General features: G+C 42.0%; 2 protein-coding genes and 1 pseudogene across 2 annotated transcripts; all 3 read left to right on the plus strand.

Moving 5' to 3' along the window:
* The first annotated feature begins 2619 nt into the window (after nucleotides 1-2619).
* Nucleotides 2620-3567, plus strand: LOC129149560 (olfactory receptor-like protein OLF4). The gene has a single exon (XM_054718327.1). It carries the CDS (start codon nucleotides 2620-2622, stop codon nucleotides 3565-3567), a length of 948 nt encoding a protein of 315 aa, XP_054574302.1.
* Nucleotides 3568-27084: 23517 nt separating this feature from the next.
* Nucleotides 27085-28053, plus strand: LOC103301073 (olfactory receptor-like protein OLF4). The gene has a single exon (XM_008157987.3). It carries the CDS (start codon nucleotides 27085-27087, stop codon nucleotides 28051-28053), a length of 969 nt encoding a protein of 322 aa, XP_008156209.3.
* A 20247-nt stretch (nucleotides 28054-48300) lies between these two features.
* On the plus strand, nucleotides 48301-50785 carry LOC103301072 (lupus La protein homolog; annotated as a pseudogene).

The following is a 50785-nucleotide window of genomic DNA, read 5'->3' on the forward strand; positions in this document are numbered from 1 at the left end:
CAAAGCCCAAGAAATAATAGAAAAGGTGCCACGCCAGAAAAGGAAGAAAGAAGCTCATCCTCCCTCAGACCATATAAAAATAAACTGGTCAAATAATTACAAAATAGGTCCAGAAAAAACAAGTCTTCACTGCTTGATATTTAAAATGTTACCCTTGAAAAAAAGGAGATATATGTACTACTATGTGTAATACTTTAAACAATAAAATTTAATTAAAAAAAAAATAAAATAAAATGTTCCCCTTGATATTTTCTTTTGTGAAGTGTTGGTTTATCCCTTTGCTTTGGGTGTACAATATGTAAAGTGACACCATAAAGATATCACCTCTTTTGTCTTTTAGACAAGTTTCTTTTTGTTCTCTTATTATTTTGCTGGGCATCTGGGGAATGTGTTTAGGGTTCAAATGCTGCCAGAACCAAGGAAGATTTTTCTTCCTCACACCTGAGCTTATTAGATCATTTTTAACTCCTCGTTTCATTTCATTCCTTTTGCTCTCACTCTGTTTATTCAACAGAATTTTTATACAATTACAACTATTATTTTATGGTTTATTCTTTATTAACCCTTTACACTCGCTTGCTTTTTTTCTCGATTCCTTTATTCTAATGCTAACCGTGTCGAGTCACACTCGACATCCGAGTGCAAAAGGTTAAAGTATGCTTAGCATACAATATTATATTAACTACAGGTATACAATATAGTGATTCAACAGTTATATACTTACAATGTGGTCACCACAATAAGTCTAGTACCCATCTGTCACTGTGCAAAGTTATTAAGATATTATTAACTATATTCTTTGTGCTATACACTACATATAAATGATTTATTTATTTTATAACTGAAAGTTTGTACTTCGTATTCCCCTTCACCTTTTTCACCCACTCCCTCATGCCCATCTGTTTGTTCTGTATGTATGAGTTTGTTATTGTTTTGTTTTGGTTGTTTGTTTATTTTGTTTTGTTTAAGATTCTACATGTAAGAGAACTTATATGGTATTTGTCTATCTGTCTGACTTATTTCGCTTAGCATAATGCTCCCTAGGCCTGTCCCTTGTTGTGGAAAATAGCAAGTTGCATTCTTTTTATTGCTGAGTAATATTCTATAGTGTATATAATGGGTAGAGTAAAAATAGGTTTATAGTTGTGAGTACACAGAACACAGAGTTTATTCTTATATTATTACTTTTTAATTATTGTATAATTTTCCATGTGAACAACTGTAAATCTACTTTTGCCGCACCATGTGTGAGTGTGTGTGTGTGTGTGTGTGTGTGTGTGTGTGTGTACCACATTCATTTATCGATGGACTCCCAGCAATGCTACTTATGGTATTTTTCTGAAAGAAACAAAAATATTAATTCACAAAGATATGGCCACTCCGTGTTCATTGCAGCATTATTTATAATAGTCCGAATATAAACAGATTTTTCAAATGTTTGTTTAAATACACAGCAGAAAAATGGTTATCCCAATATGAAGCCCAAGTTTATTTGTCTATGGGAAGAATACAAATTGCAATTGCTAGAAACCATTTCTACAGTATGCATGTGAACGATCTGGCCAACTTGTCAAATCAGTCTGAGAAAGGCATGGAAATAATATAACCATGTTATTGTGTGTGTGTGTGTGTGTGTGTGTGTGTGTGTGTGTGTGTGTGTGTGCAGTCTTCAAAACAGGAGGACTAGGGATCATATATATTCTGAGGTAACTCTAACAATACAGGAGCCAGAACTCGATCAAGGGAAGGTACTAAGGAGGGATCTGTTTGCATCCATGGGGCACGTTTGCAACAAAGTGCAAGAGGCAGCGTGAACAATGAAGTCCAAGTGCTTGAAGTTTCAACAGTAGCAGAGAGGCCCCAACTTCTCTGACACCTCTCATCCTCTTCCTCACGCTCATTCACCTCCAACTCTGGTTTCCTTTTTGGCTGAACATTAAACAAACATCTTCCTCAGGATCTTTACCCTGGCCATTCCCTCTGCCCAGCACACGCTTTCCCACAGAACCTTGCATCTCCCGCTCTTACGTGAGGTCTCTTTACAAGTGACATTTGTTTGTAGGTCTTGCCTAAACACCCATGAAAAATAAAACACTCTATTCATTTCTTTATACCTGCTTTCCTTTTCTTCATAACACCTGTCACCATCTCAAATGTTATATATATAGTTAATCCTCACATGAGGATATTTTTTCCATTGATTTGGAGGGGGCAGGGAGAGAAACATCCATGTTGCCTTCCACACCCACCCTGACCCAGAGCCAGGGATCATCTCCATCATTGAATTGTAGAAACTTTTGTTCTTCAGCACCCTATACTTACAGCCTGGACAGCGCCAAAAACATGGTCAGCACTCAATTTATATTCCTGAAATACATGAAAAATGTCTCATTAAAACTGTAGAATACATAATACCTTAAGGATAAATTATGATTGATGCAAAAGCTTCCTATCACAGGTGACATAAGGGTTTTCCCGAAAAGAGACCAGATTCACACACAATATGTTAAAATTAATTATTTCTCTACAAATAAAAATGTTAGCATTTCAAATATGTAATATAAGTTTCTGTGAATTAGTCATATTATTTCCCTCTTTCCTAGTAGTCACCTCCACCATATGCCACCAAGAAATGGTACACAAATTTCAGAATTTATTCTCCTGGGATTTTCAGAGGACCCAGAACTACAGCCCCTCATATTTGGGCTTTTCCTCTCCATGTACCTGATCACTGTGTTGGGAAACCTGCTCATCATCCTGGCCGTCAGCTCAGACTCCCACCTCCACACACCCATGTACTTCTTCCTCTCCAACCTGTCCTTTATAGATATCTGTTTCACCTCCACCACCATCCCAAAGATGCTTGTAAACATACAGGCACAGAGGAAAGCCATAACGTACACAGGATGCATCACACAGATATATTTTCTTATACTCTTTTCAGTGTTGGACATTTTTCTCCTGACAATGATGGCCTATGACCGTTTTGTGGCCATCTGCCACCCTCTGCACTATATGGTCATCATGAACCCCCGGCTTTGTGGACTGCTGGTTCTGATGTCTTGGATCTTGAGTATCCTGAATTCCTTGTTACAATGCACAATGGCGTTGAGACTGTCCTTCTGTGCAAACTTGGAAATCCCCCACTTTATCTGTGAACTCAATCAGATGATCCAACTTGCCTGTTCGGACACCTTTCTTAATAACATGGTGATGTATTTTGCAGCTGTCCTGCTGGCGGTTGGTCCTTTCATCGGGATCCTTTACTCATATTGTAAGGTAGTGTCCTGCATATGTGGAATGTCATCAGCTCAGGGGAAGTACAAAGCATTTTCTACCTGTGCGTCTCACCTCTCGGTTGTCTGCTTATTTTATTGTACAACGCTAGGCGTGTACCTCAGCTCTGCTGCTACTCAGAGCTCACATTCAAGTGAAACAGCCTCAGTGATGTACACTGTGGTCACACCCATGCTGAACCCCTTCATCTACAGTCTCAGGAACAAGGACATCAAACAGGCGCTGAAGACATTCTTTGTGAAGGAACTACAAACAGGCCAGTTGTCCTAAGACTGAAGACATACCCTGATGGCAGAGGTCAAAGTCTCAGAGTCAGACATAGAAGCATGGGACAGACTGTCCAATCTCAGAGGGAAGGCGGTGGTGGATGAGTGGATGGGAAGAGATCAACCAAAGAACTTACATGCATATATGCATAACCCCTGGACACAGACAATAAGGTGGTAAATGCCTGGGGCAGGGGGCCAGGGTGGGCTAGAAGGGGTCAATGGGCAAAAAAGGGAGACATATCTAATACTTTCAACAATAAAGTTTTTTTTTTAAATAAAATGCAGTTTCTGAGTCCCTCTTCAGAAGGGCTCAGTAATCTGCATTTACAATGATTTGTATACAGGTTGAAAATGAGCACACCTAGATAGTGGATATCATTGCACAGATTATTAAGTTACTATTAGTTTAAAAACAGAGTAAAGATTTGTATTAATAAAAATGCTATGATTTAATACATTTTGACTTAATTACCAGCAAATGTCTTCTTTAACTGATATTTTTCACATGAAAATAATTTATCAGCCATGCTCAAATCCACTTAGGATTATAGATATAGCTTTGCAAATAAGAGAATTTGAGCTATTAACTCTTGTTACAAATTGCATGAAATGTAGGAATAAAGTGTGTTTTTGGATTCATTAAAAAAAAGGCTTAGAATCAGATACTGTGATTATCTTCAGACTGTGGAAGTAGAGCCTTCTTTTTCTATTCATTTTCTAGGATTTCCATTTCTTTTTTTTAAATTTCTTTATTGATTAAGGTATTACATATGTGTCCTTATTCTCCATTGCCCGCTAGAATTTCCATTTCCTTTACCTTAACTTCTGTATTCAATTTCAGTAACTCACTTTATTAAACTTTCTTCTTTCTCTTATATCCTACAGTTTTTCCCTTTGTTGTTTTTTTAGCTTCCCAAATTTATTTCCATCATGTCCATTTACATAATGAGAAAACATGTATTTTTTAGAATAATTTTTCTCAAGTGACAAATATTGTACCAATTTTTTTTTACTAAAAGAATCATCCAGCCCTAACCGGTTTGGCTCAGTGGATAGAGCGTCGGCCTGGGGACTGAAGGGTCTCAGGTTTGATTCCAGTCAAGAGCATGTACCTTGGTTGCACACACATCCCCAGTGGGGGGGCGTGCAGGAGGCAGCTGATTGATGTTTCTCTCTCATCGATGTTTCTAACTCTCTATCCCTCTCCCTTCCTTTCTGTAAAAAATATCAATAAAATATATTAAAAAAAAAAAAAAAAAGAATCATCCACAGTTCCAAGATGGCTGCTGTCGGGATGGCAGGCTGCAAGAGAATATGTGAGTGAAAGAGTGAAAAGAGATTGCATGGACATGCAGCGAGTGTCTGTATTTGTTTGTGAGGGACAGCTGTATTCCATAGGACTGTTGGGGACTAGTGGACCTGGTTCCCCTGGCTGGGCAGCCTCCACTACTGCTGACATCTCTCCCAGAGTATCCAGCTCTGCCACAGAGACCATGCCATCTTGAAACGGGGAGCAGCTGTGATCAGAAGCCCAGCCTTACCTTCAACCAGGGAGACTTTGGATACACCCGGGACCCTATAACCACAATGCCCAAGGACTACCTGCCTCAGCTGTGAACCCACAAACACCAAGACTCCAGCCTCCCCGACCTTGGGCGCCTAAAACGTTTGTCCAGGGGGAGACAAAGCAGTGCCGAATATGCAGACATGCCCTGCGCCTTCTCACAGAGCAGAAAGAAGGAACAGGTGAATCAAATAACATCCACCTGGAATTGGCGAATCAAAAAGAGCTGGTGAGGCAATCCGTGGATGTAAAGGTCAGAGACCAATCACCTAGAGAGAGTCAATGCAGGAGAGAGAGAGCTACATAACCAGTCACCCTGAGAGGAGCAATCATGGGAGACAAAGAAACAGTCTGCATACGAAAGAAAAGGAGGAATCACTGGAAAAGGAAGTAAATTAAATGGAGGCAAGCAATATGCCAGAGAAAGAATTCAGAGCAATGGTTATAAGGATGCTGAAAAAGATGGAAGACAAATTCAAAAATATGTGTAAGAACCAAGAGGAAATGAAAACCAAGAAGTAATGAAGAATGACATCATGGCAATAAAGACCACAATAGAAAACATCAACAGTAGACTAGAAGAAGTGGAGGATTGCATCAGTGAGCTAGAAGATAAAGTAGGAAAAAATACCCAAGCAAAGCAGCAACTAGAAAAAAAACTTAAAAAACAGTAGGCTAGCCTAAGGGAACTTTGGAACAACATGAAACAAAACAACATCCGCATAATAGGGGTGCCAGAAGGAGACAAACCTGACAAATAATAGAAAACCTGTTTGAAGAAATAATGACAGAAAACTTCCCTGATATTGGGAAGAAAAAAATCACAAAAGTTCAAGTAGCTCACAGAGTCCCAAACAGGTTGAACCCCAAAAGACCGATACCAAGACACGTTATCATTAAATTGGCAAACACCAAAAACAAAGTAAGAATCTTAAAGGCTGCCAGAGAGAGACAGAAATTACCTACAGGGGTCTCCCATCAGACTATTGACTGATTTCTCAACAGAAAAACATCAGGCCAGAAGGAAATGGAATGAAATATACAAAGTCATGCAAAACATAGGTCTGAATCCAAGAATACTGTACCCAGCAAGGCTATCAAAGTTGAGGGTGAAATCAAGAGCTTTACAGACAAAAAAGGACTCAGGGAGTTTATTACTACCAAGTGAGCAATGCAAGAAATGCTAAAGGGTCTACTGTAAAAAGAAGAAATAGGAAGGGAAGAAGAAACACCAGCATAAAGAATAAAAATGGGAGAAAGATGGTGACCAGCAAGAAGGTAGGGAGGAAAAGTGTGTGAGAGAGTGAGGGAGAGATAGAAGAGTGTGTGGTGTGTGTGTGTGTGTGTGTGTGAGAGAGAGAGAGAGAGAGAGAGAGAGAGAGAGAGAGAGAGAGAGAGAGAGCTAGGGACACTTAGAACCTGCAGGTCTTCCAGGGGGCCGCCAAACCAGGCAGTCTTAGACGGCGAAACCCCGCTGCCACCACAAACACTCTGAGGAGGATAACACCAGCACAGAAAGCATGCCATCTTGAAGAACAGAACTGCTTGAGACTAGGATCCTAGCTTCGCCACCTAGTCTGGTCTCAGACATATACTGGGACCCTACAGCCACTCGGGACAAAGACCTGCAACCACAGCTGCAGATCCATGGACACCAAGACTCCAGGCATCCCTATCATGGATTTCTGTGAGTCACAGAACCAATTGCCCTCCCTACTGGCCTGCTGCAGCAGCATAGAAACTGCTAGACCCACTCCATGCAAGCAGGCCTCCTGCCCACATAGGGCAACTGCACTACCTGATTTTGAGCCTGGGCACACAGACATGGGGAATCTGCTTCCCACAGCATGCACCCGTGTGATCAGACCACACACCCACACAGGACAGGTGCACTACCTGAATTTGAGCCTGGGCACACAGACACAGGGAATCTGCTTCCTGAAGCACGCACCCACACCTCAGAACCCACTCCCACACAGGGAGGCTGTGCCACCTGACTTTGATTCTAGGAGAGCACACCCAGAAGATTGTTTCCCATAGGGCAGGAGTAGACCTCTCGCCAACACAAGGTGACTGTGCAACCTGGTCCCCTAAGCAGACCGGGGACCTTGACTCTCCATGCAGAAAGCAGTACTGAGCACCAGTGACTTGACTGTTTCTCATCACCCATGCTCAGGATCCCTGATTCCCAATGCACACACACTAAGAGCCAGTGACTCCAATTCTCAGCACATGTGCACACAGGGATCCTGCTTCTTGACACAAGGCCACACCAAGCGACAGAGACTCCAATACTCAATTCTTGACATGAGCACAAGGGGATACTGACTCCTGGCACACTAGAGGATTCTGATTTTTGACACACAACAGCAGATTCTCTTTTTCAGCGTGGCGCAGGGGGGTCCCTGATTTTAGGTGCACACATGAGGCTGCACTGAGCACCGGTGACTCTGATCCTGGGTGAGCATGACTCCCACAGACCCACAGCAGCCACACATCTTAGTGTCAGAGCTCTTGAGTGTCACTTAGGTGTTGCAAAGGTCCCACTGCACACAGCCCAGACACCCACAATTCAGTGATTGGACCTTCTGGTGATAGTTACAATAGGGAGACAAGGAAACAATCCCCAGAGGAAAGAAAAAGAGGAATTGCCAATAAAGAAAATAAGTGAAATGGAGGCATGCACTATTACAGAAAAAGAATTCAGAGTAATGGTCATACAGTTCATAAACCAATGGACAAGAAAATCAACAACTTATGTAAAAATCAGGAAGAAGTTAAAAGTGATATAGCTGTAATCAAAAAGACAATGGAAGGTTTCAACAGTAGACTAGAAGAAGCAGAGGGCTGAATTAGTGAGTTAGAAGATAAGGTAGAGAAACAACCACAATCTGAACAGCAACTGGAGAAAAAAATTAAAAAGCAGGAGGACCCCCTAAGGGAGCTTTGAGACAACAAGAAATGAGTAACATACATATAATAGGGGTGCCAGACGGACAAGAAGAGCAGCAAGGATTAGAAAACCTATTTGAAGAAATAATGACAGAAAACTTCCCTGATATGGGGAAGAAAAAAGTTACACAAGCAAGATAAATGCCAAAAGACTCACACCAAGACACGTCATAATTACAATGGCAAATGTTAATGACAAAGAGAGAATATTAAAGGCTGTAAGAGAGAGACAGAGAGTTAACTACAAAGGATCCCCCATCAGATTATCAAATGATTTCTGAACAGAAACACATCAAGCTAAAAGGGAATGGAAAGAAGTATACAAAGTGATGCAAGGCAAAGGACTGAATCCAAGAATACTCTATCCAGCAAGACTATCAATCAAAATTGAAGGGGAAATCAGGAGCTTTACAGACAAAAAAAGCTAAGGGAGTTTATAACTACCAAGCCAGCGATGCAAGAAATACTAAAGGGAATGCTGTAAAAAGAAGAAATAGAATGGGAGGAAGGAACATAGACATAAAGTACAGAAATGCTATAAACAAATACCTATCAATAATAACATTAAATGCTCCAATCAAAAGACATCAAGTGGCTGAATGGATAAAAAAACACGACCCATGTATATGCTGTCTACAATAGACCCAGCTCAGAACAAGGGACTCACGCGGACTGAAAGTGAAAGGATGGAAAAATACCTATCAGGCAAATGGAAATGAAAGAAAAGCTAGAGTAGCAATACATATATCTGACAAAATAGACCTCAAAGTGAAGACCATACTTAACAAGAGACAAGGAAGACCACTTCATAATTCTAAAGGGATCAATGCAGCAAGAGGATATAACTCTGTTAAACACTTATGCACCCAATTCAGGAACACCCAAATACATTTAAAAAAAAAACCTTCTGGAAGATATCAGGGAAGAGATTGACAGCAATACAATCATAGTAGGAGACTTTAATACCCCATTAACATCACTGGATAAATCCTCTAGACAAAAAAAAATTAGCCAAGAAACCTTGATCTTAAACAACTCACTAGATCAGATGGACTTAATTGACATCGTCAGAACATTCCACCCCAAAATTACAGAATATACATTCATTTTTCTCAAGTGCACATGGGACATTTTGAAAGATAGACCACATATTGGGACCCAGGCAAAGTCTCTCAAAATTCAAAAAGATTGAAATCTTATCAAGCCTCTTCTCAGACCACAATAGCATAAAATTAGAAATCAACTAGAGTAAAAACAATCACAAAAATTCAAACACTTGGAGACTGAATAGCATGCTATTAAACAATGCATGGGTTACCAAAGACATCAAAGAAGAAATAAAAAACATCCTGGAAACAAACAACAATGAAAACACAACAATCCAAAATCTTTGGGACACAATGAAAGCAATCCTGAAAGGGAAGTTCATAGGATTACAGGCCTAACTAAAAAAAAAACAAGAACAAACAAACAAACAAAAACACAAAACTGGTAATAAACCATCTAAATCTGCAACTTGAAGAACTAGAGAGAGAGCAACAAGAAAAGCTCAGAGTGAGCAGAAAGAAGAAAATAATATATATATATATATATATATATATATATATATATATATACAAAAGATCAATGAAACCAAGAGCTTGTTCTTTGAAAACATAAACAAGATTAATGAACCTCTAGGCAGGCTCACCAAGAAGCAAAGAGAAAGGACCCAAATAAACAAAATCAGAAAAAAAGAGAGATTAAATAACAACAGATCCCACAGAAATATGAAGAATTGTAAAAAAAAAAATAAAAAAAAATACTATGAGCAACTCTATTCCAACATACTGGTCAATCTAGAAAAAAATGGACATATTCTTTGAAAAATAGGACCTCCCAAAACTCAACCAAAAGTAATCAAAAAATCTGAATAGGCTGATAACTATGAAGGAAATTGAAGCAGTAATCAAAAAACTTCCCACAAACAAAAGCTTTGGATCAGACGGCTTCACAGGAGAGTTTTATCAAACATTCAAAGAAGAAATAAAATCTATCTTCCTCAGACTATTTCAAAAAATTCAAGAGGAAGGAGCACTTCCAAGCTCTTTCTACGAAGCCAGCATTACCCTAATTTCCAAAACAGATAAAGTCAATACAAAGAAAGAGAATTACAGGTCAATATCCCTAATGAAAATAGATGCCAAAATCCTCAACAAAATTCTAGCAAATAGGACCAGAATTACATTAGAAAGATAATACACTATGACCAAGTGAGATTTATTCTGGGGATGCAAGGATGGTACAATACTCGCAAATCAATAAATGTGATACAAAAAATCAAGATGTCGGCATAGGTAAACACCTGAACTTGCTGCCTTGCACAACCACTTCAAAAGTATAACTAAAAGACAAAATGGACATCATCCAGAACTACAGGAAGGCTGGCTGAGTGGAAATTCTACAACTAGCAAGGAAGAGGAAAGCACACTGAGACTCAGAGGAGCTGCAGAAGTAAAGTGCAGAGGTACAGAGGCACAAGCGCGCGCAGAAAGGGCTGGCAACTGAGGATGCGGTTGTCTTTTTCAATTGGGAAAGAGACACAAGCTCCCGACTGCTCTGAACTCCAGTTCTGGGTGGAACTCTGGGGACCAGACTCATACGGAGAGAAACTGGACTTTCTGATTACCTATTACCGTGGGACACTGAGACCCGGGGCATCTTAGGGCAGGGCTGAGGATCAGCCATAACTGTTTGCTCCACCTTGTTGATTCCCTGAGACCCCACCCCACCCAAGCTGTGCACAGAGGCTTTTGCATATGAATGGCCTGGCTCTTTGCAATCTAAAATTACCTAACAAACTGCAGCTGGGTCAGAAAGCCCCAGAACATCCAAAAGAAGGCCCAAGGCTCCACAGCAGCTTGCATTGCTTCACAGCTGGGCCTCATCTGGGCACCTCCAAACCCCAAACAAAGAAGAGGCATCTGCAGATCTCTCTGTAGCTCCTGCTGGGTGGCCTCAAACAGAGGCTAAATTAGCACCTCCTTGGAGATCCAAGAGCCAGTGTACCCAGTGGTCAGAGTGGGACCATCCAGATTACAGCTCCTCAGATCCATAAGGGACACACTCAGGGGGCAGACTCAGTGAGCACCAAAGCCCCACTGAAGCAAGTCTTCTCCCATAAGGGTGTCTCCAGCACAGAAATTCTCCCATCTTAGACACAGCTGATCCTCACAGCCAATTGGCCTGGAGGTCAATTCCTCCCAGTGATACCAACAACAATCAAGGCTTAACTACAACAAGACTGTGCACACAGACCACAAAGGGGTGCACCAAAGTGTCCACCTCAGGTAACTGGGGAGGCTGAGCCACTGGGCACTATAGGACACCTAGCACACAAAGCCACTCTAGCAACACAGGAAAGCAGCCAAAATGCAGAGTCAAAGAAACAGGTCACAAATTACAGAAATGGAGGAAAGCAAACTACTGGATATAGAGTTCAAAACCACGGTTATAAGGTTTTTCAAGAATCTTCTAGAAACCGTGGATAAATTTAGTGAGTCCCTCGAAGATATGAAAAAGGACCAACTAGAAATTAAGCGTACACTGACTGAAATAAATAATAATATACAGAGATCCAACAGCAGACTAGAGTATAGCAAGAATCAAGTCAAAGATTTGAAATATGAAGAAGCAAAAAACACCCAACCGGAAAAGAGAAAAAGAATCCAAAAATTTGAAGATAGTGTAAGGAGCCTCTGGGACAACTTCAAGAGTACCAACATCTGAATTATGGGGGTGCCAGAAGAAGAGAGAGAGCAAGATATTGAAAACCTATTTGAAGAAACAATGACAGAAAACTTCCCCCACCTGGTGAAAGAAATTGACTTGCAAGTTCAGGAAGCGCAGGGAACCCCAAACAAGAGGAATCCAAAGATACATCATAATTAAAATGCCAAGAGCAAAAGACAAAGAGAGAATATTAAAAGCAGCAAGAGAAAAACAGTTAGTTACTTACAAGGGAGTACCCATACTATTGTCGGCTGATTCCTCATCAGAAACTATGCAGCCAGATGGGAGTGGCAAGAAATATTCAAAGTGATGAATAGCAAGAACCTACAACCAAGATTACTCTACCCAGCAAAGCTATCATTCAGAATTTAAGGTCAGATAAAGAGCTTCACAGATAAGGAAAAGCTAAAGGAGTTCATCACTGCCAAACCAGTATTATATGAAATGCTGAAGAGTATTCTTTAAGAAGAGGAAGAAGAAGAAAAAGGTAAAGATAAAAGTTATGAACAACAAATACATATCTATCAAGTGAATCTAAAAATCAAGAGAATAAGAAATCTGATAAACAGAAAAAATTGGTGAATACAATAGAATAAGGGGCATAGAAAGGGAGTGGACTGACAATTCTTGGGGGAAAGGGGTATGGAGGGTGTGGGAAGAGACTGGACAAAAATCGTACACCTATGGATGAGGATTGTGGGGGCGGGGAGTAAGGGCAAAGGGTGGGGTGGGAACCGGGTGGAGGGGATCTATTTGGGGGGAGGAACTGTAATAATCTGAACAATAAAGATTTATTTAAAAATCCTATCTAATAATAGAGTAATATGAAAATCATCACTCCGCTACACTCACAAGCCACGCCCACCAGCCACACCCCAGCCATGCCCACCATCCAATCAGAGTGAGTATGAAATTAAACTGAAAACATGGCGGCAGCCCCGCCCCCCAGCCTCTCCTGGTTTCTGGGAGTTGGAGAAGTCAGGCGCCAGTGCCTGAGGCTGGCTGCAGCCCAGGAGATGAAAAAGCCGCCTGCCCTGTGATCCCAGGCTGCAGCCAGCAGCAGAAACCTCAGGTCCGCCTGCCCCACCTCCTGGGGGAGACTGAGAAACCGGGCCTCAGCGCCTGAGGCTGGCTGCAACCTGGGAGATGAAGAAGCCGCCTGCCCCATGATCCCAAGCCGCAGCCAGCTGGAGAAGCCGCCCTCCCCATGTCCTGGGGGAGACAAGAAACCAGGTGCCAGCACCTGAGGGTGGATGCAATCTGGGAGATGAAGAAGCCACCTGCCCTATGATCCCAGGCTACAGCCAGCTGGAGAAGCCGCCCACCCCATGTCCACCCGCCCCACGTCCTGGGGGAGATGGAGAAACCGGGCCCCAGTACCTGAGGCTGGCTGCAGCCCGGGAGATGGAGAAGCCGCCCACCCTGCGGTCCTGGGCACCAGCACTTGCAGCTGCAGCACAGGCAAAGCCCCCTGTCCACCATCCCCTGAGGCTGCAGCCAGCCTGGGCGCCTATGGCTGACCAGAGGGAGGGAAGCCCGGATCCTGGGTGCCTGTGGTCAGCTGGAGGAGGGAATCCTGGGTCCCAGGTGTGGGCCGAGGCAGAGGTGGTTAGGGACAATCAAGCCAGCAGGGGAGCAGTTAGGGACAATCAGGCTGGTAGGCAGAAGCAGTTAGGAGCAATCAGGCAGGCAGGTGAGCAGTTAGGAGCCAGCAGTTCTGGATTGTGAGAGGGATGTCCAGCTGCTGGTTATCCCATGAGGGGTCCCAGATTGGAGAGGGTGCAGGCCAGGCTGAGGGACACCCTCCCCACTGCCCCCCGTGCACGAATTTCGTGCACCGGGCCTCTAGTAAATAAATAAATGTGATACACCACATAAACAAACTGAGAGATATAACCATATAATTATATTCACTGATGCAGAAAAAGCATTTGACAAAACAACACCCTTTCTTGATAAAAACTCATAGCAAAGTAGGAATAGAAGGATCATATCTCAACATAATAAAAGCCATGTATGGCAAATCCACAGCCAACATCATACTCAATGGGCAAAAACTAAAACTATTTCCCCTAAAAACAGGAACAAGACAAGGATGCCCACTCTCACCACTCCTGTTCGACTTAGTACTGGAAGTACTAGCCATTGTGATCAGACAAGAACAAGAAATAAAAGACATCCAAATTGAAAAAGAAGAAGTAAAACTGTCCTTATTCACAGATGACAGGATACTATACATAGAAAACCCCAAAGACTCCATCAAAAAACTACTAGATTTAATAAATGAATTCAGCAATGTAGCAGGATACAAACTTAACACCCAGAAGTCTATGGCTTTTCTATACACCAATAATGAACTCACAGAAAGAGAAATTTAAAAAGAAATCCAATTTACAATTGCAACAAAAAAATTAAGATACCTAGGAATAAACTTAACCACGGAGATAAAGAACCTGTACTCAGAAAATTTCAGGATGCTGAAAAAAGCGATAGAGGAAGACCTGAACTAATAGAAGAATACACTAAGTGGCCAGATTATTATGATCTCTGAATGCATAATAATCTGGCCACTCAGTATACTTCTCTTGAGTACCTCATTTATTTTATATCAATGATACTATAAATTGTGCACCTGATCAGTTTTCCCCTTTGCACTGGTTGATATAAAACTCAGGGGAAATAAGTGGTTGATCTCCAGCAAAAGTCTAGAATACTTTTGGTACCCATTTGAGATGCAAATACACTGAGTGGCCAGATTATTATACGTTCAGAGATTATAATAATCCAGGATCCTTCTATGAAGCCAGCATCACCCTAATACCAAAACCAGACAAAGACAACACAATGAAAGAGAATTACAGACCAATATTACTCATGAACATAGATGCCAAAATCCTCAACAAAATTCTAGCAAATCAGCTCCAGCAGTACATCAGAAAGATCATACACCATGACCAAGTAGGATTTATCCCAGGAATGCAAGGATGGTACAATATCTGCAAATCAATAACCGTGATACATCACATAAACAAATTGAGAGATAAAAATCACATAGTCATATCAATAGATGCAGAAAAAGCATTTGACAAAGTCCAATACCCTTTCTTGATAAAAACTCTCAACAAGGTGGGAATAGAAGGATCATACCTCAACATAATAAAAGCTAATGGCGTTGGGAAAATTTGACAGATACATGCAAAAAAATGAAACTAGATCACCAACTTGCACCATACACAAAAATAAACTCAAAATGGATACAAGACTTAAACATAAGACGGGAAACCATAAAAATACTAGAGGAATCCACAGTCAACAAAATCTCAGACATGTCAAAAGAACTTCTTCACTAACACTGCCCCTAGGGCAATGGAAGCTAAAGAGAAAATTAACAAATGGAACTACATCAAAATAAAAAGCTTTTTTACAGCAAAAGAAACCATCAACAAAACAACAAGAAAGCCCACTCTATGGGAGAAGATATTTGCAAATGTTATCAGTGATAAAGGTTTAATCTCCAACATCTACAGGAAACTTATACAACTTAATAAAAGGAAGATAAATGATCCAATAAAGAAATGGGCAATGGACCTAAATAGAATCTTTTCAAAAGAAGACAGAAGGAAGGCCAAGAGACACATGAAAACATGCTCAACATCACTAATTATCCGAGAGATGCAAATCAAAACAACAATGCGGTACCATCTCACACCTGTCAGAATGGCTATCATCAACAAATCAACAAACAACAAGTGTTGGTGAGGAGGCGGAGAAAAAGGAACCCTCGTGCACTGCTGGCGGGAATGCAGACTGGTGCAGCCACTGTGGAGAACAGTATGGAGTTTCCTCAAAAAACTGAAAATGGAACTCCCATTTGACCCAGTAATCCCACTCCTGGGAATATATCCGAAGAAACTAGAAACACCAATCAGAAAGGATATATGCACCCCTATGTTCATAGCAGCACAATTTACAAAGCTAAGATTTGGAAACAGACTAGGTGCCCGTCAGCAGATGACTGGATCAGAAAACTGTGGTACATCTACACAATGGAATACTATGCTGCCATAAAAATGAAGGAATTCTCATCATTTGCAGCACCCTGGATGGAATTGGAGAACATTATGCTAAGTGAAATAAGCCAGTCAATGAAAGAAAAATACCACATGTTCTCACTCATTTATGGATAATAAAGAACATTATAAACTGATGAACAAAAAGTTAGATACAGAGACAGTAAAGCATCAAACAGACTGTCAAATTACAGGGGGAAGGTTAGGGAGAGGTGGGGGAGATAAGAGATCAACCGAAGGACTTGTATGCATGCATATAAGCATAACCAATGGACGCAAAACTCTGAGGGGTGAGGGCATGTTTGGGAGTGGCAGCGGGGGTGGGGGGCAATGGTAAGATATATACACATATAATACCTTAATAAAAAAATGAAAAAAAAGAGAAAGAAAAAAAGAAAAAAAATTTTTAGAACTGTGTTTGTTTTCAAAGCCAGCAGCGAGATATCCACTAATTGCACAGAGGGCTGGCTCCTTAATAAAAAGGGAAGTTCTGCTTGTAGCTTTGCTTAGAATTTGAATTCATTTTCTCCAAGCCCACCGCGGTGAATAAAGTGTGACTCCAAACTCTCCTGCATTGTTTGATTATTCCGGTTCCCTGTAACAGTGGGATAATAAACCTAATTCAGATGAATGTTGTTAGAAATAAATAAAATGTTTGGAAATACTTGTAACATGAACTCTCTTACAAGTAAGAAGTATATCTATCTGTATGTGTGTGCATTTGTAGATGATTAAATAAGTGCACTCACACTCATATATACAAAGACTCATTAATAATCCCATATTTTATGTTGAAAGAAAATTTGTGATAATTTGGGTAAGATAGAAATTAAAAGAATAAATGGTTGAATTAATGTGAAATAAAGGAATGTAGAAATTCAGGCACAAAGACATTATAGGGAATTCACGTTACCACCTAATGGGGCATAATCTCCAAATTGACTTTAGATATTTTACTTCTACTTAAGGTTAGACTTTAACACAAACTATTCTTATCCAAGGGAAGCTAAGTGAATTAATTGAGAATCTAATATTCCATTTCCTCCAGGAAAAAAAGAGGTTGGCCCAGCCGGCGTGGCTCAGTGGTTGAGCGTGGACCTATTGAAACAGGAATTTTGGGGGTAAAATAGGACAAGTTTAGGAAATATTAGAAATTTTGGAAATTAGGGGCCCACGGAGAAAGCACAGGGCTACAGAGCAGCAGAAGGTATATTTCCATAGAATGGGGGAGCTGGAAAGCTGCAACAGGTACATTTCCATAGAATGAGGAGTTGGGAACAGCAAAAGGTCTATATTTACAAAATAAAGAGAAGGAAGCCCTTCATCCAGAAGGAGAAGAAGAAAGCCCAAAGGGAATAGGAAAACAATAGGGAAGGAGGGGGGAGAACCTAACATGTCCCATGTGAGACTCAACCTTTGAGCCCAGGAGTTACTAAAGTAACCAGTCTAAGGGAATAGTGATGACCAGTCAGAGGGGTTTATCAAGGCACCAGGATCTGCAGCCTTTATAAGCCATAGGCCCTATGGCATAGGGAAAAGGAATTCAGTGGGACCCTTTCCCCCTCCCTATGTGGGAGTCCATTCTGTGGGACTCTTTCCCTCTCCTCATGTGGGAGTCTGTACTTATTCTTCAATAAATTTCCACCTTTGCTATACCACTTTGTCTGTGGATTCATTCTTCGATTCTGGCAGACAAAGAATCCAGGTTTCAGTCCAAAAATTCCGTATCACTATGAACCAGGAGGTCAAGATTCAATTCCCAGTCAGGACACATGCCTGGGTTTCAGGCTCGATCCCCAGTGTGGGGTATGTATGAGGCAGCCGATCAATAATTCTCTCTCATCATTGATGTTTCTTTCTCTCTCTCCCTCTCCTTTCTGAAATCAATAAAAATATATTTTGAAAAAATAAAATGTTTGGATAAATGTCTGCATTACGTTCCTGTGGCTGTTGTAATAAAATACTGCACTCAGTGGCATAAAAGAAACACACTTATGCTCTTACTGTTTTGGAGGTCAGAAGTCTGAAACTAGTCTCAATGGACTAAAATCAAGTTGTCTGCAGGGCCAGTTCCTTCTGGAGGCTCCAGGAGATAATCTGTTTCCTCTCCTTTCCCAGGTTCTCAAGGCCACAAGCATTCCTTGGCTTGTGGCCCCTTCTCCATCTCCACAGACACCAGTGCAGACCATCTCCAAAAATCCCTCTGATCCCAACCATTTTTCCTTTTTTTTTCTGCATTCTAGGACCATGGTGATTACATTAGTCCCACCTGCATAATTATGTTCCAACTTCTAATCTAAAAGGGAAATCATTGTATTATTGTTGTTCTCTCTGCAGGGATGAAATGTGGACATTAAAGATATAAACATTTTTTAAAGTAAGCTGATTAGCAAAATATTCCATCTACTACCTTAATGCCCCCCCTTTAGTATAAAAATAATATATTCAAAGTTTCTGGGATTGGATGCAGGCATCTTTTGGAGGCTCCTATTTATCTGCTACACGGTCTTTTTCAGAAATACATTATTGGCCCCTAGGGCAATGGAAGCTAAAGAGAAAATTAACAAATGGGACTACATCAAAATAAAAAGCTTTTTCACAGCAAAAGAAACCATCAACAAAACAAGAAGGCCTACTGCATGGGAGAACATATTTGCAAATGGCATCACTGATAAAGGTTTAATCTCCAACATCTACAGGCAGCTTATACAACTTAATAAAAGGAAGATAAATGATCCAATAAAAAAATGGGCAACAGACCTAAATAGAATCTTTTCAAAAGAAGACAGAAGGAAGGCCAAGAGACACATGAAAACATGCTCAACATCACTAATTATCCGAGAGATGCAAATCAAAACAACAATGCGGTACCATCTCACACCTGTCAGAATGGCTATCATCAACAAATCAACAAACGACAAGTGTTGGCGAGGATGCGGAGAAAAAGGAACCCTCGTGCACTGCTAGTGGGAATGCAGACTGGTGCAGCCACTGTGGAGAACAGTATGGAGTTTCCTCAAAAAACTGAAAATGGAACTCCCATTTGACCCAGTAATCCCACTCCTGGGAATATATCCGAAGAAACCAGAAACACCAATCAGAAAGGATATATGCACCCCTATGTTCATAGCAGCACAATTCACCATAGCTAAGATTTGGAAACAGCCTAGGTGCCCGTCAGCAGATGACTGGATCAGAAAACTGTGGTACATCTACACAATGGAATACTATGCGGCCATAAAAAAGAAGGAATTCTCATCATTTGCAGCAACCTGGATGGAATTGGAGAACATTATGTTAAGTGAAATAACCCAGTCAATGAAAGAAAAATACCACATGATCTCACTCATTTATGGATAATAAAGAACATTATAAACTTGAACAAAAAGACAGATACAGAGACAGTAAAGCATCAAACAGACTGTCAAATTACAGGGGGAAAGTTAGGGAGAGATGGGGGAGATAAGAGATCAATCAAAGGACTTGTATGCATGCATATAAGCATAACCAATGGATGCAAAACTCTGGGGGGTAAGGGCATATATGGGAGTGGGATGGGGGGTGGCAATGGTAAGATATGTACACATATAATACCTTAATAAAAAAAATTGAAAAAATAAATAAATAAAAAGAGTTGAAGAATGAAAAAAAAAAAAAAGAAAGAAAAGAAATATATTATGGGCCGAAACCGGTTTGGCTCAGTGGATAGAGCGTCGGTCTGCGGACTCAAGGGTCCTGGGTTCGATTCCGGTGAGGGGCATGTACCTTGGTTGCGGGCACATCCCCAGTGGGGGGTGTGCAGGAGGCAGCTGATGGATGTTTCTCTCTCATCGATGTTTCTAACTCTCTATCCCTCTCTCTTCCTCTCTGTAAAAAATCAACACAATATATTTTTTAAAAAAAAAAAAGAAATACATTTTTGGAAGTCACTCTAAGACCTTTATTTTAAAAATGGACAAAGGCTTTCTCAGAAGCTTATTTGATGTTGTTCAAGGATCTTTATATAAAAGAATGAAACACAGAGTGTATAAGAGCTTCTGGAATAAGTAAATATACTATTCATTCAAATTACATGGAAATAGCCTAGCCAGTGTTTCTCAGTGGTTGAGCATTGACCCAGGAACCAAGAGGTCATGGTTTGATTCCTGGTCAGGGTACATGCTCGAGTTATAGGCTCCATCCCCAGTGAATGCAGGCAGAAGGCAGCTGACCAGTGATGTTTCTCTCTCATCAATGTTTCTCTCTCTCTATCCTTCTCCCTTTACCTCTTTCTAAAAATCAATAAAAGCATTTTATTTTAAGTACACAAAAATAAAATTTTGCTTCAAAAGACCTACAACTTGACTCTGACACAGAGCCACAACCTTGGTGGTCACAGTGTGGTCCTCAGACCAGGACCAGCAGCATCAACACCTCTTGGGAGACATTGATTTTCAGAATCTCTGGGCCCACCCAGATCTCCAAAGGAACTAGAATCCTGAGTGATTCATAAGCACATTGAAGTTTTGGAAGTGCTGGTCTCACTGGGTTTTCACCTTTCACTTGACAACTGAGGCAGGATAACTACTAGTATTTGTGAACAATGGGCCTTGAAAGGACTGACTCCATCCTGTCCCTCGCCCTCCATCTGAACCATAGGCACTCCATCTTGTTCCTGTAACCTCCATTTTGTAAGAACTGCCGTTTAAAATTTTCCACTAAACACAGATGGTCCTTTGTTCTGTTAATTCCAGGAAGTAACTAAGCCTGAGAGCCTCCCTGATAGAAATAACTCTGCTATTTCTAGTTTCTGTAAGCACACTTGCTCGAATAATGGGGAAAATAAGACATTTGGGGAGAGGGGGGCCTAGCAACCTGAATCTGTGCCAGTAAGCTAATGCACATTCTTGTTAGCCTCTTAATTATCTGGTCCTACAAGCTGCTCTGCTGGCATGGGGATCTGGTCCATCCTTGGTTCCTCCCATACCAGGTGTCTTCTGGTTATCTGAGCTGTGCTCAAGGCTACAAGCTTTCTGCAAGATATCTGCTAAGCACACTGCCCCCATCCCAGCACATTGGGGTTTTTTTCCTTTATAAGCTAACCCCTAATTTCATTTGGGGCCGTGAGAATTTGAGAAAACCAATTCTTCCAGCTTTTGACATAAAGACTCCAAATTTGCCTCTCTGATTACAGCATCTTCTGTTTAGCTTGCTGAATTTCCAATATGACATTTGTGTTGGGTATTATAGGTGTTCAGCAGCCTCCCTCCAGACATTGACAAATATCCCCTAGGGCAAAATCATCTCAGGTTGAGAATCACTGGCCCAGAGTTTGAAAACTGAAAGCAACGTGACAGATTCCAATCGAGGCCTATCCCTTACTCATCTTGTAACTTTGAGCAGATTACTAAACCCCTTCAAGCCCCATTTCTGCAAAGGGGAATAGAGTTCATAATAGAACTATCTTATAGAGTGGATTTTTCAAAAATTAAATAAAATTATGCTTATAAGATGCTAAGCGCAGGTTATGTGGCATAAGAATATCTACATATATCTCATAATTAACATCTATATATATAAAAGCCTAAGTGACCGTTAAGACCGGTCCACCAGTCGCTATGATGTGCACTGACCACCAGGGGGCAGACGCTCAACACAGAAGCTGCCACCTGGTGGTCAGTGTGCTCTCACAGGGGGAGCACTGCTCATTCAGAAGCCGGGCTCACGGCTGGCAAGCACAGCTGCGGTGGCAGGAGCCTCTCCCGATTCTGAGTGGCAGGGGCAGGCATAGCAGGCCAGGATGAGCACAAGTGGCTTGGCGCCAGCTAGGGTTCCTCCTTGGCTGCCTGCCACTGGTGCACTGCTACATCCCTCGGGGGGTGTCTGACTGCTGGTTTATGCCTGATGCCCGCAGGCCAGGGGGATCGGGCATAAACCTGCAGTCAGGCATCCCCCAAGGTGTCCCGGATTGCGAGAGAGCACAGGCCAAGCTGAGGAGCCCCCTCCCCCCTTGCACGAATTCATGCACTGGGCCTCTAGTATCTATACTAATAAAAGGCTAATATGCTAATTAGACCGGACATCTTCTGGAAATCCATCCGGCCATCCTTCCGCACAAAGCCATGGTGGCGAGGGCCGAGGCAGAGGCGGTTAGGGGAGACCAGGCCGGCATGGAAGGGCAGTTAGCAGTGATAAGGCAGGCAGGGGAGCAGTTAGGGGTGATCAGGCAGGCAGTTAGGGGTGATCAGGCAGGCAGAGATGGTTAGGGGCTATAAGGCAGGCAGGCAGAGGCAGTTAGGGGCGATCAGGCAGGCAGGCAGGTGAGCAGTTAGGAGCTGGCGGTCCCAGATTGTGAGAGGGATGTCCAACTGCTGGTTTAGGCCTAATCCCACTGGGGTCCCAGATTGGAGAGGGTGCAGGCCTGACAGGGACACCCCCACCAGTGCTCAAATTTCATGCACCAGGCCTCTAGTATTTTATAATGAGGGACTTAATGGCAGCTCTTAACTTGTGAAATAAGTACAAAATCCTTCATCCTTTTTGACAAATGTGTCCTGAAGCCAGACTGTGGTGTCAGAATTGCAATTGCCTATCAAAAGAACACAGCTCTCCCCTTATTGGAGAGAAAGATAGCAATTCTCTGGAGAATCAGGGATGTGTCCCCACCACAGATCACTGCTGGAAGATCAAAGGAACTTGGTCCTGACAGGTTTCTTGGCCTCAGACACTGGGCAAAATGTTAACTTAGTGTTAGGGTAACTCAGTGTAGGAGGTCAGATCTATGGAAAGCAAGAAGATCAAGGACAAGGGAAAATAAAAACTAAATTTACTTGACTTCTAATCTGGTCCCTTAGGATCAGAGAATCATTAGGAAAATTTCCTTTCTGTTTATTCCACAGGCCCACAGGGAAATCATGTGCTTAGCAGTTGGAACAACACAAGGGAAATGTGCCTGATGAGCAGGTACAGAGAGAGCTGTAAATATCTCCCCTGTGCAGTCCTCAGTTTGTACAATGCTGGGGACAGCACATGGCTGTTGCTTTTGATTCCTAAGCTGGTTCAGGGACTGATGCTTCACTCCTTCCTGCTGTCTCGTGTGGGGACAGATCCTCAGTCTCCATCATCAACCATCCAGGAAGCAATTCAGACTTCCACACGGAGAACTTCCTCTCAGAGACCACATCCAGGTGAGTCTGGAAGCCCATTAGGTACATCAGGAACGGGTCAGACAGGATGGAACCTCATAACTTCTACCTGAGTCACTGTGAACCTAATCAGCCCAGCCTGTTAATTAACTAATTTATTCTTAATGTACTTAATATGGTAATAAGGATGTTTCTCTTTGAATCTGCAATACAGGGCCCATAGTTGACAACTAGGTGGTGGGAATGGGAGTCCAGTCAGATGTCACTGTAGAATGAGTGAGGTGCATAAAATGATTGCAGTAAAATGAAAACATATCTGAGGAGTTCTGCTGTTCGGGGAGAAAGAAATAGAGAGTAGGTGTGGAGGACAATGCAGTGAAGTGAGAGTGTTTGTGTTAAATTTCCAAGGTGAGGTGTGATGGAGCATGTTTTGTATTTATTGAAAAGACCCTGGCCAGTGCAGGGAGATGGTACCTTACAACAGCAGTTCTTGAGTTGTACATTGCAGTGTCTTCTCTACTGCTGGGTATTCACATGATGAAAATTATTTAGTAAGTCAAAGAGAAATAGTAAATATTAAATTGAAAGACAAACTTACCATATGGTAAATGTTCATATACATTGAGACCTAATTCCGGAATCATTAAATGAATAATAACTGAGCATCTGCTATGTGCCAGAACATTATGTATTATATTCTTCTAAATGTACAGTTTAATTATTAACCCATGTTGATATCTTTAAATTATGTCTTCTTTCAGTTAATATTTGGTTCTTCATTCAATTATGTTTATTATGTTTGTTTTGAAACTACTCATTGTAACCTGGTTTATTATCCCTTCTTTCTTTCCATGTTTTGTTTCTTTTTAAGTGTGTATCCATGCACATACCTTTGTGAAAAACTCAAAATGTGAACAAAGCAGGGGAAGTCCCTGTTCTTCTTTTTTAATTGTTGAAAGTATTACAAATAGTAGAGCATATGTCTCCCTTTTCCCCTATTGACCTCCCCCCTGGGCATGCTCTCACCCTGCCCCCTAGTGTCTGTATCCATTGGTTATGCTGCTCTTTTGATCATGCAGTATAACAGTGAGGGCAGAGAACAATGAAGTAAATGTGTGCTGAAAATAATGTCCTCAGGAAGATTCACATGAGGAAAGCTATTCAGTATCATTAGATAGAACTGTCATGGTGTGGCAGGATTTATAAAGCATGGTCTGGGGAGGTTTTGCATGTTGCATGAAGACCAGAACCAGGACCAGAGTGTGCCCACTGGGTTTGTCACAAAAGAGATCAAAACCCAAAGCCCAAGAAATAATAGAAAAGGTGCCACATCAGAAAAGGAAGAAAGTGGCTCACCCTCCCTCAGACCATATAAAAATGAACTGGTCAAATAATTACAAAATAGGTCCAGAAAAAACAAGTCTTCACTGCTTGATATTTAAAATGTTCCCCCTTGATATTTTCTTTTGTGAAGTGTTGGTTTATCCCTTTGCTTTGGGTGTATAATATGTAAAGTGACACCATAAAGATATCACCTCTTTTGTCTTTTAGACAAGTTTCTTTTTGTTCTCTTATTATTTTGCTGGGCATCCGGGGAATGTGTTTAGGGTTCAAATGCTGCCAGAACCAAGGAAGATTTTTCTTCCTCACACCTGAGCTTATTAGATCATTTTTAACTCCTTATTTCATTTCATTCCTTTTGCTCTCACAATGATTATTCAACAGAATTTTTATACAATTACAACTATTATTTTATGGTTTATTCTTTATTAAAGTATGCTTAGCATACAATATTATATTAACTTCAGGTGTACAACATAGGGATTCAACAGTTATATACTTACAATGTGGTCACTACAATAAGTCTAGTACCCATCTGTCACTGTGCAAAGTTATTAAGATATTATTAACTATATTCTTTGTGCTATACACAACATATACATGATTTATTTATTTCATAACTGAAAGTTTGTACCTCGTATTTCCCTTCACCTTTTTCACCCACTCCTTCACCCCCATCTGTTTGTTCTGTATGTATGAGTTTGTTATTGTTTTGTCTTGGTTGTTTGTTTATTTTGTTTTGTTTAAGATTCTACATGTAAGTGAAATTATATGATATTTCTCTATCTTTCTCTATCTGTCTGACTTATTTGACTTAGCATAATGCTCCCTAGGCCTGTCCCATGTTGTGGCAAATAGCAAGATTTCATTCTTTTTATTGCTGAGTAATATTCTATTGTTTATATAACGAGTAGAGCAAAAGCAGGTTTATAGTTGTGAGTACACAGAACACAGAGTTTATTCTTATATTATTACTTTTTAATTATTGTATCATTTTCCATGTGAACAACTGTAAATCTACTTTTGCCCCACCGTGTGTGTGTGTGTGTGTGTGAGTGTGTGTGTGTGTGTGTGTGTACCACATTCACTTATCGATGGACTCCCAGCAATGCTACTTCTGGTATTTATCTGAAAAAAAAAAAAAACACTAATTCAAAAAGATATGGCCACCCTGTGTTCATTGCAGCATTATTTACAATAGTCAGGATATAAACAGATTTTTTAAATGTTTGTTTAAATACACAGCAGAAAAATGGCCATCCCCATATGGAGCCCAAGTTTATTGTCTATGGGAGGGATACAAATTGGAATTGCTAGAAACCATTTCTACAGTATACACGTGAACAATCTGGCCAACTTGGGTTATAGACACTACTTGTCAAATCAGTCTGAGAAAGGCATGGAAATAATATAACCATGTTATAGTGTGTGTGTGTGTGTGTGTGTGTGTGTGTGTGTGTGTGTGTGCAGTCCTCAAAACAGGACGACTAGGAATCATATATTCCGAGGTAACTCTAACAATACAGGAGCCAGAACTCGATCAAGAGAAGGTACTAAGGAGGGACCTGTTTGCATCCATGGGGCACATTTGCAACAAAGTGCAAGAGGCAGTGTGAACAAGGAAGTCCCTGGGCCTGAGGTTTCAACAGTAGCAGAGAGGCCCCAACTTGTCTGACACCTTCTCTCATCCTCTTCCTCACGCTCATTCACCTCCAACTCTGGTTTCCTTTCTTGGCTGAACATTAAAGAAACATCTTCTTCAGGACCTTTACCCGGGCCATTCCCTCTGCCCAGCACACGCTTTCCCATAGAACCTTGTATCTCCCTCTCTTACTTGAGGTCTCTTTACAAATGATATCTTGTTGCCCTAATGCTAACCGGTTTGGCTCAGTGGATAGAGCGTTGGCCTGCAGACTCAAGGGTCCCAGGTTCGATTCCAGTCAAGGGCATGCATGTACCTTGGTTGCGGGCACATCCCAAGTAGGGAGTGTGCAGGAGGTGGCTGATTGATGTTTCTCTCTCATCGATGTTTCTAACTCTCTCTCCCTCTCCCTTCTCTCTGTAAAAAATCAATAAAATATATTTAAAAGAAAAAATGACATCTTGTTTGTAGGTCTTGCCTAAACACCCATGCAAAATAAAACACCCTGTTCATTTCTTTATACCTGCTTTCCTTTTCTTCATAACACCTGTCACCATCTCAAATGTTATATATATACGGGTAGTTCATCCTCACATGAGGATATTTTTTCCATTGATTTTGAGAGGGGAGTGCGTGAAAAACATCCATGTGAGAGAGACACACCAATTCGTTGCCTTCCACACCCACCCTGACCCAGAGCCAGGGATCATCTCCATCATTAAATTGTAGAAACTTTTGTTCTTCAGCACCCTATACGTACAGCCTGGACAGCGCCAAAAACATGGTCAGCACTCAATTTATATTCCTGAAATACATGAAAAATGTCTCATTAAAACTGTAGAATACATAATACCTTAAGGAAAAATGATTGATGCAAAAGCTTCCTATCACAGGTGACATAAGGGTTTTCCCGAAAAGAGACCAGGTTCACACACAATATGTTAAAATTAATCCTTTCTCTACAAATATAAATTTTAGCATTTCAAATATGTAATACAAGTTTCTGTGAATTAGTCATATTATTTCCCTCTTTCCTAGTAGTCACCTCCACCATATGCCACCAAGGAATGGTACACAAATTTCAGAATTTATTCTCCTGGGATTTTCAGAGGACCCAGAACTACAGCCCCTCATATTTGGGCTTTTCCTCTCCATGTACCTGATCACTGTGTTGGGAAACCTGCTCATCATCCTGGCCGTCAGCTCAGACTCCCACCTCCACACGCCCATGTACTTCTTCCTCTCCAACCTGTCCTTGGTAGACATCTGTTTCACCTCCACCACCATCCCAAAGATGCTGGTGAACATCCAGACACAGAGCAAAGCCATCACCTATGCAGGATGCATCACACAGATTTATTTTCTTATACTCTTTTCAGTGTTGGACGTTTTTCTCCTGACCGTGATGGCCTATGACAGGTATGTGGCCATCTGCCACCCCCTGCACTATATGGTCATCATGAACCCCCGGCTCTGTGGACTGCTGGTTCTGATGTCTTGGATCTTGAGTGTCCTGAATTCCTTGTTACAATGCTTAATGGCATTGAGGCTGTCCTTCTGTGCAAACTTGGAAATCCCCCACTTTATCTGTGAACTCAATCAGATGATCCAACTTGCCTGTTCGGACACCTTTCTTAATAACATGGTGATGTATTTTGCAGCTGTCCTGCTTGGTGGTGGTCCTTTCGCTGGGATCCTTTACTCATATTCTAAGATAGTGTCCTGCATACGTGGAATGTCATCAGCTCAGGGGAAGTACAAAGCATTTTCTACCTGTGCGTCTCACCTCTCAGTTGTCTCCTTATTTTATTGCACAACGCTAGGCGTGTACCTCAGCTCTGCTGCTATCCAGAGCTCACATTCAAGTGAAACAGCCTCAGTGATGTACACTGTGGTCACACCCATGCTGAACCCCTTCATCTACAGTCTCAGGAACAAGGACATCAAACAGGCGCTGAAGACATTCTTTGTGAAGGAAACTACAAACAGGCCAGTTGTCCTAAGACTGAAGACGTACCCCTGATGGCAGAGGTCAACGTCTCAGAGTCAGACATAGAAGCATGGGACAGACTGTCCAATCTCAGAGGGAAGGTGAGGCGGGGGTGGCGGGGGCTGAGTGGGTAGGAAGAGATCAACCAAAGAACTTATGTGCATATATGCATAACCCCTGGACACAGACAATAAGGTAGTAAACGCCTGGGGCAGGGGATGGTGGCGGTCTAGAAGGGGTCAATGGGCAAAAAAGGGAGACATATCTAATACTTTCAACAATAAAGATGTTTTTAAAAATAAAATGCAGTTTCTGAGTCCCACTCCAGAAGGGCCCAGTAATCTGCATTTACAATGATTAAAAATGATTTATAAACAGGTTGAAAATGAGCACACCTAGATAGTGGGTATCATTGCACAGATTATTATGTTATTATTAGTTTAAAAACAGGGTGGGAATCTGTGTTAATGGAAATGCCATGATTTAATGCATTTTGACTTAATTACCAGCATACTAGTATGTCTTCTTAAACTGATATTTTTCACATGAAAATAATCTAAATTTGCCAGCAATGCTCAAATCCTTTTATGATTATAGATATAGCTTTGCAAATAAGAGAATTTGAGCTATTCACTCTTGTTACAAATTGCATCAAAGGTAGGCATAAAGTGTGTCTTTGGATTCATTTTTTTTAAAAAGGCTCAGTATCAGATACTGTGATTCAGACTGTGTAAGTAGAGCCTTCTCTTTCTATTCATTTCCTAGAATTTCCATTTCTTTGACCTTAACTTCTGTATTCAATTTCAGTAACTCACTTCATTAAACTTTCTTGTCTCTCTGATATCCCATAGTTTTTCCCTTTGTTGTTTTTTTTAGCTTCCTAATTTTATTTCCATCATGGATCAGAAATATTTGGAAAATCCCATTAACATAATGAGACTACATGGATTTTTTAGATTAATTTTTCTAGAGTGACATATATTGCATCAAATGTGTGGGGGTTTTTTTAACTAAAAGAATCATCCAGAATTTTTCTTCCCCTATGGAAAAAACTACACTTACTGACCAAGGAATTCATACAGTTTTGTAAGAGGAAAATCTGAGACCTCTGTTGTTCACTTTTATGACTGACTTTCCTTTGTATATCACTATCTTAACTGCTCTTCCTGATAATGTAGACTCTGACATACCATGTGTTTAATAGCTGGTCACTGTGTTTTATTCTCCTCATTAGGATCCTCTTCTCTCTCAGCTCAGTGTCCACAATCCCTACCTTACCCACTTGCAAAATGATTATTAAATCCATGTCTCTAAGAGGACCCTTCACTGAAAGGCAAATTTTAATAAATAGGTTGACCTAATATGACCTTAGAATCACAGATGACCATCAATGTGATGAAGTAAACTTTTAAATCACATATTGTATTACAATGCAAAATATCTCTTCTTCATGCTGTACATCTAGTCACTGGAGTATGAAAGATTGGTGCCCATGTATAAGGGGTTTATACTTATGGTGAAGAACTGATTGGCATTTTTTTATTTTTTATTGAATTTTCTTTGTGTTTCTGCTTGAAAACTTCCAGAGCTGCCCATAATATGACTCCTTTCATTTCTATAAAAGCCATATATACCCCCTTCTAAATTTTGCCATAACCACTGAGTATATCTCCATTATACTCAGGATTCTACCCATCTTTTATCTATACTAATAAAAGGGTAATATGCTAATTAGACCAGACATCTTTCGGACATCCATCCGAATGTCCTTCCGGACAAAGCCACGGTGGTGGGGGCCAATCCAGACACAGTTAGGGGCAATCAGGCCGGCAGGGGAGGGCACTTAGGGGCGACCAGGTCGGCAGGGGAGCAGTTAGGCATTGATCAGGCTGGCAGGGGAGTGGTTAGGGGGTGATCAGGCTGGCACCCAGACAAGCAGTTGGGAGCCAGCAGTCTCGGATTGTGAGAGGGATGTCCAGCAGTCGGAATCCCCCAAGGGGTCCCAGGTTGGAGAGGGTTCAGGTTGGGCTGAGGGATACTCCCCCTCCCCCGTGCATGAATTTCGTGCACCGGGCCTCTAGTGATCAAAGAATGACTCAAGAGAGAGCTTGCATTCCTATCAGTCATGTGAATCAGAGTCACTAGTTTTCCTGCACATGCCTGTCCTCCTAACCTCTCCTGGTTACAGGAAAATGAACCCCCAATGAGAGTTTTTAAGTACAAGTTGTCTGTCATAGATACAGAAAACAAACTGGCGGTTGCCAGAGGGGAGAGGAGCTGGGGGCTGTAGCTAAAAAGGTGAAGGGATTAAGAAGTACAAATTTGTAGTTATAAAATTGTTACAAGGCATAGAATGCAGCATAAGGAATATAGCCAATAATATTGTAATAACTTAGTTACTACTAACTATGATGCCAGGTGAGTACTTAAAATACTGGGGGGATCACTTTGTATGTAAATTATATGATTGTCTAACCACTATGCTGTACCTGAAACTAATATAAAATAATATTGAATGTCAGCTGTAATGGAAAAATTAAATTAAAATAAGAAAGCACACTAATCATATGCCAGAAAATGTAGAAGAGAAATTTTAAAAATTAATGTTATTTTCAGCATTAAAAAATAAATTGCTCTAGAGTACTGAGAGTTAAATAAAGTTGTCTGAAATAAACGGAAATGACAAAGTAACCATGAATGCTGTTTTTAAATATGAGAGCAACTGCTAGAATGTTCTTCTGTATACTTAGTGCTAATACATCAACTTTTATACATATTTCTAACTTGTTTTTACATCTGTTATCCCTTATTGTTTTTTTTGGCCTTTGTGATTAGATCTATTTCTAAACTTGGCATCATCCCCAACCATTAAATTCACATTTGACTAAAGATCAGCTTTCCTTCTGTAAGTATACTACTTAAATCCATCTACCTTTACATAAGAAATTATAACTGAGAGACTGCTTCCACCCCAAGTTTAACAACCTCTCTATTATATTCTTTTATTTCCAAGTCTTTGAAAATCTACTGGACTAGTGAGCCATGTTAATATCATTAAAATATTATGTTATCTCCTTCTATAAATTATCAGAACCGGCATAATATTGTCTAAGGAATCCCAACCCCCTGTTTTCCTACATGTGTCTCAGGTCAAACTGGGGAGTCTCTGACAGAGAAGGCTTACCCTGCATTGTAACAGGACCACAGATGTGTTTTGCAAGTTTTTGGTTTTTGTATTCATGAAAGGGACCCACATAGTATTCACTGTCTTGGGAGCGGTTAGTATTACTAGTATGTTTATGGGGTGACTACTTCATATTGTGTCTGTTGTTAATGTGGATTCTGCTGTGGAGTTCACTGGTGCAGAGAGCACAAGATTTGTCCACTCTCCTGCTGAAGAGCATTTGCTCAGCTATTATGTCTCCAGGTGCTGTGGCCACACTGACACATGTCTGTAAGTGCATATACGACTTTAATAAATGCTGCCAAAGATGGTTGTGGTGTGTTTTTTTCAAATTAAACCAATAAGTAACCAATAACAAAATTGGTTCTACTAACTTATACTCCTACTAGCTCTACATGAACAATCTGATAGCTCCATAGCCTTGGCTGCACTTGACATTGCTCTTTTTTATTTTAAATAAAGTGATGTGTGAATATAACAGTACCTTGTGATTATTATTAGTATTTCCCTGCTGCTAACAGAGGTCAAAGTTTTTTTCACATTTTGATAGACCATTTGTTTACCCTCTTTTGTGTAGTGCCTATTCAAGTTTTTTATACCTTTTTATAATGGGTGTTCAGTATATTTTTGACAAAATTCTTTATATATTCTGGCTTAATGTACTTATATGTTGAATCACTATATTGTACACCTGAAACTAGTAAAATTAATATTATATTGTATATCAGCTATATTTAAATAAAAATGTTTGTAAATAAATAATCTAGCCTGGCTGGTGTGGCTCTATTGTTTGGGCGTCTTCCGTGCACCAAAGGGTTGCTGGTTCGATTCCCGTTCAGGGCATGTGACCTGGTTGCAGGCTTGATCCCTTGTCAGGGGCATGCAGGGGGTAGCCAATCGATGTTTCATTCTCAAATCGATGTTTTTCTCTCCCTCTCCCTTTCTCTCTCTAAAAATCAATAAAAATGTTTTTAAAAAGAAATAATCTAAAATGCACAAATGATTACATGACATGTAAATGCTCCAGATATTAATTTTATGACTATATGATGTACTCTGTAGAGTTATTGATTAATGTGCTGGGCATTCTTTTATTGATGAACATTTAAACAGTCTCAAATATTGTTTTTAAATTACTTAAAATTGGGTGGTGGGAGATGGGTGGAGGGGGCAAAAAGGGGGAAATAGGGGACATCTTTAATACGCTCAACAATGAAATAATTTCCTCTTTTAAAGAGCTGTGCATTTTACTGCATATAAATTTCATTTCAAAAAATCTGTAAACAGCCCAGCCAGTGTGGCTCAGTGGTTGAGCATCAACCCATAAACCAGGAAGTCACAGGTTTTATTCCTGGCCAGGGCACATGCTGGGTTGTGGGCTCGGTCCCCAGGAGGGGGCATGCAGGAGGCAGCCAACCAATGATCCTCTCTCATCATTGATGTTTCTATCTCTCTCTCCCTTTCCCTTCCTCTCTCTGAAATCAATCTTTACTAATAAAAGGCCTGTGGCCGTGACACCAAAACACCATCACAACCAAACAAGCAGTGGCTCTCATGGCGGGCGGGGCAAGGTGCGAGCTACTAGCTGCAGAGAGCTACCAGCAGCAGAGGGTGGGGCGCGAGCTATGAGCAGCTATGGGTGGGCGCCCAGCTGAAACAAGCGAGCTACTCATGCGCGCTGGGTCTCTAGTAAAAACATATTTTTAAAAATCTGTAAACAAACCTGAATTCTAGTTAATGATATGCACATGGATGTGATTATAGAAATGCATATTGTATGATTCCATTTATATAAAACTAGAGGCCCAGTGCACAACATTCGTGCACTGGGCGGGGTGGGGGGGCGTCCCTCAGCCCGGTCTGCACCCTCTCGCAGTCTGGGACCCCTGGGGTGATGTCCAGGGCTCTTACAGTCCAGGACCCCTCACTCCTTACCACCTGCCACTGCCCCTGCACTCACCAGCCATAAGCCGGCTGAGCAGCGCTCCCCCTATGGGAGTGCACTGACCACCAGGGGGCAGCTCCTGCATTGAGCGTCTGCCCCTTGGTGGTCAATGCATGTCATAGAAACTGGTCATTCTGCCGTTCGGTCAATGTGCATATTAGTCTTTTATTATATAGGACTAGAGGCCCGGTGCACGAAATTCGTGCATGGGGGGTCTGTCCCTCAGCCCAGCCTGCACCTTCTCCAATCTGGGACCCCTCGAGGGATGTCTGACTGCCTGTTTAAGCCCAATCTCGGTAGGATCAGGCTGAAATGGACAGTCAGACATCCCTCTCACAATCCAGGACTGCTGGCTCCCAACTGCTCGTCTGCCTGCCTTCCTGATTGCCCCTAACCACTTCTGCCTGCCAGCCTGATCACCCCCTAACCACTCCCCTGCCAGCCTGATTGATGCTTAACTGCTCCCCTGCCAGCCTGTTTGCCCCTAACTACCCTCCCCTGCAGGCCTGGTCACCCCTAACTGCCCTCCCCTGCAGGTCTGATCCCCCCCAACTGCTCTCCCCTGCAGGCCTGGGTCCCCCCCAACCGCCCTTCCCTGCAGGCCCGGTCACCCCCAACTTCCCTCCTCTGCCGGCCTGGTCACCCCTAACTGCCCTCCCCTGCTGGCCTGATCACCCTCAACTGCCCTCCCTTGCAGACCTGGTCCCTCCCAACTGCCCTCCCCTGCTGGCAATCTTGTGGTGGCCATCTTGTGTCCACATGGGGGCAGTCATCTTTGACCACATGGGGGCAGCCATCTTGTGTGTTGGAGTGACAGTCAAATTGCATATTATTCTTTTATTAGATAAGATTAGATAGGATAGAGGCCTGGTGCATGGGTGGGTGCTGGCTGGTTTGCCTTAAAGGGTGTCCCGGATCAGGGTGAAGATTCCCTTGGGGCATGGGGCAGCCTGGGCGAGGGGCCTGTGGTGGTTTGCAGGCTGGTCACGCCCCCCAGCGACCCAAGCAGAGGCCCTGGTATCTGGGATTTACTTATCTTCTATAATTGAAACTTTGTAGCCTTAAGCGGAGGCCAAGGCAGGCCAGGGCAGGCGGAAAGCTTGGCTTCCTCCATTGCCGGGGAAACCCAAGCCTCCTGCTCTCTCCGTGGCTGCAGCCATCTTGGTTGGGTTAATTTGCATACTTGCTCCTGATTGGCTGGTGGGCGTGGCTTGTGGGTGTAGCAGAGGTATGGTCCATTTGCATATTACTCATTTATTAGATAGGATTCTAGAAAAACACAAATGCATGTGGAGTGACAAAATCAGACAAATGTCTGCCTCAGGATGAGGAGGCAGGGAAGGCAGGAAGGAGAGACTTCCAAAGACATGAGGAAAGTTTGATGAATGTGAAGACATATTCATTATATTGATAGTGATGGTTTTGTGGTTAAATGCAAGTGTCAAAGCTTATGAAACTGCATGTTAAATGGATACAACTTATTATATGCTATTTATACATCAATAAAGCTGTTTTAAAGGAAGAAGAAGAGGGCCCAATGGTTGATAGTGCTAAATCATGCTAACCCAGTGGTCGGCAAACTCATTAGTCAACAGAGCCAAATATCAACAGTACAATGATTGAAATTTCTTTTGAGAGCTAAATTTTTTAAACTTAAACTTCTTCTAACGCCACTTCTTCAAAATAGACTCGCCCAGGCCATTGTATTTTGTGGAAGAGCCACCCTCAAGGGGCCAAAGAGCCGCATGTGGCTCGAGAGCCGCAGTTTGCCAACCACGGTGCTAACCGATCAAGGAGGAAGAGAATTTGGTCACATAGTATGGGGATAGATTATAAAGGGCCACCTTCCATCAAGAGGTGGAATCTTGTCATACCTCTTGATTCTGACTGACCTTGTGACTTGGTTTTACCAATAAAATGTGACACATTGTACAAGTTCTGAATCTAGGCTTCAGAGACCTTGCAGCTTCTACTTTTGCCTTCCTGAGATTGTACCACCACATGAATAAGTCTGAGCTATTCTTCTGCAGAGACCACGTGGAGGAAAACCAAGGCACCTATGTAGTAACCTATGCATAACTAGACCTGAGAGTGAGGCCATGCTAGACCCTGCAGTTTTAGGTCATCCACTGACTGATGGCAGCCACATAAATGGGCAAGAGAAGACCTATAGAAGAACTACAGAGCTGAGCCCAGATCACATAGCTGAACTCCAGAAAGACTGAGTTCATAATTGTTTCATTATTTATATTTTGGAGTTGTTTGTTTCACAGTGAAGGCTGATATAAGAGGCATTTGAACCTTGATAAAGCATCTTGAACTCAAACAGTTGGAGGACACCAGAAGCTTGACTGAAGCATGTTGAAAATAGAGGAAGGTTGAGAGAGTTTGTTTAGAAAAATATTTTGAGAACATTTTCCATGAAAAGTGGTATAAAAATATATAACAACAGAAGGTAAATGATGATCAAGAACAGAGTTCTCTTTAGTTGTCACACATTGAACCATGTAATGATTAGGAAGTGGTAGAAAATTGTCAATGGGCAGAGCACAAAACATCAGATTGAGAAGTAAGAGTTTAATTGTAGGGAGTGACAAATTTTTAATCTCTGGAATATAGTAAATTATACAACTCATTGAAAATCATTTCTTCCAGGAGGATATCGTAAACCTGAGTGATGTTAGGATAGTGTCTACTGTGAATTGCACAGGTACTCATCAATGGCTAATGTTGGCTTTTTCCCTTCTTGCTAAAGCATACTGTGGAATATTCTACTAGGCCTCTTGTTGGTTCTAACACCAGCTCTTCTAACCCTGCCCACTCCCTCAGGGCAGTCTCCTGACACAAATACTGCCAGCTGCTTTTGGAAACAGCATTACAGAGCCTTCTGTGTCAGGATGCAGTGGTCCCCAAAGCCTGACTAGACCATAATGAAGTCATAAATTCCAGGGGAGGAGGAGAGCCCCAAGCATACCGTATTTTCCGGCGTATAAGACGACTTTTTAACCCAGGAAAATCTTCTATATGCCCAGTCTTCTTATACGCCGGAAAATACAGTATCTTTTCAGGTTGTTTTTCACCAGGATGTACAGAGACAGCTGTGGAACCCCAGGTGTCATCCCTAGAGCTTCTTTATGGGACTGAAATAAAGCCGTGAGAACAAGGAGAAGCCAAGCTACTCTCATCACAGGAAACTAAGGGAGAGATCTCAGCACCTCTATCCCCTTATAAATGCCCCTTTTTCCTTCTAGCTGTTCCTCCCTCTGGCACACCAGCCTAGCACAGGAGCCATGGTGTTTCCACAGGACAAGGGCTTACAGTGACGGTGGGGATCTACTGCCCTACACAGAGGTCACTTTTCCCTTCAGAGAGCTGATCCTGTAGACTCCCTCCAGCTCCATCCTCTCTTCAGCTTAGCTTAGATGCAGGGCTTTGAATCTATTGGGCAGCCCCTGCCATGTTGTTCTCTCTGGTTTGTCTCTTCCTAACCCTGCAGCCTTTACACACTCCATGCAATATGACTCATTGGAGCTGTTTTCAACACCTAAAGCCAAGTGTCTATAGAGATAGATGGGGACTTGGTATTCACTGGGTTTTCCCTCTTTTATGTCTTAAATAAAGAACCAGACAGCCCTAGACAGTTTAGCTCAGTGGATAGAGCTTCAACCAGTGGACTGAAGGGTCTCAGGTTCTATTCTGGTCAAGGGCACATACCTGGTATGCAGGCTCGATCAGGGTGCGTGCAGGAAGCAACCAATAGATGTGTCTCTCTCACATCAATGTTTCTCTCTATCTCACCCCCTCCCTTCCACTCTCTCTAAATATCAATGGGAAAATATCCTAGGGTGAGGATTAACAAAACCAAAAAAAGTAAAAAAAAAAAAAAAAATGTTTACTAGCAAAGTGGAACTACCATTTGACCCAGTGATCCCACCCCAAGGAATATCTTAAGAACCCCAAAACACCAATCATAAAGAAATTTGTACCCCTATGGTCATAGCAGAGCTATTTACAATAGCCAAGATCTGGAAACAGCCCATGTGCCCACCAGTAGATGAGTGGATAAAAAACATGTGGTGCATTTACACCATGGAATATTATGCAGCTGTAAAAAAGAAAAATCTCTTTCCTTTGAGACAGCATGAAGAGATATGGAGAGTATTATGCTAAGCATAATAAGCCAGTCAGAGAAAGACAAGTATCACATGATCTCAGTAATATGTGGAATCTAATGAACAAAATAAACTGATTAGCAAAATAGATCCAGAGACATAGAAGCATGGAATAGACAAATGAATGTCAGAAGCAAGGGGGAGGAGGTGGGAAGTGATTAAACAAAGAACTTATATACATATACACATAACCCATGACGCAGACAATAGTGCAGTGAGGCTTGGGGGCAGAGGTGGCATGGATGGTATCAATGTGGAAAAAAGGGACATATGTAATGCTTTCAACAATAAAGATAAAATTTTTTAAAAGTACAGATTAGTAGTCAAAACAGTCACAGGAATATAAAGTGTAGCATAAGGACTATAGTCAGTAATCCTATATAATAAGAGAGGAATATGCTAATTATTTGTTATGCCCTGAGGCATAATGACCAACTGCCTAACGATCAGATCAGGGATCTACAGGAGGGGGGCAGCGAACTACAAGCGGGCAGCGGAGACCTACAGGAGGGGGCAGGGCAGCAAGCTATGAGGGGGAAGTTGGGAGGGGGGAGAGGGAGGAGGAGGAGCAGCTACAGGAGAGCGGGGCAGCAGGCAGAAAGCTACAGGAGGGCGGCAGCGACCTACTGGAACACGGATTCGTGTGCAGGACTACTAGTAATGTAATAACGATGTATGATGTCAGGTGGGTACTAGAATTATCAGGGGATCACTTGATAAATTATTGTCTAACCACTATGCATTACATCGAAAACTAATATAAAATAATATTGAATGTCAAGTGTAATTGAAAAATAAAATAATTTTTAAACCCCCAATAAATAAATACTTAACAAAAAATAAAAAGAATAAAAAGAATCCCATTTACTATTGTAACAACAACAAAAAGTAAAGTACTTAGGAATAAATTCAACCAAGGAGGTAAAAGACTTATACTTAGAAAATTATAGGATATTGAAGAAAAAATTGAGGAAGATACAAATAAGTGGAAACATATAATGTGTTCAAGAATTAGAAGAATTAGCCGAAACCGGTTTGGCTCAGTGGATAGAGCGTCAGCCTGCGGACTCAAGGGTCCTGGGTTCGATTCCGGTCAAGGGCATGTACCTTGGTTGCGGGCACATCCCCAGTAGGGGGTGTGCAAGAGGCAGCTGATCGATGTTTCTCTCTCATCGATGTTTCAAACTCTCTATCCCTCTCTCTTCCTCTCTGTAAAAAAATCAATAAAATATATTTAAAAAAAAAAAAGAATTAGAAGAATTAAATCTTTAAAATGTCCATACTACCCAAAGCCATCGATAGATTCAACACAATTCCTATTAAAATACCAATAGCACATTTCACAAATCTAGAACAAATATTCCAAAAATTTATATGGACCCAAAAAAGTCCACAAATAGCTTCAGCAATCTTGAGAAAGAAGAAAAAACGTTGGAGAGATCACAATACAGGATATCAAACGATATTATAAAGCCACTGTAATCAAAACAACCTGGTACTGTCATAACAACAGGCATACAGATCAAAGGAGCATAACAGGGAGCCCAGAAATAAACCCACACCTTTAAGGTCAATTAATATTTGAAAAGGAAGCAAGAGCATACAAAGGAGTAAAGACAGTCTCTTCAATAAAGGGTGCTGGGGAAATTGAACAGGTACATGCAAAAAAAAAAAAAAAAATTACCGCCAACTTATACCAGACACAAGAATAAACTCAAAAGGGATAAAAGACTTAAATGTTAAAAAAATAAAAATCCTAGAAGAAAACATAGACAGCACGGCCTCTCCTGCTGGAATGCTCCCTGAATCTCTGCTCCTCCCTGCTGAAGAGAGTGCCAGCAGCAACCTGATTTCTCCTCTCTCTGAGCTGAAGCCCAAAGTTCTTCTCCATGTCTGCCTTCCAGGTTCGCTGGCACTTGCCTTCAGATGTTTCAACGAGTAAATATCTCGGATGTGTTTGTGCATCGAGCAGGAAAACCTTTGCTGAATTAGAGCAGCTCAAATCGTTGAAACTTTGAGGAGAAATCTCAAGGGGATCTCTCACCCTGCCATTCCTCTGCTGTCACTCTCCAGGCCTGTTGTAAGTGGCATTTCAAGCTACATTCCACCCCTTCTTGTCATTTTGCCACCTCTGAATTTTTGCATCAGACATATGTAACGCCAGCCCGCAGGTATTGTAGAATTAAATCATATATACTTAATGATGTCTCTAGATAGTAGTTTCTGGCATCATCCCTACTGTGCAGGTTGGATCACTGGGAAGGCCCAGAGAGACACAATGGCTTTTCCAGGACACTAAACTGATCAGACCAAAAAAAAAGAGGTCTGAACTCACTTAGCTCTTCTGAAAACTGAAACACTGGTTACTTTCCCAGGGAGGGCTGTGTTGGAGATCTGTGTCTATTTATGGAGGGCTCATGGGTGAGCAGTTAACAGCCCTGAGTGGACTTCAGGTAAGTTGATCCAAAGAAGAAGTTACCTCGCTTCCTTGGTGACAAAACAAAACAGAAGTTAGAGCTCTGGTAACCAGGCACCCACATTCTAGCGACAGGCCCCTATCTAGCTCACTTGACTGGAGACAGCGGAGAGAGTGCCGTGTTCTCCTGTGGTCTCCGGACTTCCTTAGGCTGTGGCTTTTGGAAACCCATAATACAAGCTGTTTCACTCCCTGTAGACGGTGACTCTGGCCTCCCCTCTAACGTCAGTGGTCATTTAACAATGTGTAGCCTCAGGTAGCTTATGGCCGACAGAAGCAGGCCAGTCGAGGTAAGCCTAAAACTGTGATCCTACGTGGGCAGCATCTCAGCCCTTGCCACTTCTTGTGTGTGTGTTGGGATGGGGGAAATGGCAGGAGGGAAGGGTGGCCTTCCTGGGCAGGAGCAATTTGTTATTTATTGGAAGACTGTAGGTCAGGGCTGGCAGAATAAGAAGTCAGTGCTTGGGAACAAGCTCTTCCAACCATTTGTAATTTGGGGCCACTACGGTGTGAATTTGTTTCCTTCGTAGCTTAGGGTCTACACCTAAGATGCCTTTCTGTACCTGATAAGAAGAATTTATGGTGGGGGTCCCTTCTGTAATGATGCCCAGGCAGCCCCCTGATGTTACCTGGCCTGGACACCAGACAGTCTTTTTTTTTTTTTATGTTTTCCTTTTTTTTTTTCAAATATATTTTATTGATTTTTTACAGAGAGGAAGAGAGAGGGATAGTTAGAAACATCAATCAGCTGCCTCCTGCACACCTCCTATTGGGGATGTGCCTGCAACCAACGTACATGCCCTTGACCGGAGTCGAACCTGGGACCTTTCAGTCCGCAGGCTGACGCTCTATCCACTGAGCCAAACCGGTTAGGGCACCAGACAGTCTTTATAGAGCTCCACCAAAGAGATAATGGAGCAGCAAAAGGACAGGTACAGCTTCGCCATCCTTGGACAGGTAGCAGATGCACAAGGCCAACAACATTCAGAGCTGGTCAGAGGTGAGAGAAGGCACAGAGGCATCGGTACACCAGGATGTTAAGATGACCAGGACGAGCCCAGATCCCAGACTCCAATCTGGAAACTCTTTTGTGGATCTCCCAGGCTTTGCCACTAGAGTGTCCCACTCCCAAAAGAATCTGGATCTCCATTCCCCCTACCACCAGCTACATGAAAGGATAGAAAATCAGTCCTCAGATATTTGTGGATGTAATATAAAAAATGGTATGTTGTTTGGCTCCACAGTAGACCATGAGCATCTGGCATTTTCCTAACTGTTGTTTGAACTCCCTGCTCCAGCTATCCTGCGTAGCAGTCAGCTCCACTGTTGCTCCAGGCCTACTCCTAGCCTTACTTGTTATCATACGTAATAGATTTATATATAGAAAGGAGGAATGAGATTAAGCTCATCTATAGGTTTGTATGCAACCTGTTACCTCACAGAAAAGGACCACCCAGGTCAGAAGCTGGGGCTCACTTATTTTCACGATGTCCCCTAAGAGAGTCCATTTGCCACATGATGCAACCTTTCAATGTCCTTGGACCTTGGCATGATTCAGTTCATTTGACATGTCAGCAGTCAGTGGGAAACATCTAAAGTGTGTTTTTTTGTTTGTTTTTTATATATTTATTGATTTCAGATAGGAAGAGAGAAGGAGAGAGAGAGAGAGAGAGAGAGAGAGAGAGAAAGAGACATCAATGATGAGAGAGAATCATTGATCGGCTGCCTCCTGCACACCCCCCACTGGCGATCGAGCCGCAACCCAGGCATGTGCCCTTGGCCAGAATGAAACCTGGGACCCTTCAGTCCGCAGGCTGATGCTCTTATCCACTGAGCCAAGCTGGCTAGGGCTAAAGTGTGTTTTAATGACATGTTATTAGCTTGCTTGTGCTGCCAAAACGTGGTGCCATGTTGGTTGGTGTAAACAACAGACATTTATTTCTTTAGAATTCTGGGAGCTAGAAGTTTGAGATCAGGGTGTGGCAGAATTGGTTTTTCGTGAGTCCCGTCTTCTTCTCTTATAGATGAGCACCTTTCATATTCTTGTTCACGTCTGTTTAACAGGTGCTTCTCTGTTACCTGACCTATTCTTATGAGGACACTACTTATATTGTATTAGATTCCAACCCAATGCAACTCTATTAACCTTATTTCCTTAAAGGCCATCAGTCCAAATACAGGCTCATTTTGATGTCATAGGACTTTAGACTTCAAATTGTGAATTTGGGGAACACAGTTTAGCTCTTAATGTATGCTGTGTCTTGGCTGCTTCCTTGCATTCAGCCTGACTTGGAATTTGCCATTCTTTTACATTTCAACCAAACTGGCGTCAGGCCATCCAGTGCTATCACGGTGGTCCTTGATGTGCACTTTTTCAGTGACACTGAGTCAGCTGTCAGCTTCATGCCGGCCACAGGGATTTCCTCCTTTCTGAGTCATCTGCTCAGAACCTTTCCCTGTGGTGGGCAACCTCCCTTCCTGAAAGCTCCAACGATTTGCTCCTTTGCCAAATCTGGAATCTCCATAACCAGGGTATCAAAACTCGATTTAATATAAAAGGAAGAAAACAATCAGTGTCTTCATTTGAAGTCAAGAGAGTTCTCATAGTAAGTGTCTATGTACAAGGTCTCCAAACGGGGGAGAGATGGCATTCTGCAGGAACTCTCCCTCCTTGTCAGGGTCAGATCAAGCCTCAGTAGCTTAAAGGGAGTGTGGTGCCGCCCTCTAGAACTCAGAATCTTTAGATGGTTCAAAGGTTCTCAGTTCTTCTTTTTTTCTTCTTTACTTTAATCTTTATTGTTGAAAGATTACATATGTCCCCTTTTTCCCCCATTGACCCCTTCTAGCCTGCCCAAAGGTTCTCAGTTCTGACCTGAAGGAGCTTGAGCTGCCATTTGACATCCCTAAGTCTCTGTTTTCTCATCTCTATAATCAAGTTGTCGGTTGCGTACTCACAGGGACAATGCTCCTAATACAGACTATTCATACGGGAATATGTGCTGTTCCTCGGCTAACAAAATGCCCGAAGGGAATAATTGTATAATACTCCCCCACCCACTACACTCACATTGTACATATAAAGCTTGACATTTTTTCCTGGCTGGGCACTCCTGTCCCTCCACACACGTCCCTAAAGAACTGGGAGTTCCTGGTGAGATCCAGACCTTGATCCTTTCAGTGGCTCATGGTGATGTTGCTGACATTATGTCCCTTCTTGTTTCACTTAGTGTGAAGATGACATAAGCTTGTCCCTGATGAGGCTTGCACCTTGAGGGCCCTCCAGAAGGGATCACACGGAAGGGTCTTGTATTGTCTATGGTATCAGCCTTCCCATTTAGAACCATCATTTACATAGCTACCTACCTGCTCACCTGTCTGGCATTCAACACCACCCAACATCTCCTGGACCAGCTTTTCTTTTCTTTTTTTAATATATTTTATTGATTTTTTACAGAGAGGAAGGGAGAGGGACAGAAAGTCAGAAACATCGATGAGAAACATCAGCTGCCTCCTGCACACCTCCCACTGGGATGTGCCTGCAACCAAGGCACACGTCCCTGACTGGAATCGAACCCGGGACCCTTCAGTCCTCAGGCAGACGCTCTATCCACTGAGCCAAACCGGTCAGGGCTGGACCAGCTTTTCACTAGATGAGCACTGGCCACCTCCTCTGCCCACCTCCAGCTTGTGTCCTGAAAATATCTCCTCATCACTCTGAGCCTCAGGGTGCTTCTGTGAGAAGTGGAAATAAACCTTATATACTTTTGGTGGGATTAACTGGTAATTACCTGTGCCAGGACCTGCAGAATATACTGCTGGACCTGCATAGTCCTTCATCTTTATGCATTTCTATTCCCCGATGAAAAGCCCTCTGTCTTTTTCTTCAGCGGTCTGTGGCCATTTTGACTTTGGCAAAGCACATGGAAAAAGCAACCTGTCAAGAAGGTTGAGATGCCATCTCTTTGGTGTTGGGTTTTGTCCTATATGTGGCCAGATTATGGAAACTTGGGATCAGCAGAGAAGCCGCAGGCTCACTCAGATATTTGAGATAATTTTGGATGGAGTTCATTCATTCAATGATACATATGACACCTGCTACATGCGGGCACTTTGAGACATTTAGCATAACTCACTGAACAATCTCTGAACTTCAGTTTAGTCACAGAGTCAGACAGTCAGACTGGACATCATTTGAGGTCTCTTCCCCATATATTACAGATGGTATCCTCATAGCATTCTCTGCATCGGGAGGTATTTTCCAAATGCTAGACAGAATGATGGATCACAGGACAATATAAAAAAAATAAGTGATCTTCGAGTCCAGAAGAAGGGCCTCATGTTTCTACAGAAGGAGCAGCATCAGAATACATGTGAAGTGCCAGCATATATGCGTCTATGTAGTAGTCGCTGTTCCTGATAATGCTTTATAATCATTGCTATTCATTCAGTGCTTCATTTGACATGAAGAGTCTGATGCCAAGAAATCTCAAGCCCGTAAAACTCAATTTCAGATGATTCTAAGAAAAATAGTTCATTTTCAGTTTATCTACTTTTATTGTTGTTGTTGTTGTTGTTGTAAGTTCCTGAGTGTTGTAAGCTCTTTACATGTCAAACCTGAAACCAAAACTTGTCATTAATTAAGTTTTAAAAGGGATTGTGAAAGAATTTCAATCTGAAATGGAACTGGAGGCTATGAAATGGAGAAAGACGCTCATGCGCATGCTCTTAGAATGGAACTTGAGAAGTGAGAGACTGACTTCCTGGAAATGCCTGGTTTACAGATCACGAAGACTAACCCCCCGACCAAGGAACATCTGCCAAAAATTTCTCCCCACCTTCATACATTTACTGCTTGGCCTCTGCCTGGAATTCCTCCTCTTTGTACTCCTTGCCCATAAATACAGCCCACCCCAAAGCCTCAATGGATCCTCCTGTAGCTTGCTACCGCATGCATTTCTCAAATTGCAATTCCTCTGTTATTCCTGAATAAACCCAACTGTTGTTCATTCAAGCTTGCCTCAGTTTACCTCTTTATTTAGGTTGAACAGGATAATTGACCACAAAGGAATATATGTTTTCATGATTATAAGTTTGTTATGCTCATTACAAAAAAATAGAAAACAAACTCAATTGAGGATAAAAATAACATAAAAAGTAAACTCTCTGGTAATTTCTACTACTAAGATTTTTGTGAACTTCAATATTCATGCATATACATATTTCATTTTCATTTCCCCTCTAAGCTTATTTAATTTCTTAATTTTTTCTCACCATCAAAATATCATGAAGAATTATTCATAACATAATTCTAATGGATGGACCCTAAGCAGCTAGATGGTCCCTAATACCCACAGATATGGGTGATTTTCCCCAAGGAAGGTGAGTGAGCAATGAGAGAAGCAATCTACTATGAGTGGTTCTGTAGGGACCATTTGGGTGCCAGTAAGAACCCTCCTTGCCTGTGAGCCTAGTGGGGGGACAATGGAGCCAGAAAAGACACTGGGAAGGATGTGGAGGTCACAGAAGCTGAGGAAAGAAACAGAAATTAAATCTAAAGTGTGCTATACCTGTAGGGAGTGGTGGTGGCTCTAATTATAAAAATGTATGCATCTCTCTATGCACCATTTACCCTGGAGTCAGGGCATCATCGTTGGTTGCATGTGGGAAAAGAGGAGTGAACCCTCTTCCCCCACAGTTTAGTGCACATTTCTATGCGTGTCCTCTAAACTCCTTCCCATCCAGATTGTGGGGTGGGGTAGGGAGGCAGGTTCCTATTTTTAAGTAAAGGGTAGGGATAACAGGTACACAGGAGTTTGAAATATTCACTGTTGGGGGTGGTGAGTGAGGCCATACGGGTGTAACCTATAAGGATAAGGAGAGATTGTGAGGAAGGGGGAAAAGAGGTCTTTAATGAAGGGACAACTCACCCATTAGAGAGATGGTGGCTGGACCATCTCAGCTGGGATTCATTAAAAGGCAGAGTACCCACCTGGCAGACAGAAAATCCACCCTCCCAGCCACCAAGAGAGGCAAAAAAAAAGCTTTGCTCAAAACATTTTGAAATGTGAGGCCCCAATAAGAGTCTGAACTAAGGCCAGAAGCCTGCTGCCACAGAGCCCACTCAATGGGAAGAAGGAGACCCACACAGCCCCTCGCCAATGATGTAGACACTGACATCACAGAAGCTGGGAGAAAACATCCCAAGTACTTGGGTTGGGAACCTCATCATTTCAAAGATGGCAGGGAAAAGATACCTAGGTCTAAGGCTTTATAAGTCTTGGTCCACGTTCTCCCACGCTTGGATGTGAGGTTGGGGTGGGGAATGGCCCTTTTCATTACTAGGTGCTTGGGCTTCTGTAGCCTCCTAATGCTCACTGATGTGGGGTGGCCCAAGTCTGGTGGGTGTGACCCACACAGGTAGAGAAAGATAGGGTGAGGAGGAGATAGAATGAGGAAAAGGGAGGAATAAAAAAGGAGCATATTGGACCAGCTAAGATGGGGGAAAAAAAAAATAGCATCTCACCATTGAAGTAGAGACTATCCTGGACAAGGGTGAGTGGCCCAGTGGGGTCAGCTGGCTCAGCTCCCAGTACGGCCGTTCCCTGTCCAACTCAGGAACCATGGTTTCAGGGTGGTGGGTGCAGACAGCGTCCAGTCCAGTGGCTGTTCCATCCTTCTCAGGCCTGAGGAGGGTAGATGGGGAGGATGATCCTATGTAATAAAGAGCTAATATGCTAATTATACCGAACAGCAGAATGACCATTCGGACGACCTTCCAGACGAAGCTAGGGCTGTGAGGGGGGCTGCAAGGACTGAGCCCCTTGCACGAATTTCGTGCATCAGGCCTCTAGTAATAAATGAAATTCCTAGGGAAGGCTCCTGAGACGCCTGGGGCCAGGACAGGAAGGGGCCAGAGAAAATGAGGAGGCTGGCAAAGAGGTGAGAATCCAGATTAGATGCTCTGAGTGCACTGACTACAGGCCATGCTGAGACTGCGAGCAGAATCAATGGGTGAAAGCATTCTTGTTAAATTGAAGAAAACTTTATCTTCACGGCATGGGGATAGGACACGTGAAGAGCTGAAATTGGGATTAAACCAAGTGAAAAGGGGATGTTTGTCTTGAGAGAAATCCTGGGGACAGAATTGAAAACCTAAAGGCAATGCCCTCATTGATCAAACAAAGGGGAGGAAAAATACAGAAGGATGGCCAGGCTAGGGGCTGTCTCTAACATGCGGGTGCCTGGTTACCAAAGTTCTAACTTCTGTTTTGTTCAGTTACCAAGAAGGTGAGGTCACTTCTTGAAGGTTCTGTTACCTGGGCCTCTTCCTTTAATTAGACCCACCTGAGCTGCTTGCCCTTCTTGCCCATGTCATCTCCATAACTACACACAGGTACCCAAAGCAGCCCTTCCCACTGCTCCCCGGGAATGTAACCAGGGCCCCAGCTTTGAGGAGACAGAGCTGAGTTCAGACCTCTTTTTTCTGATCAGTTCTATGTCCTAAAAAAAGGCTGTCTGCCTCTCAGGGCTTCCCCAGTATCCCAGCCTGCACCGTGAAGATAATGCCAGGAACTATTTCCTAAAGTGAATGTCAGGTGTATCTGACACAAACCCTACAACACCTGAGGGCTGGTGTCACAGGTGCCTGATGCAAAAATTCAGAGATGGCAGAATTACAAAACGGAACTGGACGGAGCCTGGAATACCACTTAAAACGGGCCTGGTTTTCAGCCATGTGACCTGGTAAAAGTCACACCTTCCTTGGGCACATTTTAAGGCTTTCACCTTTAAAGGGTTGTCATTCATACCGTCTAACCTGCTATGGTCCCCTGTTACAGTTAGAATCAGACCTTGTGCCTCCTGTAACCCTACTTAGCTTCCACAATGGCTCCCAGTGGTCCCTGCCTCCTTGTATGCACATCTTTGTGTCACCACTAAGTGGTTAGCAACCAGCTTCCAAACAACAGAAAATAGCCAAAGTGATGTCATTTTGTCCCTAGTAATATTTGCCTGGGGGATGTGAGACTCAAGATGACAGAAAGATCCAGAGAAGGGCCTGGGGATCAGTAATCTAAGGGACAGTGGCTGTCCCAGGTGGAATGCTGGAAAGAGCTTGAAGCCAAAAAAAAAAAAAAAAGTCCTAGAGAAATGTGGGTAACTATTTGACATCAGTCTGGATACATCCAGATGCAATGCCATGTCAAGTTTCACTTACAAATTATGTCACTTCCCTCTTATTTACTTTGAGCTCGTTTCCTTTTTCTTTCCTGCTGTTTTAATTCCTTTCTCTCTCCCTGTCTCTAGCTCCCTCTCTCTTTTCTTTATATGTCATGTCTTTTTTTTTTTTTTTTTGCGGGGGGGGGGGGGGGGGGGTTAGGGTACTACAAGCATCTAGACGGTATGGGACAATATGCTGCTAATTATCCTACAATGCAGAGGACAGCCATCCACCACAAAACTATGGGACTAGAATGTCAATAGTGACCATACACCAAGAGCCCCCATGTCAGACAATGCCATGCCTTTGGGGTAAGAAAAGATGCTTGGTATAATTTCAGTCTTCTTGAACTTATTAAGGTTTGATGTGTGGTCTAGTATGTAACCTATTCTGGAAAATATTCCACGTGCACTTGAGAAAAATATGCAAGCTGCAGTTTTTGGATGAAATGCTGTATAAATGTCTATCAAATCAAACTGTTATACTATGGTAGTTAAGGCCATTATTTCATTATTCATTTTCTAAAACACAATATTTTTTAAAACAGCTGACTAATCATCTCATGCAACATTTAACTCTCAAAATGACCCACTAAGTCAAGTGCTTTTATCTTCATAGTTATTACAGATGACAAAATAAAGCCAAAAGGCCAGATCACTACTTCACAGTCAAATCACTTGTCTGTGGTATTTCAAGTTTTGAACATGGAACTGTCTGCCTCCCCAGCCCTCTACACACTCCAAAATTGTAGAAAGGAGACTCAAAAAGGTGGAGGGGAAGACGGGGAAAATAGTGAGCAGTAAAAACTCTCACCAGGTATTGTGCAACTTAGTCTGAGTAGCTGGACTTCCCAGAGAATGGCTGCATGTCCTCGGCATGGCACAGGTTGCTGATGGTAAAGTTGAGGGTGAAGGGCACCAGGCCAGGGCCAGCGGCTGCAGTGAGGGAGGAAAGGAGAGGCCATGCCCTGAGTCAGATTGGACCACTGGGGCAAAGGGTCACTGGCACACAACCCCTGCCTGCGCAGGGAGCCCCATCATCTTGGAGATACCAGAGAAAAAGTGTTCATGCCTTGGGCTTTTTACAGGTATCATTTTCTGTTCATCGGAGGCTGGACATGGAGTGGGGGTGGGAAGTGAAGGAGGTGGTATGCTTTATTTTATATGGTTTCCAATTATGACCACAGACAGAAACCAGAAGATGGTGTCATCAGGGTGTTACACAAATGAGCCCCTATGTTATTTATTTATTTATTTACAGCAGGCTGAGATCCATTAGCACAAAAGCCTTCAGGACTAAACTCAATTTTATGTGTCCAATTGTTTCACAAAAGAGCCCAAACAAATGTATATTAGCTATCTAGAGCCTGCCTGCTTTGCATAACCTGTAACTTTGAACCTAACATCTGATAGCTATACAAAGGATAAACCTTACTCTTAGTGATCCTTTGACCCGGCTCTGCAGGACTGGGACCTTAAAGATAGCCACGGTGGCTTAAAATGGTGATGAAAAAATGGCTGCTCTGGAGGCCAAAATCTGTCATCAAATTGAGTATTATTTTGGTGACTTCCATTTACCACAGGACAAATTTTTAAAGGAATAAATCAAAGTAGAAGAGGCTGTGTATCTTTGGAAATCATTTTAAAATTCCATAGGTTAAACCGTCTGACAACAGACTTTAGTGTAATAGTAGAAACATTGAGTAAATGAAAGACAGAACTCGTGAAAATAAGTGAAGATAAAACCAAAATCATATCTTCAAACAAACCCCTCCCTGAAGTGACTGATGAGTATTATAATGAAAACGTATCTGTTTATATTAAGGGTTCCCTACTGATGCAACCCTTGGTGATGTAAAAGAATGGTTAGAAGATAAAGGTCAAGTACTAAATATTCAGATGAGAAGAACATTGCACAAAGCATTTAAGGGATCAACATTTGCTGTGTTTGATAGCATTGAATCTGCTAAAAAGTTTATGGAGACCCCTGAACAAAAGAACAAAGACATAGATCTGCTAATATTTTCAAGAAAGATTATTTTGCAAAAAAAAAAAAAAAAACTTTGAAGAAAGCAAGCAAAATAAAGTGGAAGCTAAATTACTAGCTTTAAAAGAGCAAGAAGAAAAACAAAAGTTAGCAGAAAATGCTGAAATGAAACCTCTAGAAGAAAAGATTTGGCTGCTTGTTGAAATTTTGAGGGGACCTAGATGATCAAACCTGTAGAAATTTACACATCCTTTTCTCAAATCATGGTGAAATAAAATGGATAGACTTTGTCAGAGAAGCAAAAGAGGAAATAATTCTATTTAAAGAAAAAGCTAAGGAGGCACTGGATAAAACCAAAGATATAAATAATGGTAACCTACAAGTAAGGAACAAACAAGTGACATGGAAGTACTAGATAGAGACTTGGAAAAAGAAACATTGGAAAAACTCATAGAAGATCAACAAGAATCCCTAAACAAATGGAAGTCAAAAGTTCACAGATTTAAAGGAAAAGGAAAGGGAAATAAAGCTGCCCAGACTGGGTCTGCTAAAGGAAAAATATAGTTCCAGGGTAAGAAAACTAGATTTGATGGTGATGATGAACATGATGAAAATGGTGCATCTAGACCAATAAAAAGAGCTACAGAAGAATCAGACAAAGAAGAACCTGCATCAAAACAACAGAAAATGGTGCAGGAGACCAGCAGTTTAGTAAACAGATCTTTTTATTCGTTTTAATTAGTTTTTCAGCAGCTTTTGTCTTTGGAGGTTTTTTAAAAGAAAA

This window comes from Eptesicus fuscus, chromosome 6 (assembly GCF_027574615.1).
Source record: "Eptesicus fuscus isolate TK198812 chromosome 6, DD_ASM_mEF_20220401, whole genome shotgun sequence".
Lineage (NCBI taxonomy): Eukaryota > Metazoa > Chordata > Mammalia > Chiroptera > Vespertilionidae > Eptesicus > Eptesicus fuscus.

What these genes read in the sequence shown, in the direction of transcription:
- LOC129149560 (XM_054718327.1), top strand. Translation starts at nt 2,620, where the DNA reads ATGCCACCAAGAAATGGTACACAAATTTCAGAATTTATTCTCCTGGGA.
- LOC103301073 (XM_008157987.3), top strand. Translation starts at nt 27,085, where the DNA reads ATGCCACCAAGGAATGGTACACAAATTTCAGAATTTATTCTCCTGGGA.